This window comes from Peromyscus californicus, unplaced genomic scaffold, assembly GCF_007827085.1.
Source record: "Peromyscus californicus insignis strain IS unplaced genomic scaffold, ASM782708v3 Scaffold_1__1_contigs__length_55948999, whole genome shotgun sequence".
Taxonomy (NCBI): domain Eukaryota; kingdom Metazoa; phylum Chordata; class Mammalia; order Rodentia; family Cricetidae; genus Peromyscus; species Peromyscus californicus.
Window position 1 is genome coordinate 52311931 of NW_026294492.1, and position 68786 is coordinate 52380716.

General features: G+C 40.9%; 3 pseudogenes; 1 reads left to right on the forward strand and 2 right to left on the reverse strand.

Moving 5' to 3' along the window:
* Positions 1 to 3812: 3812 nt before the first annotated feature.
* LOC128115154 (GTPase HRas-like) lies at positions 3813 to 4440 on the reverse strand (annotated as a pseudogene).
* Positions 4441 to 14162: 9722 nt separating this feature from the next.
* On the forward strand, positions 14163 to 60116 carry LOC128115859 (zinc finger protein 431-like; annotated as a pseudogene).
* Positions 26938 to 42726, reverse strand: LOC128115860 (nucleophosmin-like; annotated as a pseudogene).
* Positions 60117 to 68786: the final 8670 nt, after the last annotated feature.

Genomic DNA, 68786 nt, shown 5'->3' on the forward strand with positions numbered 1-68786 from the left:
GTTCTTTAGTTAATTTTATATCTTCTAAAGCCAGTCATTGGCATCTGTCTTATTTAGTGTTTTCTTGTTGTGAAACGTCAACATGAGCATGGGAATTCTTATAATGGAAAGTATTTAACCAGGGTTTGCTTATAGTTTCAGAAGTCTAGTCCATTGTCATCATGGGGAGCATGACAGCACATAACCAGACATGGTATCTTAGATTTCTACATCCTTTTCTACAGGCACCAGGAAGAGTGAAAGGCTATGGGCCTGGTTTGGGACCAAGAAACCTTGGAGCCCATCCACAGTGACATGCTTCCTCCAAAGAGACCACATCTATGTCTACAAGGCCACACCTTCTAATCCCTTCAAAGCATTCTATGATGACTAAACATTCAAACATATTGGCCTATGGGGGCCACTCTGCATCAGATCATATACTTCAAACATGTAGTTTCCAAGCATAAACTTTACCATTACAGAAGGGCAGAATGGAAACACAGTAAGGAAATACTGGCACAAAGCAAGACCAAAAAGCAACTTGGCAGACTAAAAATTTGGTATCTCCATGTCTGATGTCGAACCACTCTTCAGATCTCCAAATCTTTTCAGCTTTGTTGACAGCAACATTGTTTTTTGCCTTGGGTTTGTTCCACACCATATTAGCAGGTTTCCTTGGCAGGTACCTAATGACTCTGGCTTCTCCAACATTAGGGGTCTCCAACACAATCCAGGCTTCACTTTTACAGATTCAGGAAATAGTTTCTGTGGGCTTCCATGGAGAGCCACCCCTAACACATGTCTGACTTCAGTGGCTGTCCTTAGTTTCAGAGGGAGATTCCACAATATTTTTCTTGTATCCTTGACTTTAAGGCCAGAACTAAGTCCAAATCTGCCACGTTCTGCTGCTTGCTAGGGCTGGACTTAGCCACCTCCATTAACTACATTCCCACCGGCTTTCTGTTACACTTCCTGGCTCTCTTTTTCTGCTAAAAAATGGACATTTTTTTTCTTGCTCAGATTGCTGCCTTCCATTATAACTCTGCATGAGAGTGATCTCTGAAAACAACAGGACAGAGTCAATATTGGGTTGTCTTGACACTACTTCTGTCAATGCAATGATTCTAAACCTCTTAATTTCCTTCAGAAAACAGGGCAGAAAGCAGACATTGTTTTTTCCAGAACACCAAAGAAATATTTTCTAGCCCATATACTGTCCTCTAAAACCTCTTGAGCAGGACCATCATAATCTACATTTCTCTCAGCACCACTGTCTACCACATTCCTTCTAGTATGGCTCATTAAGGCCCACTTAAATTGTTCCACCATTTTTCTAATCTAAAGCCCCAAAGATCACATTCCACGAACAAGCAACATGGTCTGGCCCATCACAGCCATACCCTGCTCCCTGGCACCAACTTCTTTCTTGTCCAGTGTTCTGTAGCTATGAAGAGATAGCATTACTGGAGCAAGTATTTGAAGAAAAGCATTAAATTATAGTTTCATATATTTATTTTATTATCATAATTGTGAGGAGCATGGCAGCACACAGGCAGACATGATGGCTGATAGTTTTACATCCAGATCTGCAGGCAGTAGAAAGAGAGAAAGGCACTGTGCCTGGCTTGTGCCCTTGAAACCTCAAAGCCTACCCCCAGTGACACATCTGCTCTAATAAGGCCACACCGACTTGAACAATGCCACACCTCCTAACCCCTCCTTAGTAGCAGCAGTCCATGATGAGTAAGTATTAAAGCATATGGACCTATGGGGTCATTCTCATTCAAATACTACAGTATTACCTTTTCTATTTTCCTTTTTCCATAGATCACTAATCTGTATTTCCTTCTGTTCCCCAATGTCTCCAAGTCATTAAGAATTATACTCAAATTTTCATAAATGCTTATTTCTTTGTTTTTTGAGCAAGATGTCTGGTAGGTGTCTTGGTTTTGGTTTTCATTGCTGCAATGAAACACCATGACCACACATGAGTTGGGGAGGAAACAGTTTATTTGGCTTACACTTTCATATCATTCTTCATCATCAAAGGAAGTCAGAACAGTGTGGGAGTCCAGCTTCCACCTTTTGAAGGGTTTTTGGATAGAGGAGAGAGGAATGAGGAAATATTAGGTAGAAAGAGATGATAAGAAAGACAGAGACAAAGGATAGTTTCAGGGGGGCCCTGGGTCAATACCCAGTCACCTAGAGTTTTATTCCAAAGGGCTTTTATAGTATGCCAAGGGGAGGGGCAAAGACCCCTTCTTTCAACATCAAAGCACACTGTAGAGCCAACTGTAGACCCTTCCAAACACCTGGTAGACAAAACCCTGGCCAAATCATCCCATTATGCAGCTGTGCTAGGTAAAGCAAGCCCAGATTCTCTGACCCTCAGTAAGGTCTCACTAGATAGCCTCTGTCGGCCACCACATAACAAGAATTCAAAGAGCGCAGGAACCTGGAGGCAGGAGTTGATGCAGAGCCCATAGAGGAGTGCTGCTTATTCTATGGTTCTCCATGACCTGCCTAGCCTGTTTCATATAGAACTTAGGTCCATTGGCCCTTGGCTTGGACCCACTTACAATAAGCTGGGCCCTCTCCCTTCAATCACTAATTAAGAAAATGCCTACACTCCAGCTTACAACCCAATCTTACAGAGGCATTTACTCAATTGAAGTTCCCTCTTCTAAGATGATTTCAACCTATTTCAAGTTGACAACAAACAATCCAGCACATTAAGCCAGACATGCCTTATACTATGCTATTGAGAGTTGTTTGAACACTTAAAACTGCCTGTGCCATCCAGTGCTGGGAATACAGTTATGCAGGTCAGTGAGAAGGAGAATAAGACAAGGAAATGCGTGTCCTAATAGAGCCCAATCTTTTGGTAGGGAGTTTCAAATGCATAGGGACCTCTGTAAGAATCAGAGTCTATTGTCCACTTGCAAGGTGGTGTACCCACAGCAGAGAAAGGGCGGTTGCAGGAAGGAGGTTCAAAGGTCTAAATTTGTCTGCATTTGGGATTTTCAGTGATTAGTCAGATAATCAACTTTAGTTGATCAAAATGTCCAAATAAATAATTTTGGGATTCCTGCCAACCAGGACTGTAAAGAATTTGGACAAACAAGTGAATTTCCACCTAGAAACCTAATCACTGTTGCTGCACTAGTTCAAACAGAAAAGAAGTGTTGAACAAATTGGTGTGACTCTGAATAACTGGCCTATTATTTTTCTGGCTGAAAATGTACGGCTAGAGAGAAAGGATGTGATTAATCCTTGGTATGCTCCATTAAAAATTGTTAGTTCATTGAGCACATGGGACCATAAAGCTTGATTTAATGCTTTAAAATAGTTTTTTGAGACTATAATTGTTAGGTCTCAAATTTGTGACAAACTGCTAACTGAGTTTTCCATTAATATGTCAAAGCAGGCAATACCTGCCTATTTCTCTCTGCATCAGGAGTACCAGAAATACCCTTCCCATCTACCCTGAACACTTCATCCCCGGGACTGTGCTGGGATTCCTGGAGGGAACAGAGTGGGGTTGAAGACTGGGGTGCCAGTGGCAACAGGGACAGTTCATGACAGTCTGTTTAAATTGTCCATGTGAAGGTCTTGGTCACCTCTGTCCACCATCCCTGGACCGGACCGGCTCCAGCATCACTTCCTTCCTTCCCTCCTCTTTCCTTCCTTCCATCTGCACCTCCTCCCTGCATCCAGCACCTCCATGTCCTGAGCCTGTACCGGGACAGGCACAAAGGACACCACTGACCATAGGCAGGGAGATTGGCAGAATGGGGCAGTGGGAGCAGGGACATGCAAAGTTCATTTGGCTAGCCGGGGCCACTGCCCCAAATGTCTGCTGGTCCCTGCCTCACCTGGCATCGGGATAGCACACACTTGCAGCTCATGCAGCCAGGGCTGCTCTCATCCAGAGGGTTCAGCTTCCACAGTATGTGTTGCTGAATCTCATGTACTAGTGTGTAGAAGGGATCCTCCACACCCTGCCAGGTCTTGGCTGATGTTTCAGTGTAGGGGATGCCATAGCTGCAGGCAAGGTCCTGGGCCTGTCGAGACTCAACAGTATGAGTGGCCAGGTCACACTTGTTCCTCACCAGCACCATTGGCACATCATCTGAGTCCTTCACCTACTTGATCTGCTCCCTGTAGGGATGGATGTCTTCAAAGGACTTGGTGTTGTTGATGGCAAACACACAGAGGAAACCCTCCCCTGTGTGCATGTACTGGTCCCGCATGGCACTATACGCCTCTTGACCTGTTGTGTCTAGGATGTCCAGCAGACATGTCTCCCCATCAATGACCCCCTGTTTCCAATAATAGTCCTCTATGGTGGGGTCATACTCCTCCACAAAATGGTTCTGGATCAGCTGGATGGTCAGGGCACTCTTTCCCATGCCTCCAAGCACCCACCACCACAAGCCTGTATTCTGTCATCGCTTCTATAGGGACTGTCTAAGGGCACAAAGGGGTGGGTGGGGAGCAGAAGGCCCTGATTGGGGCTCGACATGGGTGTCCTTGTAGCCCCGAGACCAGAGCGTGATGGCCGCGGGGTGCAGAGTAACTGAATATGGGGGCTATTTCCCCCTTTTTGTTTTAAGAGTTGTTCCTTAAACATTTCTTTCTATAATTGCTTGGCCTTGGGGATTGTTAAGGGATCCCCATGGTATGTTTAATATACCATCTGTCAAAAAAAATCTAACATTGCCTTACTAGTAAAGCAGGGTCCATTGTCAGCCTTAACTTGTGTCGGTAAGCCTAAGGTGGCAAAGCATTGAAGGAAGTGTGTTTGTGCGTGTTTAGTCTTTTCACCTGTGTGTGCTGTGGCTCAACAAGCTCCTGAATAAGTATCTAGGGAGACAAAAACATATTTGAGCTTGCCAAAGGCCAAGAAGTGGGTAACATCCGTTTGTCAAAGAATATTAGGTCTAAGGCCCTTGGGTTTACCCCTGTGTTTGTAATGGGGGCACCTTTAAAAAGGGCTGACATGTTTTACAAGTGTACACTATCCTTTTGAGGTCCTTTGTAGGGACCTGGGGGAACCTGTGTTGTAGGCCTCTCCAATTATTATGGGTCAAGTCATGTAGCTGAGTGGCCTCTTATAGGGTTGAGTGTCCCCTCATATGTTGGATATGAATGGAAGCCCCTCGTCCCTCCAGCAGGCCTCTGACCCATGAGAGGGGAGATGGGGTTACCATCCAGCTTAACATGTGCTTGGGGAATATGAGGAAGTAAATTAATAAAAATACCACCCGATGGTTTTCTGTAATGGTAACAATATCTTGTGGAATTTTGTCCTTTAACAGGGCAAATAAGGGTACAAAGTTATGTGGTGATATTTTATTTGTGCTGAAATGTGGTGATATTTTATTTGTATGCTAACAAATAAAGTTTGCCTGGAGATCAGAGGACATAGCCAGCCATAAACAAGTCAGGCAGTGGTAGCACACACACTTAATCCAATGACATGGCAAGCAGAGTCTCTGTCTGTTCAAGGACACACTAGGGAACAGCCAAGCAGGGTGACACATGCCTTTAATCCCAATACCAACCATAGAGATCTGAAGGTCTGTACAGACAAGCAATGACAAGGAAGTGAGGTAGCTGGGCTAAGAGCCAATGAGAAGGCAGAACAGGTTAGACAATAAAGGCCCAGGTTAGACAGGAAGAAGCTCTCTCTCAGGAAGCTATGGCGGTGTGGTGAACTAAGGTTAGCTGGTGGCTCTATTTCTCTGATCTCTACAGCTTTCACCCCTGTATTTGGCTCTGTGTTTCTTATTTAATAAGACTGTTTAGAAATTCATCTACAAGGTTTCTTTAGGGATAGGGACTCAAGGCAGTAGCCAATTAATTTCCCTAGAAGGTTCTGAAGTTGGGTTAAGGTCATGGATGCTGGGATATCGAACAGGGGCTTAAGGGGGCTGGCTTGGGTTAAGGTAAGATGAGACCCTAGCACTTTAAAAGGAAGTACCTTTTGAATCTTATTGGGGGCTACTGTGAACCCCCCTTCTTGGAGTATTGTGAGGACTTGTGTCAGGAGGCCCTCCAAGCAGGTGGAGTCTCTGTGTCCCAGGATTATATCATCCATATAGATGTAGGCAAGGGAGGTGTCTGAGCTCAATATAGGTCCCAAGAGTGTGGCTAGGTATTGCTGGCAGAAGGTTGGACTATTGGCCATCCCTTGTGGCAATACTGTCCATTCAACTAGTTGATCAGGTTGGGAAAAATTAAGAGAAGGGATGGAAAAGGCAAATTTCTCATAATCATCCAGATGTAATGGGATGGAGAAAAAAACAATCTTTAATATCAATCACTACTAGGGTATATTCTGAGGGTATAGTGGGGGTCCAGGGCATATCCCTTAAGGGAGTGCTCACCAATTCTATCCTCTCATTTATCTTACATAGGTCCTGAAGCATGTGCCAGGCTCCAGACGCCTTTTGGATGATGAACACCGGTGTGTTCCAGGGGCTCATGGAAGGGCATATATGCCCAAAGTTATTTGTTCTTCCACCAGAAGGTGGAGTGCCTTAAGTTTAGGTTTGATTAATGGCCACTGCTCCACCCAGATGGGACTTTCAGGCTTCCACCTGATAGGGGATACTCAGGGGGCAGCGGCCCTTAGGATTAGGGATACATCTGAGTGGGTCTCTTGGGTTCCTCCTTGAGTTAATGAGGCTGGAAGATGCCCTTTCTCTAGTTTAAAGGCTTTCCCTCTAGATCAAACTTGGATCTACAGTCCTTACTCCAATGATACCCCTTCCTGCATCTAGGGCAGGGGGTGGAGGGTGGCTTTGATCCCTCCGGCCAATTGCGGGAGGGATGCTGTGGGCACTCCCTCTTAAAGTGCCCCTCCTGTCCACATTTAAAACAGACCCCCTTCCCCGAGAGCCCTGAAGTCCCTTGGCCCTGGCCAGCTAACGCCTTAATGATAGCCTCAGTCATCGCAGATGTCTGAGCATGTAGGTCCAGGGCCAGCAATTGAGATTGATGTTGTTGTGTGCCCACATCCTGGGATGCCACTGCCCATCTGCTTAGGGAGCTTCCCCTCAGCTGTGCGGTGGTCTGTGTTCATTCCCTCCCAAACCAGCAATTTTACAAACTGATCTCGGAGGTCTCCCCCTGGTAGCTTATGATGAACACTCTGGTCTATAAAGTCTGGCAAAGGCTCCCCAGGTTTTTGCCTCACCCAGGCTATAGAGGACTTGGTAGGCCCTTCATCCAATTTGTACCAGGTATTAAGCCCCGCTTGTCTCACTTGATCACTGATACAGACCGGTTATCAAAGCTTACTGTACACCAGTGGAGTATCCCTATCCTGTCCCTGCCAACATGGCATAGGTAATTGGAATCGTGGGGTGGGCTTGTCGGTTGGCCTCTGGCTGCACCCCACATCCTCTTTTAAAAAGAGGAACACCATTTGATGAACTGAGAGCTAGTGAAGACGGCCTTGGCCATGTCCAGCCAGTCCTTAGGGACACATGGGTGGCAGGCAATGTCCTGTAATAGAGTCTGGGCCCAAGGAGAATTTGGGCCGTCCTCGGCCACCGCCTTACGGAGCTCTTTTAAGATCTTCGGCCTCTTATGGGCACCACTCTAGGGGCCTTGGGGGAGCGAGCCCAGCTGCACCAGGTTGGAGTCCCCTCATGGCCCTTCCTTGACAGGATAAGCCTCCATATAGATTACTTCCCCCAATCCCCATACCTCCTCGGAAGGCCGGTCATAAGAATCCAGGTCACGTAGGTCTCTCCGAAGGGCTCTGTAGGGTGATGCTCCTGGCTCGGCCCTAGGAGCATAAGGCGGGGGCCCAGGATCCTTTGGGGTGTAAGGATTGGGGAGAATGACTTTTACTTTCGTTTTAACCTCCACTGTGGGTGATTCAATTTGGTCAATGCTCTCCCTGTGGAATTTAGCCCATTCCTTTTCCTCCTTATCCTTGATGCTTTTCCCCTTTTCTCCCAGGCCCTGTGTTGTCTTTTTCTCCTCCGTGGATCTCTGTGGGGAGAGGTATTGTATCCAGATGGAAGGACATTTTAAGGGCTGTGACAGTCGAGTAGAATCCCAAGGGCGGCAGGATGCCAAAATGTTCTCTCTCTATGGCTAATCTCTCCACCTGGGCCCAGGTAGTCCACGAAAAAAGGTTGGAGCTAGGGACCCAGGGGGCCAGAGTGACGATAGTGTCCCAGGTCTTGATAGCACTACTCTCAGATAACTCAATCCCTCTGGACTTGAGCATGAGCCAAAAAGCCTTTAGGGCTGGCTCTTCCTTAGTTGAAATAAGATTACCCACACTAAGGGTTTCACTTACCCTGAGTAACATTCACTTTAATATGGAAGATTTTCTTAGATCTTGCATGTACACTAAACCCCTAATCAATGTGTATGCCTGTTAGGATACTTGAAAAGTATGAAACTAAATGGATGGACAGTTTTACAACATGGCTCTAATGTGGCCATGATTAACATTGTGACATCTGTTATGGTATTGTTTCTTGTCTTGTTCCTTAAATGAGTGTTTTACATACACTGATCAGTTATCTGACAGTGATAAACATAGTTTTGTGAGAATGCAATAATCCTCACAAAGCTGTACTTATTTCACTGTCGTTTTTCATTAAAATTTCAGGACACATTAAAATTTCTTCAGAGGGACTAATGAATCAGCTTGCATATGGAAACTGTCGACCATGTCTTATGAACTTTGACTATGTTTTTCAATATTGAGGTCTTCCCATTTGTAGCCTAGAATACAGTAATAGAAAATGTATAAAACAATATTGGAAATTATGAAAAAATTGAAATTAGTATCTTTAGTGAACCTTAGAACAAGGCCTGAATTATTCACCGCATCCTTTCTCTTTCAGAGTCCAAATTACTGAAGACCACCAATCTCCAAAAAAAGGCTTGTCCTCTTAAGTTAAAAAGGAAGGAAAACTCCCTTTCTTACATACGGAAGTGAAGTTCTGGTAGGTTTCTACCATCAAATCTTTGTAGAGACTCTTCTGAAAAGGATCTGGCAAAGCCACTCTTCATGAGTGAACTTCACACACACACACATCTTTATAGGTCACTACATGCTAAAATACCCCATATATGTATGTAATAGAAGTGGTGAGACTGACAGCATTATAAATGTACAATTCAGTGAGAATAAATCTACATAATTCTGTGTGCTCTATATACTACTTTCATGTCACACGATTTCAAATGCAGTCCCCAACTCATTTTAGAGGGAAACAGAGAAGGAGGATCATGCCTCTCATTCATTGCTCTGCCCCCGAATAGGATATGGCATTTCAGAAGAAATGCCTAGTAACATATACAGAGAGACAGGTAAACAGCGCAACACTACTGAGTTTATATGGGCAAAATTGTATCAAAATTACTAGCTTCAAAAAAGGATGGACAGCATGGGTATGGTGGCTCACAACTTTAATTTAAGACGTAAGGAGTCAGAGAAGGGTGAAACTCTTTGGTTTCCAGGCCAGCATGGATTTCATGTCTAAGACAACTAAAGGTACATATGAGACCCTGTCTGAAAAAAAACTAATGAAAAGATAGGTAGTTGCTGGGCGTTGGTGGCACACGCCTTTAATCCCAGCACTTAGGAGGCAGAGGCAGGCAGATCTCTGTGAGTTTGAGGCCAGCCTGGGCTACAGAGTGAGATTCAGAGCAGGCTCCAAAGCTACACAGAGAGACCCTGTCTCAAAAAACAAAAAAAAAAAACAAAAAAAGATAAGATAAGAAAAGAAAAGATAGATGGAACTCGGGCTCACTCTAAATTCCTGCAAAGAGTTAAACATTCACTCCAGTTCTGTAATAGTCTATCAGAAAACTGGAGTGACCCTGTTTAAAGTGTAAGGCAAATATGATATTCTTAAGGAGGAATTCATTTTTAATAAGTTACTGACTGACAGGTAAAACAGTTCTCTGCTGTGGGATGTTCTGTATGTCAAATGTGTTGCTGATTAGTCAATAATTAAAACACTGATTGGTCATTGGCTAGGCAGGAAGTGTAGGCGGGACAAGGAGGAGAATAAAGCTGGGAAGTGGAAGGCTGAGTCAGAGAGACACTGCCAGCCGCCAAGATGAGAAACAGCATGTGAAGATGCCGGTAAGCCACAAGCCATGTGGCAAGGTATAGATTTATAAAAATGGATTAATTTAAGCTGAAAGAACAGTTAGCAAGAAGCCTGCCATGGCCATACAGTTTGAAACCAATACAAGTCTCTGTGTTTACTTGGTTGGGTCTGATGGCTGTGGGACTGGCAGGTGAGAGAGATTTGCCCTGACTGTGGGCCAGGCAGGAAAACTCTAGCTACAAATGGCGTCCAACGTGGTGGCAAGAGTTTCCACCTAAAAACCTGAGAAAAGATTCTAAAACGGAGCTAAAAACAGTTCCTAATTGTCTCTCTCAAATGAGCGACAGCTGCTGGTTTGAGCTACTGGTGGGTTCCTAGCGTGCGTGCTCGACCTGCCTATGGCGGGAATGAGGCCTTTGCAAGTGGCACTTTGAGCTGCATAGTGGATTTAGCCTTTGCTGGTGCAGAGCAAAAGGGGAGGTTTCTGGGCTACACGCTGCTTGGCTAAAAGCATAGACCCCCGATAGCTCCCAGAGCTGGCGGTAAACCATGGCCATGTTGGGAAGCTGAGGTGGGTGGATCCAGCAGCCACAGCTGCTGCAGTTTAAGGCAATAGATTCACAATAAGACAGATTCAGATGTAATAGTTTACAATGTGTGTAAAAGATACGTAGGCTTGAAAGAGACAAAAAAGATGATATATAGAGTTATAGAAATAAATACATAGTTTTAAAAAATAAAGTCTTTAAAGAGACAGTAAAGGTAGTATAAAAAATAAGCCACGTAAAAATGGATATTACACAGAGAATCTGCATTGTGTTGTCTTTGGGACTTTTAACTGCAGAAAAATATTTGATTGTAAAAGCTGTTGAGTTATGCCAAAATGTATATTTTAAAGGTGCCTTGACTTCAAAATTTGGATATAAGGATATGTTACTTTGGAAAGGAGACTCTGCTTTTGTTCCCACAGAAAGCCAAAGGCTATGGATTTGTTCCAGATTAAGATACATCAGGTTTGACCAGCCAAGACCCCCTGAAAGGTCTCCGATGACACCATGGCCCAGATGATCCAACATCCAGAATGGTTTGAAGGCAACTGGCTCAGACGATACACCCTCATGGACTTTTCCATGATCCTAAAATTTTCTTTGTATCCCCATAAGATACAGCGCCCCCCTCCAGCAGGAAGTAGTAAGAGAAGCTACGCCCAAATTCCCAAATTATATGTAATTTTACTTTGTTAAGGTTAAAACCTTCCTTTTTATTTTTTATTTTTTAAAAAAGGGGGGAAGTGCTGTGGGATGTTCTGTATGTCAAATGTGTTGCTGATTAGTCAATAATTAAAACACTGATTGGTCATTGGCTAGGCAGGAAGTGTAGGCGGGACAAGGAGGAGAATAAAGCTGGGAAGTGGAAGGCTGAGTCAGAGAGACACTGCCAGCCGCCAAGATGAGAAACAGCATGTGAAGATGCCGGTAAGCCACAAGCCATGTGGCAAGGTATAGATTTATAAAAATGGATTAATTTAAGCTGAAAGAACAGTTAGCAAGAAGCCTGCCATGGCCATACAGTTTGAAACCAATACAAGTCTCTGTGTTTACTTGGTTGGGTCTGATGGCTGTGGGACTGGCAGGTGAGAGAGATTTGCCCTGACTGTGGGCCAGGCAGGAAAACTCTAGCTACAGTTCTCAAAAATGTTAATAAATTAAATATTTATCTTAAGATAATAAAACAATAACAGCAACAAAAAAAGATAGAGTATATAAAGATGATGCTACAGTGAAGATCACTTGTGGCTTTTATAAAGGATCTTAATCAATAAAAGCCTTTAATACCCACACTTGATAGGCAGAAGGATAGTAGTTCAACACCAGTCTGGTCTACGGAGCGGTTTTGATGGCCAAGGCTAGATAGAGAAAAAGAGACCCTGTCTCAAAAGTAAAAACTTTAAATGAATTGACGTGTTTGTTTTTTAATTAAATTATGATTCAAGGTCTCTCCATGTAACTGCCTGATATAGGTGCTAGAGTGGAACTTGAATTCCTGAAACAGCAATGTGTGCTCCTACCAGCTGAGCCATCGCTCCAGCTAAAAATATAAATATTAAATCTTTGTAACTTTAAACCAACAGGTTTACTCTTTTAGACATTTAAAAGCCCACCATCCTGGGTGTTGGGCACCAGGCTCAGGTCCTCAGCAAGAGCAGCACAGTCTGGACAGCCGAGCCTTCTCTGCAGGCACTGCAGGTTTCTGAAGCTGGTGAGCCAGTACCCTTGGAAGATAGTTTTATTTAACCTTTCTAACAATAAAAAACATGGCAGCCAAAGCCACCCACTCAATGCACCCTCAAAAAGAGTGAGAGTCATTGTAAAATTATCTGTCATGGTCATCATGGCTGTCTTCATGTTCACAAGTAAGGTGGTATAAATAAACATAAGCTTTATGCTTTGAAATTTGCAGATGTTTGGTGTGCTGGAATTGGAAGATATTTGACCCCAAGCAGTGTCATCTTGGAAGGTAAAGCCATCTTCAGCGTAATTGTTTATAAATTGTGACAATAGTACCACATGCATCTTGGGCCTATCCAGGGGCCATCAATGACTGTCCAACCCTTTAGAAGTCACCATTAGTATAGGACTCCACCTGCTAGTTTCCAAGTTCAGGTAGAAATGAGTAGCCCTGGGAAAGTAGATTACTGAGCCAGAAATCATACAGTGAGCCAGACTGAACATTCCAGTCAAGTGTTCGTGTGACTTTAAAGAACCCTCAGTGGAAGGCCTGCAGGCAAGGCACAGGATAAAATTCCTCCACAGAGCAGTGGAGCACAGCAGTAAAGCAGCTGGACAGGGATTCTTCATGCCATTGCCACTGCTGCTGGCTGCTGCTTCAGCACCATCACAGATTCCAGAGAAGGTGTCAAAAAGTGGACAGTGGACTGGGGGACAAAGGCCAGGGTGCCATAGTCTCACGTGGACTCCAGGAAAAAGACTGACACTAAGGGTCCAAAGCTGGAGTGGCAGGGCCTGCACACACTTTGTCATTTGCTCTTTTGAGACAGGGTCTCACGTATAACCCAGGATTGCCTAAATTTCACAGTGATCCTTCTGTCACAGTGTGCTCAGTACAGAGTACAATTGTGTGTCACACCTAGCTTCTGTTTACTTAATGAGTAAGTGTGCTGGGAAAGTGTTCATGTTGCCTAACAAGGTGCAGCTGGAAGAAGTGTGAACAATCCTAGGAAAGCCTTGTTGAAATTGATGCCTGGTGAATGGCAATCAGGTGGTTTAAATTTGACCTGGATGGGCTGGGCATCATTTCAGCTGTGAGACAGGGAGATCACTCCATTATACGTTAAGGAATGATCTGTGTATGCTAGAGATGCTGTGAATGGAAAGAAAAAAAAAAAAAAAAAAAGGAAAGGACATGACTGCTCCTAGGTGTGGTAGAGGAGAAAGTTTGTTTTTGATAAAAGGGAAGGTGTAGGGAGAGACAGGGACGTTTGGGAGAATCCAGAGTGGACATGAGCCCGAGTAATGTGAGAAGAGGAGGCAGGGGAGTGGGGAGAGCCAGTTGAAGAGGTCAGGAAGATAAAGTGTAGATGGAAAAAAACTGGGTTGTCAGAATGGTTAGTATATAGGGAAGGGCCGCTCAGCCCCTGGGCTGGGAAAGTTCAGGGAAGGGGGTAGGACATGGCAGTCATATCCTGCCACGGATAGGGACTGGGGGAGGCAGGGAGAACCTGGCAGCCAGTGTCTGCTTTTATAGGTTAAATACGCACCTCAGCCTTTTGTACTAGGTTTGAGACTTAAAACCCTGTGTCCAGGAGGAAGGACGGGAAGTGCCTCCTGAGTGCAGGAAAAGTTCAGGGACGTCTTTGCAGTTCATGCTCAAGTTCTGTTACAATGTATTTTCTGCAAGTCTGAGACAGTTCTGTACCAGAGTTGGAAGCCAGGGCTAGGAACTACTGTGGTGTGTCCCTTCACAACGCTCTAGCCTTAAGGGAGTTGCTCCTCCTACTCAGGACGCACTAACCAATCAGGGCTCTTAAGCGGACTGCCAGTCAGAATAAGTGATGGCACTTCCGGTCCTCCATGCATCTGGCTTGGTTGCTGTGGGACTGAAGGAGCCGTTCGTGTTCCGTGTTTTGCGTTGTGACCCGCTGCCGGGAGCTGTGAGGAGAGCCGGGCGAGCTCGGAATCCGCCATGGTGAGCGAGGGGCCGCTGTCTCCACAAGGGGAGGAGCCGCGGGAGCCGGTGTGGGGTCCCGGGGCTGTGGGAACCGGCGTCCGGACCTGCGCCCCGTGCGGTCCGTGAGATCCGCGCTGTCCCTACAACTCCCGGCCTCTGAATAACTTCCGTCTGTGGGCTGCGGCTACGGCTGCAGAGAACTCGGGGATGTGGGAACTGTGTGTAGATAGTTCCTTATTGTAAGGTACCATGCAGCGTGCGCGCATGCGCCACTTTCGTCATCGCCTTGAAAAGCGGATTTGCTAAATGACAGAGCTCTACTTTCTTTAGTGTCTTCCAGAAGTTCTGCACTTGGCACCGAACATTCAGGTGTAGGATCCGCCTGCAGTTATGTCTGTGCAGGGTGTAATGTTTGTGTCATTAACACATTTGCATGTAGATTTCAGGGTGGTCCAGTCAGGTGTGTTAGGCCAGACTTCCTGAGTTTCCTGGCCTCATGTGTTCAGTTCCACACTGTTTGAATTGTGATTTTGTTTCTAAGTTTTCTCTTATGTTCTATTAATCTCTTAATTCTTTCTCAGACAGTACAGTCTTTATTGCAGTTGTATGGGAAGTTTTAAAGTCAGATGGTATTATCACTGTCTGTGCTGTTTACCTAATCTTGTGTTAATCATTTTTTCATTCATGAGGAGCTTTTGTCATCATTTTTCTGTTGTTGATAGGAAAAATTGTTAGACTTTATTGGAGTGTTGCTGAATTTGTAGCTCAAAGTCTGTACTGAAATTATATTTAGGCTTCTTGTCTACAATCATGGAATTTTTCTCCTTTGTTCAAGTTTCTTGATCAATTACAAAGGTATAGTTTTGGCTACAGATATTTGTCATATTTCTGTGTATTTATAGCTTATTTTTCTATGATGACATATAAGAGGTAGGGTATATGTTTTTAATTTTTCTATGTTATTTATTTCCTGTGTATGAGTGATTTGCTTGCATATGTGTCTGATCACTACATGTGTGTTTTGTGCCCATAGAAGACAAAAGGAGGCATCAGATCCCCTTCAACAGCATCTAGGAATGATTGTATGCTACCATGATAGTGTTGGGAACCAAACCGAGGACTTCTACAAGACCAAAATGTGGTGGTAAATGCTGAGCCATCTCTCCAGTCCTAAACTCAACAGATTTTCAAAACTTTATGTGTGTGCGTGCACAAGTATATGCTGAAAAGCAAATGTTAAGAGAGTTGAGGTTTGCTTATAAATCTGTCTTTGGGGTTTGGGAGATGACTCAGTAGATAGGCTGGTTAGATTTGGTCAGCTTGGCATAAGCTAGAGTCACACTGGTCTGTAGGCAAATCTACAGGGTATTTTCTTGATTAGAGATTGATGTAATAGGGCATCCCACTGTGGTTGGTGCTACCCTGGGCAGGTGGTCCGAGTTCTATAAGGAATCAAACTGAGCAAGCCATGCTGGCAGGAGGGCAGTAAACAGCATTTCTCCAGGTTGAGTGCATATGCAGAATGCATAAGCCTATGGTTTATGTGAGTTAGCAAACTGTTTCTTGTCAGGTCCTCTGTGTATTTGGTAGAACTGGAGACTTGTAATTACTGAAGAGATTTTTCTTAAGTGTATGATTTCTCATTGTGATGACACATTAATTCCAGAACAGTTACACCTTCCAGCTTTCAGAAAAAATATTTTAAGATAAGGTTTGTTATGTTGATTTTCTTTGCCTTGGTCCCAGTGTTCAGGCCCACAGGGCAATGACACTGCTGTCCTCCTGACTCAACCTCCTCAATTCTTGATTAAAGGTTTACAGCATCATACTCTTCTAAAACTACCTATTTGTTGCCAGAGTGGGCTGTCTATTGCACTAATTAGAAAAGTATTTGTGTTGAACAGACCTCCATTCAGATGAGAATAGAAGGAATAGTTTATTGTGTACACTGCAGGGGAAAATAGGCTAGGCAATAGCTAGATTAGAAGTGGTTTAAGTCAATCACCTGTAGCTGTTTGTGTTTTAAAAAAGGATCTGATTGGTCAGGATGAGTGCCTTTTTGTGTACTTTCCCAGTATGTGTTAATTCATACCATGTGAATGAAGGAAAACCAAATTAGTGGGTGTACAGTTGGGGGTGCTTACCTTGAGCCATTGAAATTTCTAATTGGACAACTCTCTCATGTTGGTAAGTGCAAATTTGGTTGTCTCACTTTAGTCAGGTGAGAGCATTGAGACACTAGGCATTTGGCTGTGGCTTGTGTGTGAGCATACAGTACTCAGCAGCTAACATTTCACACAAGGCATTGTTATACAGTCTTCTGTAAATGTGGAGTTGAGTTCTGTACACGATGATGAGTATAGATCTATTTACATTCTTCTACATGCAGACATCTACTTTGACCAATACCATTCGTTGAAGATGCTGTTTTCCAGTGTGTATTTCTGGCTTTTTTTTTTTTTAAATCAAAACCCAGATATTCATAGGAGTGTGGGTTCATGTCAAGAGTCTTCAGTTTTATTCCATTGACCGATGTGTCTGTTTTTATGACAATACCATGTGGTTTTTAATACTATACCTCTATATTACAACAGGCAATCTGGAGTGGTGTGAACTCCAGCAGTTCTTTTATTGTTCAGAATTGCTTAGCTATCCTGGGTTTTCTGTTTTCCCATTTGAAGTTGAGAATTGTCCTTTCAAGGTCTGTAAAGAATTATGTTAGGTTTTTGATGGGGATTGCATTGAATCTGTAGCTTGCTTTTGGTAGGATTGCCAATTTTACTATGTTAATTCTACCAATCCATGAGTGTGAGAGATCTTTCTTTCTTCAAAGACTTGAACATTTTAATCATATAAGTCTTTCACTTACTTGGTTAGAGTTACTGTGAGATATTTTAAATGCAATTTGGGGCTATTTTGAAAGATGTTATTTCCCTACTTTCTTTCTTATTCCCTTCGTCATTTTTACATAGGAGAGCTACCGATTTTTGTGAGTTAATTGTGTATCCATGCTACTTTGCTTTAATTGTTTTTCACCCATAGGAGTTCTGTGTCATTTTTAGGGTCACTTACATATCCTATTACATCCTCTGTAAATAAGAATACTTTGACTTCTTTCTTTCCAATTTTATCCCCTTGATCTCCTTCAGTTGTCTTATTGCTCTAACTGATACTTCCGGTTCTATATTGAATAGACATGGTGAGACTAGAGGTCTTGTTGTGTTCCTGATTTTAGGTGAATTACTTTGAGTTTCTCCCCATTTAATTTGATGTTGACTATAGTCTTGTTGGAAATTGCTTTATTCTGATTAGGTATGTTCCTTGTATCCTTTATCTCTGTAGAACTTTTATCATGAGAGGGTGTTGGATTTTTTTAAAGGCCTTTTCTCCATCTAATGTGTTGATAATGTAGGTTTTTTTTCTTTTTGATTATTTATATGGTGGATTACATTTCTTGAGTTTTGTATCTTGACCCATCCCTGAATGTCTTGGATGAAGCCTACTTGATCATGGGTAGATGATTGTTCTGATGTGTTCTTGGATTTGGTTTTTGAGTATTTTATTGGCTGTTTTGCATCTATGTTCATAAGAGGAAAAGGTCTTTTATTCTCTTTCTTTGTTGGGTCTTTATGTGGTTTAGGTTTCAGGGTAACTGTGGCATGGAAACTCAGGTGCTGGGGATGTAGGTCAAGAGTAGAACACTTTTACTATGTATTATGATGTAAACAAATACAACTAGACAGTGATCTTTAATAGGAGTGGTGGATCTCACATTACCACTGAAATAGCTACATGTTATTGATGAACTAGATTTTGGTGGGTTAGAATCCCTATTACATGAATTAGATGCCCTGAATGAGACAGATGATCAACAAGCTGAGCAGTAACGTAGAGGTGGAGGAGTGTGGAGTCCACAAACTGAACTGTAAGGTAGGGGTGGGTGGAGTGTGGAGCACACCTTCCATCACAGCACTGGGATGGAAACTGAAGCTGGATCCTTGCCAGGTTTGAGGGTATGAATGACTTTGCTTATGAAAATGTAGATATATTTTAATTTTTAAAATGGTAATTGTTTGTTTACTGGCTTGTATGGGGAAGACCATGGTCCCCATGTGGATCTTAGATAACAACTTATGTGAGTTGGTTCTCTCATTCTACCATGTGGGTCCTAGGGATCAAACGAAATCGGAATTCCCAGCCATCAGGAAGCTGGGTAGGAAGATCAAGTCTAAGGACACAAAGCCCACCTTCCTTTAACCACGTTTTCACACATTTTCAGTTTCTGAATTTACTCAGCCCTCATACCCTTAATATATCTAGTCAGTCACCTCTACAGTTCCAGGCCAAGTTCAGTCCCAGTGGATTCTTTTTCCCATGACAATTGTATAGTAAGATGTATCTTAATATTTTACCCAGAGTCTGGATTTCCTTTGACACTCTCCAACTCCCAATCTATTCTATAGCATTATAGTTTTACAAACACAGATCAAATCCTCGAATCTTCCAGATTTTACCCTTGTAATAGCTTCTCATGACACTAAGATAACAAGACAGTGGATACCAGCATCTTGACACTGTCCTCTCAGTTCAGGATTTTCTTGTGGCCACTTTTGGTTAAGGATACCAAAGTGTCAAGTCCATCCTGTAAATTCTTTTCTTTACAGCCCAGTGTTGTTAACAGCATCCCTTTAATCCCAGTGCTCTGGAGGCAGAGACAGATTCCTCTGAGTTCCAGGCTACCCTGGTCTAATGGTGAGTTTCATGCCAGCAAGAATACACAGTGTGGTACTGTCTCAACAACACAACCAAAGAACAAAGAAAAAAGGTTGCATGTAATTTGATAGGCTGGGCCAAGAGATAGATGGCTTAGTGTGCAAAGTGTTTGTGTGCATATGAATCACATGAAGGAGAGGGAGAAGGGTCACATGCCCTTTTTTTTCCTGCTCCTTTTAAGAGGTCACATACAATGGTAGAAAGCACTGACTCTTTTGAGCGGGATAACCCAAGGTCATGGGTGGAGCAAATACCACTACACAGGACCACCTGAATTTAGTCCCTAAAGTGCATGTAAAAGCTGTAAAGAGAGACTCCACAAAGTTGTCTTTTGAGCCCCACAAGCAACATGATATGCCCATGTACCCGTCACAGAAACACAATTATAAAGTATTTTAAAAGTGGTGTAGGCTGGCATTCCTTCTGTAGCTCAGGCAGGCCTTGTGATGAGTTGGTCTGTATGTCTCTGAACCACAGATCCAGAAGATCCTGTGTTTGTGTTCTTAAGATCTTAAGTTTTGTTTAGATGGATAGATATTATTCCTATATATACGTGTGTGCACCACATGCATTTAATGCCCTGAAGAACCTAGAAGATAGTTTCAGGTCCTCTGGGACTGCAGATACAAATGGTTTGAGCTGTCATTTGGATACAATGAATTAAAATTTGGACCTCTGCAAGAACAGCCGGTGGTCTGAAAATGATGAACCATCTCTCCAACCCTTTATGCAGATAAATAACACTGTATTTTTACTCCCAGGAACAACTTAGAAGTCAAAATTAGGTCAAAACCTTTTGTTGCAGGCTGATTTGAAAACTTAATTCTATCTGGGCTAGAGAGATGGCTCCCCAGTTAAAAGCCCCGATTGTTCTTCCTGAGGATTTGGGTTTAATTTCCAGCACCCACATGGTGAACATCAACTGTCTAATTCCAGTCCCAGAGGAACCACCAAGCCTCTTCTAATCTCCAAGGACACTTCACATTTGTGGAGGACAAACATACATGTAGTCTAAGCTTTCATACATGTATAATAAAATTTAAAAACACAGTTCCTTCTACCACTCACTACTTTCTGTTCCCAGATGTCAAAGAAACCATCTAGCAGCACAGCAGGGCTGGGGAAAGGAGCAAGGTATCACTCACCTGCCAGGTAAGAGATGTCCCAGAGTGGCTTACCTGCATAATCTTCATAAAAGGGTGGTCTGTCCTGGATGTTAACAGTACAGGATATGGAGGCTGTTAGATAGCACAGCATAGTGATGATGATGTTTGGTGGTGACTCTCAGGACTGCAGAGTGGGGTCTCTCAGATGGAGGGCAGGCAGGCAACCTCTTGCGCCTGTCCCACATCTGTACAACACTACAGTCGGAGGGTGACCATGTGTGGTTGTCACCTCTCTGCATCTGTGTGGAAATCCCAGTAACATCTGTAAGTATCATAGGCCCAGGACAGCAGTGAGGAAGATTCATACATGATCCAGCACTTTAGCCCCAGGGGAGTCACTGCCCTGTTGTGTGTTGAACTGCCTACTCTTAAGATCACATATTCTCAGAGGTGAGAAGTGCCCATAATACACTGTTCCCAGCAGAAAGGAGCTCAGTAATGAGCTGATGGCCATAGAGCAGACACAGTCTTCAGTCTGGATGCTGTGTAAGCACTGTCTAAACAGGCCTGACACAAAGTCTATAGAACAGAGACAGACCTGGGTGCATCTTGCTAAGGGATTGATTTGACAGACCCTGTATTCATGATTCATATTATGAATTTCTTTGCTTTCTGTCTTTCTTTGTTTTTCTTTTCTTTGCTGACATGGAGTAGAGTTAGTTGTTTAATCCAAAGGAAAGTACCTGGGAGATAAGTAATGCTGTGAAACACTATTTTCTCCTTTCACCCTAAGGGAGCTCTGCGTTGATAAATTGATGACTTGGTAGGAAGTGAACTGTAAATGCTTTGCTCCCCATTGCCATGCTGGTCGTGTTCTGAAGGAGTTCCTATTTGATCACTGGTTGAGCTACAACATAGCTAGCTATTTTGCTGAATTTTTTTTAGTTTTGATACATTTTTGTGTTTCTTGTTTTTTGTTTTCTTTTTAAAAATTCTGAATAAGGGGCAATGAGACATGTGTAAACACACATGCCACACAGCACATGTGTGAAGGCCAGAGGACAAGTTGGAGATGTGGGTTCTCTCTTAAGCCCCCAGACTTGGTTGCAAGTGTCTGTACTCACTGAGCCAACTGTCTGGTTCCTGTCATAGCACGCCCTTCTAATTCACCTATTTCAGTACATTTGTTGTAGTTGCTCTGTTGTCATTTTTTGGGTAGAGAGTACTGGGTACTCATTCTAGAGCTCTCCCATGCTTGGCAAGTGTCTGTCTACTGAATTTTAAATAAAAAGTTATTTTGAAGCAGGTTAAGTTGCCCATTTTTTTTGTCAACTTAGTCTGTAGCCATACCAGGCCTTAAACTTGTGTGATGCTCCTGCCTCAACCTGCCATGTGGTGGGGTTCCAGGATTGCAGCACCTCTCCCAACTCTAAATTCATGTGAGAAATTAACAATTTGAATCTGTCTTCTTTTAAAAGTATTATAGTTAAAGGCATATCAGTTACAGTTTTTAAAATCACCTAGTGGTGTCATTAAGATTTTTTTATTCTCTATTATGTGGATTCTACCTCCAATCTCTACTAGTCTTTTTTTCTAAGCCCTATTTTTCCATGCATTAATCCCTATGTTTCCATTTTCATATGTGTTTGTGTTTATGTAGGTTGAAGTTGGGCCTTTTGGGAGCCTGACCTGTTCAAGGTTTTCTCAGATGCCCAGATGAAATCACCAATGGAACACTACTTTTGTGTCCTGCCATGGGCAGACTTGGGAAGGTCTGGTCCAATGCTTGAGTGAGCATCATGAAGGAGTCAAGGGAACCAGGCTCTTCATGGCCACTGTGAGCGCAGTCTGAGGTATCCTGTGTTGCTTTCTCCAACATTGCTAAATTACCTTTTAGCTGACTGTCTTACTCTGTAGCTACAAATGGTGTATCAGAGCTATACATGTTAAGGAACCTAAGCATGAGCCTTCAGCTTATGTAAGACAGGTTCATACCAAACTTTCTAAGTTTTATATTTCATCCCACGTCCTCACCCTGATCACCTTCCCTTCTATGGACCCTAATTACTGGTCTTTGGTGTCATAGACCATGGTGTAGTAGGAAGTTTCTCAGCCTTGCCTAGCCCCAAGGTCTGGACAAAACTCTTCCACCCGAGCTCTTGCAGCCGCTTATAAAATAATCACTCAGAGGCTTAATATTAATTACAAATTGTATGGCCTAATGGCTCAGTCTTCTCGATAGCTAGCTCTTACAACTTAGTGCAGGCCATTTCTATTAATCTATGCATTTTTGCCACGTGGCTCGTGGCATTACTTGTTCTCTCAAATCTTGCTTCTCCTGGCAGCAGCTCGCAGCATCTGCTGTGACTCCACCCTTTTTCATCTCAGTCTTCAGTTTGAATGCACTGCCTAATCTTATTCTCGCTCTCCACTGGCCAAACAGCTTTATTTCTCAACCAGTGAGAGCAAAACATAGTCATAGCATACTGAAAGACATTGGATGCCCTGGCTTGACCTCCCAAATGCTGACATCATAGACCAGTGCCACCACAGAAGGCTGGGAAGGTGTTATTGTTTTGATTACCAATGTGCAGCTGAGAGAGGTTTGAGCAAATATAGGTGAGCCTTTTTAGAATTGCTGATTCCTGGTGAATATCAATTAGGTATTTTAAATTTGACCTAGATTGACTGGGTTTCCTCTCAGCTGTCCGACAGAGGGATTGCTCCATTGCACATTGAGCAATGGTTTGTGTATGCTCAGGACCCTGTGCATAGGAGGAGTAAGGGAAGGTGCCATCTGAGTACAGGAAGACTGAATGGTCAAGTTTTAGAGGCCAGGCACAAGTTCTGTTATAATGCAAATCTCTCAAATCTAGATAATTCTGTTCCTGTGAGGCTTGGATGGATCCACTGAGCTGTATGTCTTTACAACACTCCATCACTAAGGAAGGTGCTCTAGTCACTCAGACCTCTCTAGCCAGTCGGCCTCAAGGCAGACTGCTAGGCCAGTTCATCTACAGAATGGGGAGGACACTTCAGGCTAAGAGGTCCAAGGGCTGTAGGAGGCTCTGGTGTTCCTGTGTGTTACTTGTGATCTGTTGCATGTTGCCGAGACCTGTGAGGAGAGCAGGGTGAACTCAGAATCCACAGCATGGTGAATTAGGGGCTACAGTTTCCACAAGGAGTGGAGCCACTGGAACCTGGATAGTGTTCCTCCAGGGTGGGGGTGCTGATGGGAAGCCATGGCCATATTTCGAGTCTGATGCCATACTGTTTGGTCCCCTGAGGTTTTCAACTCTGAAGCAGGAGCTCTGAATGATGTAGTTCTACTTGTTGCAATTTGCAGAGCATAGGGAGCAGGAACTCTTGTGTGGAAATATCCTTGTTGGTGACATAAACATGCAGTGAGCCTCAACTGCTTTTCTGTTGCCAGGGAAGGCAGATTTGCTAAGTTGCTGACCCCATGTTTCTCTAGTGTCTTATTGAAGTTCTGCACTTGGCACTGAACATTCAGGTGTAGATCTGTCTGCAGTTAATTCTGTGCAGGGCATAACATCTGCATCATTAACACATTTGCATGTAGGTGCCACAGTGGTCCTGTGTACCTGTATTAGTAAAGCCAGGCCTACTGTGTTTCCTGGCCTCATTTGTAAAAGTTGACTCTATCTTGATTGCAGTTTTTTGTTTTCTGTACTGTGTCCTGTCCTGTTCTGATGATCTCTTTGTCTTTTGGAAACAGTACAGTCTTTATTGCAGTTGTATGCTGAGTTTTCCAGTCAGTTGGTATCACTGTTTGTACTATTTATTCAGTCTTGTGTTGATCTTTTTTATTCAGGATGACTTCAGTCATCAGTTTTCTGTTGTTGGAAGAATAAATTGTTAGACATTTTATTGGACTGTTGCTGAAAGGATAGCCAAATTCTGTATTGTGGTAATATATTGTTGGCATAATAGCCAAGATGGCAGCAAACCACAAGGTTGCTTTCTACTCAAGGGTAGCTGAGACGATCCCGTCCTCCATCAGTTACAGGTCCAAGTGGGATCCACACTTGTCAAAGGTTAAATGTAAACTGTCACACCCTTTTCTTTAAGAAAACACCATTGTGAGGTTAGCATGAATGTAGGAGGGGATGTTACCTATGCCCTTGGCAGGTAGGCCCCACACAGCTAAGGAACAGAGGGAAGTATTCCATAGCAGAGACAGCTGGGTCCATCCCTGTGTCTTACCACACAGATTGTACTGTGGAAGCAAAGCGTTGTCATCCAGATCTTTCATATTCTTCTTAGTACCCAGACACAAGATGTTGCTTGGCCCTATTTTATCCCATTTGATTTATGGTCTCTGCTGTGATCACACAAATTTCTGGCTCTTAATGTTGACTGGAATTGAAGACTTTCAGATTTCAACTTGTTAAAATAGTTAAATCAAATTTAAACCCAAAGTAGCCTTCTGAGACATTTCTACCCAGTTAGAAATGAAGCTTCCAGATGGTATCATCTACAACAGGCACACTTAACCATACCAAGAGACTTCCTTTATTGTTTCCACCAGACCTGATCCTAGGTTTCCCAGGTTCTATGAAAGAACTGGGTAGGGAGAGAAGCAAGGTATAATGCCATACACTAGGAGAAATGATAGATAGAGATGTAAACTTGAGTTTGGAGGTCTCGAATTGTTCAATCTCTTCTTAGATGGGGTGGGAAATGTTTATTAAGGAATCCTGTAACCAGCCAGAGGAGTTAGCTCTCTCCCCATTTGGAAAAAGTATTTCTTCCTTTTCTCTATCTCTTTCTCTACCTCTGTCCCTTCCTCTCTTCCTCTTTCTGTCCCCTTTTCTCTCTGTTTCTCTCAATAACTTTCACGCTTTTAGTTTAGAGCCCTTTCTTCTTAGGTTGTGTTCCTGACAGGCTTCGTATTTGCTCAACACCCTCAGGCTCCTATCTCCAAATTCTTGGTCCCCAATGAGTGGAACTAATTGTGTAAAATTAGGACGTGTGCCCTTTTGGAGTAGGTGTGTCTTGTTTGTATAGGTGTGTCAGTGTAGGTGGGCTTTGAGATTTCACAACACCAGTTCAAGGCAAGTGTTTCTTTTATCCTGCCTGCCTGTGTATCAGGATGTAACACTCAGCTCCATGCATGCCCTCTAAAGCTCCCTTTCAAGGTGATAATGGGCTAACCCTCTGTCACTGTAATCAATCCCACAATTAAAAGCCTTTCATTATAAGAGTTGCCTTGGTCATAGTGCTTCTTTGCAGCAATAGAACAGTCAGTGAGACACATTATTCATTTAATATTTTGGTGTATTATCTCTATGTATCCTGTTCATGTCCAGTGAGGTTGAATAAGGCTCAATGGAAGTGTAATGGACCGATTTCCTGACCAAACATTTCATCTGCAGTATGGTAGTTTCTAGAAAGTCTTTAATTTCTGAACTTTATTTCTATATTGACCCATTATTCATTCGGTAGAGAGGTGTTGAGGTTCCACGGGTTTGTAAGCTTTCTGATGCTTCTGCTGATGTTGATATCCAGCTTTAGTGTGTGGTAGTCTGATAGGATGCAGGAACTTATTTCAATTTTTTTTTGTATCTGTTGAGACTAGCTTTGTATCTGAATTTGTAGCCAATCTTGGAGAAAGTTCCATGAGGTGTTGAGAAGGTGTATTCTTTTGTGTTTGAGTGAAATGTTCTGTAAATATCTGCTAGGTTCTTTTGGTGTATAATGTCTGTTAGCTCTGATATTTCTGTTTAGTTTTTGTCTAGATGACCTGTCTATGAGTGGGAATGGGGTATTTACATCTCCCACTATTACTTTGTGAGGGTCAATATGTAATTTAAGCTGTAGTAGTGTTTCTTTTACAAACGAGGGTGTCCTTTTGTTTGGGGAATAGATGTTAAGAATTGAAATGTAGTCTTGGTAGATTTTTCCATTGATGAATATGTATTCCCTTCCCCATGTCTTTTAATTAATTTTGGTTTGAAGAACCACTTCCCATACATTTCGTATGCTTATGGCATACTGTATGAGCAATGAGGCCACACTAGTTATTTTGTGGTTTTTTTTTTTCAGGACTAGGGATCAAACCCAAGCACCTCACACATGATAGGCAAATAATCTGACACTAGGTCAGCTTTTATCCAGAATTTCCTTCAGCCAGTCATGGTGACTCACACCTGGAATTCCAACACTTGAAAAGCTGAAGGAGCAGCATCACCACTAGCTTGAGGCCATCCCAGAATGAGCAGAGAATGAGACCTTGCTACAAAAACACAAAACCGAGATCTCCCCAGGCATAAGCTGTGCACATTCTACAGTGTGTCATTGAGAAATAAAATGCAAAGGTTTCCTAGGCCCATAGGAGACCAAGTTGTGATGCCTGTTGTGTGGTTAGATTTTCCATTTGCAAGACTTAAAAGATTTTAAAATTACTGTCACTTTACTTTTTTCCCCCCATTCTTCAGGAAGTTGCCATATATCTCTCGATTGTACTTTGATTTGATCAGTACATTTAATTAGTTGAGCATGAGGCCTAACACCTGTCATCCTAGTACTTTTGAGGTAGATGCAGAAGTTCAAGACTAAACTGGTACAAATAGTGATTAATATTTTGTCATATTATTTCTCTGTCTGTGCATGTCTTGTGAAATCTAGTAAGGCTACATGAAAGAGTAATGAACTGATTTTTTCCTCCCAAATATTCCGTCTTTGGGCACACATGCCACAGTGCATAGTTGTCAGTCAGAAGACAACTTGAGAATTGGTTTTCATGTCGGAAGCAAATTCAGGTCAGTAGTGTTGACATCAATCCACATTATCAGCTGATCCATCTCCCTGACTCTAATTATACATTTTGAGAAACTTGTGAGTATATGTTTGTGGTGGTAGCCTGTGTGTAGATTTATATATGTGGGACATGCATGATATCTGTATCAGCATGACTGCCATCATTGCGCGCGCGCGCGCGCGCGCGCGTGTGTGTGTGTGTGTGTGTGTGTGTGTGTGTGTGTGTGTGTATGTGTGTGTGTTTGTTTGTTTGGAGAAGTCACAGGTGTGTGGGCTCATGGGAGGAGGCTGGTGTGGCAGGGGCATTGTGGATGCACCATGGTTCCTGTAGGTCTAGCACTGAAGGAGACTGTGCTCCATATATCAAGTATCAAGCCACACACAGTTGTCTTGGCTCCACTTGCCTTGCCCTGGTCCTTCCCATCTCCTACCCTGCCTGCTGCTGCTGCTCTTTCCTATGCTGTGGCCATGTCCACACTGACCTCCCCAAACCCCTTCCAGCACTAGCTCCATCTACCTTGGTGATAGACCCTCCCCCTCAACTGTGCCTGCCCTCCACGGACTTTCTTCTCATTTTTATGCCCTTCCAAGGCATCAGCCACACCTAGCCTCTGGTTGACCCTCCAGCCTCTAGCCCAATGCCCCTACCCTGCCCACCTCCCTGAAGTCTTTGCTGTATACTTGACAGCAGATGACATTTTAATATTCTTATCATAGCACTCACTAATCTTCCAGTCCTATGGCCAATGTTAATCAATTTATAGATTTGCTAATCAGTGCATATCAAATATATCATTGTACTTTTCTACCTAAAGCTATTAAGTTTCATACAGAATTACATGCTAAATGGAGTGCCTTAAAAAAGAAAATTTCCTTTAACTCAAAAAAAAAATTTAATATCTTCACATTGTGAAACTTGTCCAACTTTTCTTAGATCTTGATTGTCTTCTGATAAGTACCCCAGAGGTAATATATTGAATGAGATATAGCAAATCTGTTGAATGAGATATGGCAAATGGATGTAATACGCATTAAAATTTTTTGGTAGCTGGGTGGTGGTGGCCCACGCCTTTAATCCCAGTATGAGGGAGGTAGGGACAGTGGATTTCTGAGTTCAAGGCCAGCCTGTTCTATGGCATGAGTACCAGTACAGCCAGAACTACATAGAGAAACCCTGTCTTGAAAAAGGAAGATTTTGATAGATTGTAATACATACATCATTGTATTGACACATTTTCAACATTTCAAAAAGCCACTGCATTAAGTATTAAAAAGGCTTCATTAGTTATATTACATTTTTTAAAAGCTTTTAATATCATGGATGTTTTTCACCAACCTAGGTGGATAGTGTTCCAGTTTATATGTCACAAAAATTTCAAGAATTTTTACAACATTGAGATACTAAACATATTTTTGATGTCCCTTATATTCCTCAAGGACAGGCCATTATTGAAAGATCTGACATGACATTAAAGTATGTTAATTAAACTAAAAGGGGGAAAGATAGCTCTTAATTTTACAAACATCCTCTTCTACTCATTATTTACTTTAACTTTTTTGAATTGTAATGATAACCATCTTCTACCTACTGAAATTCATTGTCAGTCTACTATTGGAGAAGATATTGAGAGTAATGTACTACAATCTAATTGGTATAAAGGGGAAGTATCTTTACAATGGAAAAAAGAATGTTATAAATGGGAAAGGGTATCCTTATGTTTCCACAGATACAGGTGATGGTTAGATTTAGAAAGACTGCTAAAATTAAGAGATGAGCAAGTGACCATGACTTTAACCTTGCTTCCCCAGTGAACAAATGGCTGATCTGACTTTGGGTCAGACTTCCAAAACAATTACCAAACCATTCTCTTCCACACTGATTTGTAACTTTCCTACCTGGGGAGAGTTGAAAAAATTAGCCAATGCAGAAAAACAGATAGTTCATTATATGGAGTAAAACAACTGAATCCTTGTTCTTGTCCCTGTTAGCAATCACCACTGCTCAAGTAAGTAAAACGAAGAGTTATTCTTATTGGGCTTCTATTCCTAACCCTCCCTTAAACTCAGTAGTGCATTGGGGGGATCCCAGTTTTCCAATTTACACTAATGACTCTAATTGGATTCCAGTACCCTATGACAGTAGAGGTCCTTTGTTCCCCAATGAAGAGGGTTAAATTTGATTTCATTTTAGGATGTAGGAATGGGAGCACTTCCTATCTGTATTGGGCATGATGTTCATTATGTGAAAGTGTTTCAGTAGTTGATGGATTGTTCCACAATAGCTTGTCCTTGTGGATTGTAAGGGATTCTAGTACCATGATTAATATTCCACACACTGAAAATTTCTTTAAAGTGTTTGATGGTATAAAAAGGGGTATTATCACTTTTTATTTGTTGTGGTAATCCTAAAAAGGGAAAGGTGTATAATAAGTGACTAATGATATTTGAGGTCATTTTGTCTCTGTGAGCAGAATCAATAATCATATTTGAATAGGTATCTACTGTTAGGTGAACATATTTTAAATGGTCAAATTCTGAGATATGAGTATTATCTGTTTGCCAAACGGTGTTGGATTTTAACTGCTGAGGATTAATTCTGCCAGCAGATGACAGCAGTAAAGGAAGAACAGGGACAGGTCCCGATAATTTGCTGAGCTTGTTCACGAGGCAAAGAGAATTGTACTTGTAATGATTGTGCATTTTGCTAAAAAAAAATAGTGAGATTTTTGAGTGGCCTGAAAAGAAAGAACTTGGGGCAAGGAAGAGGCCAGTCCCTTGGCTTAGGCATTGGCAGATGTTAATAGACCTTGCAAATAAGAATGAGCAAGAATGAGCTATGAAAAAAATGCTGATTTTGTTTTTGTATAGATGTCTGAAGAGAGACAAATGGTTGTAAAATGACACTAGTATTGTGGTTGGTTTCAAGTCTTGCAGTTTCTAATAGAGGAATTGTTTGAGCACAATATGCAGAGTCCATTAAAATATTCAATGGTGGGGGGAAATCTATTATCAAATCTGTATTAGTCTCAATTCTTTTGAGTAACAAAACTTAAAGAATGATTGTACATACATATATGTATACACACATATGTACACACACACACACACACACACACACACACACACACACACACACAAAGGATTTATTGGATTGACTTAGGCAACAGTACAACTAATCTAACATGGCTGGCAGTGATTGCAAATTTCAAGAATCCATAAGTTGCTCAGTCTACGCATGTCTATGAATCTGCTGCTCCTCAATAAACCCTTCAATCTGGAAGAAGTGTGCTCCAATGCCAGTGTAGGAATGGGGTTGATATAAAGGCGAGGGAAAGAAGGCAAAGAGCAAAAGCTTCTGAAGGTGTGACCCAGAATAATGGTATGGCTTCTGGCTTCAGGATGCAGGTTAAAGGCCTATGTGTTCCTACCTTACAGATTCATATTATGAGTGGATTTACCTACTTCAAATAAAGGAAAAACCTCTCACAGGTGTGCCCTCCATTTTTGTATTTTAGTTCATTCCAAATATAATCAAGTGTACAACCAAGCATAGCCATCATAGGGAGATAGGGCACAGGGACGGGACCAGGATCCCCCTCAGTGGATACAATGCTGAACTCAGAATCATGCTTTGCACAGCTTTTCCTTATGAGCCATTCTCCCAGCTTCTGATCTTTTATAAGTTATTTACATAATACTCAGCATTACCTTTCTATCCCAGACTTTTCTTATACATTTCTTTTGTTACATGGAGTCCAGGAAGGAAAAAGTTTGCAGTCTTTCTCAGCCAACTGGTGTTCTTTCCATCCTTCCTCTTTTTTTTTTCTTTTTGTTCTGAGACAGGGTTTGATGTAACCTAGGGCAAACAGTCTGACTGCCAGGAAATAACCCAGCTAGAGAGAAATGTTCAGCTGTTACCAAGGTTTTCCAAAGAAAAGTCTAACCTAGGTAGGCCCAGCAGGCTAGGCTTTACTAAGGGTCCACCATATGCAAATCAAAGAGACCATAAAAGTGTTGGAGAATAGAATTATCATCTTTCTGTGAGGTGTGTTGGGGGCATATGCATACCATGGGCTTTTGGGGGGAAGGGGTCAAAAGAAAACATTGGTGAATTTCTCCTTACAGGGTTTAGGTGTGCTTGGGGAATTGAATGCAGGTGCTTTCATATGCCCACAAACAACACTGCTCACTCAGCCATCTTGTTGGTCCAAGTCTGTCCAATTTAATGTACCCTTTTTTGTTTGTTGTTTGGTTGTGTTGTGAGACAGTACCATACTGTGTATTCTTGCTGGCCTGAAACTCACAATTAGAGCAGAGTGACTCAGAACTCAGAGAAATCTGCCTGTCTCTACCTCCAGAGTCCTGGGATTAAAGGGATGATGTTAAAAATGCTGGGCATAAGACAAGATTTTACACAATGAACCAACGTTCTGGTATTCTTAACCAAAAGTGGCTGCAAGTAAAACCTGTACTGTGAAGGTGGTGTCAAGATGCTGATACCCACTGTCTTGTTACGTTAGTGTCATGAAAAACTATTTCAAGGTTGAAATCTGGAGGATGTAAGGATTAGAGTTGTGTTTAGAAAACTAACCCCATAGAATTGATTGGGTGTTGAACAGTGTCAAAAGCAAAGCTAGAATCTGGGTAAAATGATTAAGACAAAAATATACTAGTTCATGGTTTATAGTTGCTCTACAGCCTCAGGCTCCTATCTTTGAATGCTTGCTCCCCAGTCAATGGAACTAATTGAATAAAATTAGGAGATACATCTATGTGGGAGTAGGTGTGCCCTGTTTCTATAGGTGTGTGACTGTAGGTGGACTTTGAGGTTTCAAAAGACCAGTGCAAGGCAAGTGTTTCCTTCTGCCTACCTGCCTGTATCAGGATATAACACCCAGACCATTCCTGCCTATGGTGATGCTTCCTTTTGAGATAATAATCAAGTAACCCTCTGCCAATCCCAAAATTAAAAGCCTTCCATTTATAAGAGTTGCCTTGATCATAGTGCTTCTTCACAACAATAAACAGTCACTAAAACATACTGTTTTTGTAATATTTTGACATGTTATCTCCCTGTATTCCGTTGCATGTTCTGTGAAATCAAGTAAGGCTGAAAGAAAAATAGACTTGATTTTTTGAGAAAGCGTTCAGTCTGTTGTACAGTTATTTCTAGAAACTCTTTATTTTTTATCTTGACCCATTTTTCCTTCATTAGAGAGGTGTTCAGTTTCCATGAATTTGTAAGCAATCTGATTCTTCTGATATTGTTGTGGTGGTCTGATAGGATGCAGGGAGTTATTTTAGTTTTCTTGTATCTGTTGAGACTTGCTTTTTTTCTGAGTATGTGGTCAATTTCGAGAAAGTTCCATGAGGTGCTTGTTGTGAGTACTCACCAGAGTAGACTTCTGGAACATGGGTTTAATACACTGGGTATTCTGGATTCCAGTTTAGCCCTGAGCCTTTTTCAGGTTGAGCTTTTAAACACAAAAACCATGTTCTGGGGTGACATGTTTCAGTTAACAAGAACAGAACTACAGACTAAAAAGCAAGGTTAGTACATTTAGAGACTTTCCATAAATGTGGACTTTGATCAATTAGGCTTTTCTTTATATTTTTGGCAGATGGTGTTGTTTACCTGCTGAGTTTTACAGCCTGAATGGCACTTTCATCATTGAGTCAGTTGTGCTAAGATCTTGGGCCTACTGAGTTCTGGGTTCTCTTACATTCCCCACTGGACTGAGTGAATGAATCAAATCATAGACTTATCCTGTTTTCATTTAACGTGCAGGGCCCCCACCATTAATCCAATCAGAATGAGAATGAAAGGCCCAGTCCATACTGATAGTGGAGTAGTTAGCCAGGGGGACCAAGAGAACAGAGACAGGTATCAAGTATTTCCTCAACCATGGCAATATTTTCTTAAATTGCTCCTGATCAATTATCATTGGAACAAAAAGTTTCTTCCAAAGCCATACATACTTTCCTTTGTCTCATGAGAAATAAGTCTAAGTCTTTTCAATTTTGTAGGACCACTTTTGTAAGGGAATCCAACTGCCGATTTAATTCAGAAATGGAAACTTTTAATACCATCTGGTCGTGATCTTGTCTACTTAGTTTGGAAAGCATCAGAAAAGGCACATTTAGTGAAATCATTGCTACATGCCCACAATGCCATCTCAGAGGCTTAGGAATGTTTTTGTTATGCAGATGAATTACCCCATAGAGCAGAACATTAATGTTGGCTGCCCCTGGTCACAGTGAGTTCTGTCAGTCAATGCTGTGTCAGTCTGGTTAGTACCTATCCCTATGTAGTATGACAGGGGCCAGGTGTTTAAGCATAACCAGCAATCCTGGTGGATTTTTGTGGGGGACTGATTAACTCCATCCCCAGAGTTCCTTCCTGTGGCATATAGTCTGATTCTTCAGTTTTTCACTGTTTCCCAAAGTTCAGAATGATGGGGGAATGTCTTTCTGTATGCTGTGAATATATGTTATTCTGATTGGTTGATAAATGAAGCCATTTGGCCCATGGCAAGGCAGCTTAGAGGTAGGGGGAAATCCAAACATATAGAGAGGAAGGAGAAAGACAGAGCAGAGGAGACGCTGCCAGCTGCTGCCATAAGAAGCAAGATGTAAAGATACCAGTAAGCCATGAGCCATATGGCAAGGTACAGATTTATAGAAATGGGTTAATTTAAGATGTAAGATCTAGCTAGTGAGAAGCCTAAGCCATTAGGCCATATAGTTTGTAATTAATATAAGCCTCTGTGTGTTCATTTGGGTCTGAGCAGCTGCGGGACTATGGCACCATAGGAGCTGGGTGGGACCAGGAAAACTTCAGCTATACCAGAATCATTTTTTCTGAACTTTTCCAGGAGGCCTCAGTTTCACAAACCCAGTTTTTATAATGGAAACTCCTTTGTTTCTGGTGACCAGGCGGCCCAGCCCCAGGGCATGCATAGAACTGTAAACTCTGTATTTCTATATCAAAAGATAAACCTCCATATCTTTCCTTTCTCTAATACTACCAGACTTTTAAAGTGGGATTCAGTGAGCAAAGGTCAAAATCAATATGAGTTGCTGGTCTGTAGTTAAATTAGGCAATACCTTCACTGTGTCTGTCTTTTTAGTTCCCATGTCAAGCCTAAGGGATGTGGGGGTTGGAGCATGACCCTGTATTCATAAGTTGTAAGACACAGGAGGAATTGGAGGGATATGGAGTGGAAGGGCGTGGAGACTTGAAATGTGATCCTAATTAGCCTTTTAAATAAAAACTAGGAATCAGATATTGAGGTGAAAGCTGAAAGATCAGAGAAGCAGAGCAGCAGCCACTAGAGACTTCTTACCTCTATCAATCCTCAGACTGAAAAAGGCCGAGATCTTGTCTCCACCTGTCTTACATTCCTGTCTACACCTCCAGAGTGCTCGGATTAAAGGTGTGAGCCTCCCAAGTACTGAGATTAAAGGTGTGAGCTACCACCATCTGGCCTCTGTGGTTAACTGTTGGCTAGCTCTGCCCTCTGATCTTCAGGCAAGTTTTATTTGACAGGACACAAATAAAATGTCATAGAACAGGGACCCGATGAAACATTTGTTTTAATGGGTCCATTTTGCAGACACTCCATTTGGCAGCATCTGCAAATTCTGTTTTCTTAACCTGAGTGTGGTATGTCCATGGTATAATGTCAGCTATCTTCACTGCCATAGGAGTAGAGAGAATCACCTTTTAGGGTCCTTTCCAGGTTCTAGTATTCTTGCCTACTCGAATGACCCAAACTGTATCATTGGACTGGAACAAGAGGAAACTGTTGGTGGCTTCAGAGGTCAGCCTGGTCTCAGATAGTCTAATGAATGGCTATTATGGAGAACTGGTGTGCCTCTAGTTCTTTGAGAAAGTAAGGGCTAGATAGTTCTGGCAACTGTTTGCTTCTGAACTTGAGAAGCTGTGGGGGACATTTCTCAAACATAATCTCATAGGGGGTAAATCTCTCCCTATATGGCCTAAATTATTTCTTTTTGTTTGTTTGTTTTGTTTTTTGTCTTTCAAGACAGGGTTTCTCTGTGTAGTTTTGGTGCCTGTCCTGGATTTCACTCTGTAGCCCAGGCTGGCCTCAAACTCACAGAGATCCGCCTGGTTCTGCCTCCTGAGTGCTGGGATTAAAGGCGTGCACCACTGCTGTCTGGCTGGCCTAAATTATTTCAATTGATGGAATTGCTGATGTTCCAAGGACCTGGTTTCATTTTACATCTCCTGACAGTCATGGATGAGCATCTGTGTCGTCAGGCAAGAGAGTAGCTGAATAGATGGCAGTGGGTTTCTCAAACTAGACTTGAGGGTGGGCCAGGAGTAGGACCTGGTGCTAGGTCACAGAACATTAGACAGTCAGTGTTTTAAAGCTCCTCAGAGGAGGGTCTCAACCATGTCCTGGTGTGCTGTCTGTATAAGATCTTGACCAAGAGTTACTTGTTTGTATTCTTTCATTACACTAACAGTAGCTGCCATTGCTCTTAGGCAGGTAGGCCAACCTGTGACTATAGGTCCAATCATTTGGACAGATATGTCACAGGTCATTTCCATGGCCCCAAAATTTGGGTTAAAATCCCTTTTGTCTTTTGTTTCATGGACAAAGAGGTGAAAAGGTTTTGACGTATCTGGAAATTCTTTGACTGGTGCAGAAGTCAGAACTGTGTTTTAAAGCCTTAAATGCTTTTTCTTTCATCTCAGTCCGGATTAGTGGTTCAGAGCCCACCTTTGTCCTGGTGTGTAGATGCTTTGCCATTCCCACAAACTCTGATGTCCAAAGGCAGCAATATCCGACTCCTAGGGACTCTTGAACCTGTTTCTTGGTCTTTTGTGTTAGGTTCAAAAGTATGTCCTCAATCCTTCTGTAAGGTGGGCTCCTTTTGTCTCCCCCACCTAGTTGCCAAGATAGGTAGGCTTCTACAGTGCTAGTCTTTCTTTTGTAGCCCAAGCTCTGTAAATATTGCAGCAGTCCTTCAGTGGCCCCTTTATAGTCTGTTTTCTCAGGAAATATCCTAAGGGAAAGTAGGCACTCTGCTTTTAGTGTCTTTAACACCTGGGGCAACCTGGTCAAGTTATGCTGCCCACTATAACCTCTCACAGGGCCTTTCCACTTAAAAGCAAAAATGGGTTGACTCACTTCTGCCAACGGGAGGCTGAAGAATGCATCTTTCAGGCCCAAGACAGCATATACCTGTTTCTCTAGAGGAACCAGTCTCATGAGAATCAGAGGTCCCAGGTTTCTTTATAGGTAGGAAAGGCATATTCCAGGGTAACTGGAAGAGTACCAGGATGCTTGACTCTCCAAGCCAGGCAATATGAACTTCAATTTCCCCTTTCGTTTCCAGGGTCATTGGGTAATGTGTATCTTTTGATTGGATGCAGAACTTTAAGCTAGGAAATATTTTTTCTTTTTTTCTTTTTTTTTTGTTTTTTACTTTATTAAAATACTGAGTTTATTTCACATGTATATTTGTCTCCCTACCATTTCCACATCTGACCACCACTATTACTATGTCCTATCATAACATTCCATACATACTTAAAACCAAGTAAAAGGTAGAGTTCCATCCTTGAAAACTAAACAGACATTTTAGACAACACAATCTTGGCAATGGAAGCTGGACAACATTTATCAAACACAGTAGGGAAAGTTCTCACTTTGCATTATCAAAAGGACAGCCAGATATATCAACTGTTACAGAAATTAAGTAAGACAGAATTATTTCAAACTGTTTAAACCATTTTCTTAAATAGACTTCCTCCACTGCCAGAGATCTTGAATAGCCTCCTGGTCAGTCATCTGGAAGCAATTTTTCACATAATTAATGAACTTGGCTTCCACTTTGGGAAGAGAACCACCTTTTTCTATACTTGCTTGCATTTTTGCCTTAATGACTTCTACAGAACTAGGTCTTTTTGGTGTTTTAGGAGGTTTTTTTTCCTGTTTTTTGAAAGACTCTTGACCCTTTGATCTTGGTGTTGATAGTTTTAAGTCTTTTCCATTTTGGTTTTATTTTTGTGCATTTTTGGCTGGGGTATCTCGTACAGATTTCTTCACTGGAACTTTTTCTTCAGCTTCCTCATCAAAATCATCATCATCATCATCATCAAAATCATCCTCCTCATCATCAAAATCATCCTCATCATCTTTGTCGTCATCCTCATTATCCTCATCAAGTTTTACTTTTTTCTGGGGAACCGTATAACCACCTCCAGGAGCAGATCGTTTTCCAGACATACTTAAGAGTTTTACATCCTCCTCATCTTCATCTTCTGACTCTACATCTTCCTCTACAGCTACTAGGTGCTGTCCACTACTGTGCACAGGCCCCAAACCACACTTCAGCCTTAAGACCACAGGTGGTGTAATTTCAAAGCCCCCAAGAGAAACTGTTGGTTGTACAGACATTTTCAAAGTTACCAGTGTTACTTTAATTGGACTGCCTTCATAATTCATTGCTTCTGCCTCTACAATGTGTAATTCATCTTTTGCCCCGTCCCTAAACTAACCGTTCTTAGTGATATCTGGTGCTCATTCTCATCATTATCCACCTTAAAGTGATAATCCTTGTCAGCTTTTAGTTCACAACCAAAAACGTAGTTCTGAGGCCTGAGAGGGCTCATGTCCATGTCCATCGAGTCTTCCATGAGGTGGAGGCGCGCACTTCTGTGTGAGAGAAGTCGGATGCAGGAAACTGCCTACTGCTCCTCAGAACAGACACACAGGATGGAATCAGGCCAGGGCGGAAATATTTTTTCTGAGAGAGGGTAAGATACCAAAATTTTGCTGGGTGTCTGTAAGTCTAATTGTGTCCCATTATCAGAGAAGGTGAAGGTGGCTTTCAGTTTATGCAGTACGTCTCATTCCAATCAGTTTTCTGTTGTTGAAACACCACTGGCAACTTTTGAAATACTTACCGCAACTGGGACCTACTTATACCTTTAAATTATTTTAAACCTTTGTAACATTTTTTCTAATACCTTGTCTTACTGGGTGACAAAGAAACTCTCTTTAGCAGCCAGCCATCTTTAATCTTTCTAAAATGTACTTAGTGAGATTGCTTAAAGTCTCCTTAGTCAGTGTTGGGGAGGAGAGAATAGTTATTCTTTCTGGTTGTGTTGCTTGGCAACAGTTCTCTTGTCTAGCACAGGGCCAGTGATTTTGCTTTTTTCAGAGATGGTAGGTTTTACAGATCACTGCTTGAAAAAGAGACTAATTATGAAAGAGAAAGTAGTGGAGCTTTCTCCTTTGCTTTTGGTTTAGACCAGGAGAACATGTCTCCTTTCCTGGGACTGCTTACAAAGTGAAGGGAATGCTCACCTGGGGCCGGGGGGAACTATTTGTCCCCGCCCTGTGTGCATTCATTTCACTTAGATGGCTGCGGAGGTGGGGTCTGAACTAGAGGCCCGGACCTCTCCACCTCCACACTGGAACCAACACTGCAGGAGTCAAGCAACAAAACAAGCAAGTGCTTCTCCTCCTAGAGTAGGAGAGATGCAGGTTGTTTTTTTTTTTTTTTTCTGCTCTGGGTACCCTCGCAGAGCCAAAGGGATTCAAGTCCTTAACAGGAGGGAGCACATGTCTTTAACCTGGTGGAGGAGGGTTTCACACCAGAGAAAGACACTGGCCGATACAGGGAAACAAAACTGATGTACATATAGAGATACACACAGTCAGAGAAGCACACATACAAGTAAAATAACCAGGGTGTCCATCACATATCCATACCTACACAGACAAAGGGATCCAGTGATGTGTGCCATGGTTGCTGGACACTGTATCAGCATCCATGTTTGACCGCTGGTATGTGTCTAAACAGAAGGCACCTCGACCAGACTTAATCTCCGGAGGTGATAGAACAGGCAAGTTTCTGATCTGTTTCCTTTTGGGGTGGTGTCAGATCCCCTCTGAAGCATTAGGCAGTACTTAATCAAAAGGAGCACTGGTGTGGTTTAAATAGAAATGGCCCCCATAGACTGAGTTTCAATGCTTGACCCATAAGGAGTGGCACTATTAGGAGATGTGGCCTTGTTGGAGTAGATGTGGCTTTGTTGGAGGAAGTGTGTCATTGTGAAGGTGGGCTTTGACAGCTGTGTGTCTCCGTCTCCCGCAGCTGGTTCTCCAGCACTAAGCTTGACACCATGCTTCTTGCCATGATGATAATTGTGGGGCATACATGGACTGCAAAGAGGGTCCCGAGAGAAATTTAGACAAATAGAGCTTAAGCTTTAAGCTGTTTACAGAGTAGATGCAAATGGTGACAGAGAAAGTTGGCTTAAGCTGTTTATGCAGAGAGTAGATACAAGGATGGTGCTGAGAGGAAGTTAGCTTGGGTTGGTTATATGAAGATTAGATACAAATGGTGAGAAAGGAAGTTAGCTCAAATAAGATACTAAGATAAGGAAGGAGATGATGTCAGGGCATAAACAATTTGTAAATAGGGTGACCTTTAAAATGATTGGTCGGTTCCTTCACCCCCTCCTAGGGTTCTGAGGTTTTCTGGTATAAAAGAGGCTTACTACCTATCAATAAAGGAGTTCTTGCTTGACTTTACTCCCCACTGCGTCTTATTGTCTCTAGGTAAGAGGGAGGCTGGGGAATGGGTGGGCAAGCGGTACACAGGTGCGCACTTACCTTTCCTGGGTTCCAGGCCACCTCTTCACAAGTGACCTAAGTTCCCGGTGGGACAGATCCCCACAGATAATGGACTAAACCTTTGAATTGTAAGCCAGCTGCAATTCACTATTTTCCTTTATAAGAGTTTCTGTGGTCATGATGTCTCTTCACAACAGTAGAATCCTAACTAAGACACCAGGGGACCTGACTGTCTCAGGTTGTGTACCTTGTAGTAGTCCCTTGACCGTGGCAAGTCTCCTCTCTCCAGGGGGTTCTGAGACCTCTTGGTGTTCTGAGGTCTGGTCTTGGGAACTCAATGGGATCTCCAGAAATGTTGTGGGTATTCATCAGAGAAGACTACTCAGACATAGATTTAAACCAATGGAATGTCTTTATTTAAGATCCCAGTGTAGCCCCATGCCTGTTTCAGGATGAGCTTTTAAGTACAGAAAACATGTTCTTGTTTGATTTACTTCAGTTAACAGGAACAGTTAGCCAGAACTACAGGAACTAAACAGCAAGGTTAGTACATTTAGAGACTTTCCTGTAACTGTGGACTTGGGTGGATTAGACCTCTGTTTTTAGTTTTGGCAGGTGGTGCTGAACATGTGCTGAGTTTTACAACCTGAATGACACTTCCATCATGGAGTCCATTGTGCTAAGGTTTGGGGCCTTTTTACAGTGCTGAGATGAAGGTGTATTCATTTGTGTTTGGGTAAAATGTCCTGTAAATATAACTTAGGTTCATTCGGTTTATTATGTCTGGTAACTTCAGTATTTCTGTTTAGCTTTTGTCTGGATGACCTGTCCATGGTTGAGAGTGGGATATTGAGATCTCCCATTATCAGTGTGTGAGGGTCAATATTCAATGTAACCCGCAGTAGTGTTTCTTTTACAAATGAGGGTGCCCTTGTGTTTGGGGAATAGATGTTAGAAATTGAAAAGTCATCATTTTGGATTTTTCCTTTAATGAATTTGTAGTGTTTTCTATCACTTTTTGATTAATTTTGGGTTGAAGAGCCCCACATGCACTTTATATGCTTATGGGCATATTGGATGAACAATGAGGTCACATTTTCCCCCTGTGGATTATGGATCAAACCCAACGCTTGACACATGATAAGCAAATAATCTGCCACTGAGTCATCTTTTACATAGAACTTCTTGAGCTAGTCTGAGTGACTCACAGTTGTAATCCCAGCACTTGGAAAGCCAAAGCAGAAGGATCACCACTAGCTTGAGGCCAGACCAGAACATAGAATGAGACCATCCTCCAAAAACACAACAATTTTGTCATTATAGGATCAAGAGCTCACCAGGACATATGCTGTGCACATTGTACAGTGTGTCCTTGAGAAATAAAATACAAAGTTTTCCTAGGCCAATGGGAGACCAAGTGGTGATGCCTGTTACATGGTTAGCCTTTACATTGACTAGAGTTAAAAGATTTTAAAATGAATCTGTAACTTTCACTTTATTTTTGCACTTTGTGGAAGCCCACAGAGGTTTCCTAGTGAGATCTGAGCTTGCTTTACACAGCAGAGCTGCATAAGGAGATGGGTTGACCACGTGTGTGGTTACCAGATGTTTGGAAGGGTCTGCACTTGGCTGTGCTAGGGGGAGGTCTTTTGCTCCACCCCTTGGCATTCCTTTAAAAAGCCCTTTAGAAGAGACAGAAGGGGCCGGTGGATCAGGATCCAGGCCCTCCTGAGGCTATCCTGTGTTTCTATCTGTCTCTCTCTCCCCTCTATACGTCTATCTAAGTCTCTTATCCCTCACTCCTCAAGAGTACCCTGGGCAAAAAAGTAGGGGTGTGTCCTCCACAGTCCTTCAAGAAGTTGCCATATATCTCTGTATTATACTTTGATTTAATTAGTACATTGAATTAACAGAGCATGAGGGCTCACCCCTGTCATTCTAGTATTTTGGAGGCAGATGCAGGACGTTCAAGACTACCCTGGCCCAAAGAGTAAGTTCTAGGCCAGCCAGAGCTACAAAGAGGTCCTATGTCAAAAAGGCCACAAAAAATAGAGATGTGTGTAAATATAGGAGTGAGACCATCTGTGAGTTAGAATTCAATGAAATAGTGCTGGTGAGGTGGCTCAGTATGAAAAGTGTTTGATATGTGAGCCAAATGACCTGAAATTGTTCCTAGGAACCCTTGGTGGAAGGAGAAATCGACTCCTGAACTTTATCCTCTGATCTTCAACCTCTCACTATGGCACTCTTGTGCCTGCCCTGACACACATATCATAAAATGCATCACCCAATACACAAAATACTAGATTTTTAATTGTCTAGATAGGAAAAAAGAATAAATTTTGGCCTTGGATTACACTTAAGTTTGTGATGGGATTAAAATGTCCCATCAACTTATGTATAGTCTTAAACAGGTAAGTCTTACAATGAAAATGAAGTGTTTTATGTGACACTATTTCTCTATTTTTCCTAGAGCTCCTTTTAATCAATTGGGACTTTAACTTAGAGAGACTTTTGTTTAGTTTTTCTTTCTTTCTTTTTTTGAGATAGGATCTTTTGGAGCAAAAACTGGCCTTGAAGTTCTGATTCTCTTGTTTCCACTTCCCAGTTGATGAGATCAGTGTGTCAGGTCTCCATGCCTACCTGAAAAAGACCTTACACTAAAAGATTAATTTTAGGGAGACTATTTTGCAGGCTTCAGTCTTTAGCCTAAACCTCAATTTTTTTATTTTCAGAACCATACATAATTATATAGGGATGTGATGGGTGTAACTTGACAAGCAAGGACTATTCATTTGATCTTGTGGGTTCTTGCTTGTGGACAGTAAATTCCTGTTTGCCTTAGATATAGCCATTGCTTGGGCGTTCTAGAAGTCCACTTAAACAAGATAAATATGTCATCTGCTAGTAATAACAGAAACTGAAGCCACATTGTGTATAAACAGTTTCTAGGGGCTGGAAAGATGGCTCAGTGGAAAGTGTGCCTATGAAATTTGTAGAAGATAGTTCAGTTCCCACACCCAGGTTGACATTTCTGTCAGCTATGAATAATGTTGGTAGCTATTCCAGCTTTATGGCCTTTCATAACTCTCTAGTCACTTGTATCCTATATGCTTTCCTTTCTCCTGGGACATTCTTTTGTGATTCTTTTTGTGTTTTTGTTTCTTAAGGCAGGATGTCATATAGCCCAGGCTGCCTTCAAACTTCCTATGTCCCCAAGAATGACCTTCAGTTTCTGATCCTGCTACCTCCACCTCTCAAGTGCTGTGATTACAGGCATCCTAATCCTTATCCCTTTTATGGAATAGGAATTGAACTAAGGGATTCATGCATGCTAGGCAAGAATGCTACCAACTGAGGTACACCTTCAGTCTCTTTATTCTTTTTGTTTTATTAGGATAATAATTTTGCTATGTATGAATATTTACCAACTTACATGCCTGTGTACAATGTGTATGCCTGGTACCCATGGAGACCAGAAAGAGCCAGATCCCCTATGCTGTAATTACAGGTGGTTGTGAGTGGCTATCACTTGTCTGCCTAGTATTTGCTGAAGTCAGAACAGAGTATTAGATTCTCTTTTAATTATAGGAAGAGTTGATAACCTCTAGTGAGCACTTAGAACTGAGCTAGGACCTCTTCAAAAGCAACAGGTGATCATATCTGTTGATATATCTTTACTCCATCACTTTTATTATTTTTTTAGGATCAGCATTTACTTTACTAGTGTTTATTGAGAACTCTGATTCAACAGTCAGTAACTCACTAAAAATGAATACCTTCCTAGGAATTATTAGCCTTACAGTTTACAAGGGGTCACTTCAGTTTATGATTGACAAGTACAGAATTGGAATGAGTGTTTTAACTGTATGGAGAAATTTCAAGTGAGCCATGAGTGCTTTCTGTTTGTTTGTTTGTTTGTTTGGGACAGGACTCACTGTGTACCTTTGGCTGTACTGGAAATCTACACAGACAGGCTCAATTTGAAATCACAGAATATCACCTGTCTTTGCCTCCTGAGTGTTGGGGTTAAAGGTGGCCACCACCACACCCATATTGTCTATCCTGTTTTGAAGTTAATAATTTGGATAACATTTTGCTGATATGTACTAGATAGTGTTATTGTGTTTGCATGTCCCTCTATGCATATTATTAGGCATTTCTTTTACAATGCCATATTCAGTTTTGTGGGCACAGAAATGGAAGGCGTGATTCTCCTTTTCTGCTTTCTTTTAAAATGTGTTGGTGACTGTATTTGTTATTTTATGACCCATGTGATAGAATATATCAAGCACAATGAATTATGTAAACATATTCTCAATGAAGTGTACATTTGCAATGCAGCCAGTCTCAACATTTCTATTATGTGCATATATGGGATACTTTAGGATGCAGTGACCTATGAGGATGTGCATGTGAACTTTACTCATGAAGAGTGGGCTTTGCTGGATCCTTCCCAGAAGAGTCTCTACAAAGATGTGATGCTGGAAACCTACTGGAACCTCACTATTGTAGGTAAGAATGTGAGCTTTCTGTCAGTTTTTAACTTAAAGGGATAAGACTTTCTTGGAGATTGTTGCTCTTCTGTGTGTTTTTTTTTTTTTGTTTTGTTTTTTGTTTTTTGTTTTTTCGAGACAGGGTTTCTCTGTGTAGCTTTGCGCCTTTTCCTAGAACTCACTTGGTAGCCCAGGCTGGCCTTGAACTCACAGAGATCCGCCTGGCTCTGCCTCCCAAGTGCTGGGATTAAAGGCGTGTGCCACCACCGCCCGGCTCTTCTGTGATTTTAAATGTGAAAGAGGAAGAATCTAGTGACTAAAGCAGGCATTGTTCAAAGATTCACAAAAGATAGTAATTTCAGTTGTGTCTAATTTCCAGTAATATATCACATACATTTTCTGGTACTGTATTTTAGGGTACAAATGGGAAGACCACAATATTGAAGAAAATTGTCAAAGTTCTAGAAGACATGGAAGGTAATTTTCATGTGCAAGCTGATATATATGTACCTTGGAAGAAATGCTAATGTTCCCTGAGCTTCTAAAGAAAAACAGCAATGTAAATTACCTCAGCTGTGTGATGTCTATTAAATTGTCACAACACCATGTTCTCCAATGTCAGGTAGCTGATCACTATTTGCAAAGCATTCCTTTAAGGACAAGACAAGGAAGCAATGCCATAACAGATGTTACAATTTTAATCATAGCCATATGAGAAGCATGTTGTAGAATTGTACATCCAATTATTGTCATGCCATTCAATCATCATACAAGATATACATGTTGATAAGGGAATTAGAGTATGTCCAAGACCTTTTATAAGCAAAGCTTCCCTATTAAAGCTAGTGTTCCTTGTATACTTGCAGTGAGTGACTTAGCATAGTTTAGTGAGAAGAGCACTTTATGAGAGACAAGGAATTTATCATGGTGTAGAAACCTGAATCCATATACCACATCTCTGAGGCACAAAATGTTAGACTATGTGAATGTAATGTGAAAATCTTTTATTTGTTGTTCTTCCTTTAATAGGTATATCAACTGTCCCTCTGGATACAAGCCATGTGAGCATGAGGAATATGGAAAAAACCAATATACCTCTGTTTCTCCTGGAACAATTAGAAGATATGTTATAGTCACTTCTGTGAGAAAACATGATGACTGTGATACAAGTTTATACTTTCACATTGGAGAAAACCCTTATGAGTACAAGGAATATGGAAATTCTTCTGTCTGTACTGGTTCATTTTGCACATATAGTGTGACTCACAGTATAAAAAAATGTTATGCATGCAATCAGTGTGGTAAAAACTTGAATTCTTCCAATTATTTTCAAAGACATGAAAAAATTCATTTTGGAAGAGGAAGTGATAAATGTGAGCTTTGTACTGAGGATTTTAGCCATCACAGTTATCTGCAAACACACAAAACAACCAATAATGAAGAGAATACCTATGAATGTAAGCAACATGATAAAACCTTTAGATATGATTCCTCTTTAAAATTACAACAAATAACTCATTTGGAAGGAAGACCCTATGAATATGAGCAAAGTGATAAAGTATCTGCATGTCATAGTCTTTATCAAGTACATAGAACTCATAATAGAGAAAAAAAGTATGAATACCAGCAATGTGATAAAGCCTTTTCAAGACCCTGTTATCTTCAAATATATAAAAGAATTCATACTGGAGAGAAGCCCTATGAATGTAGTCAATGTGGTAAAGCCTTTGTACAGAAGAGTAATCTTAACAGGCATGAACAAAGTCATACTGGAGTAAAACGCTATGAATGTATTCCATGTGGTAAAGCCTTTGCACACAAGTATAAGCTTCTCATTCATGAAAGAATTCATACTGGAGAGAAACCCTATGAATGTAATCAATGTGGTAAAGCCTTTGCAGAGAAGTGTAATCTTCGAAGTCATGAAAGAAGTCATACTGGAGAGAAACCCTATGAATGTAACCAATGTGGTAAAGCCTTTGCACAGAAGAGTTCTCTTCACAGTCATGAAAGAATTCATTCTGGAGAGAAACCCTATAAATGTAGTCAATGTGGTAAAGCCTTTGCACAGAAGAGTAATCTTCTCATTCATGAAAGAATTCATACTGGAGAGAAACCCTATGAATGTAAACAGTGTGGTAAAACCTTTGCACAGAAGAGTAATCTTCTTAGTCATGAAAGAAGTCATACTGGAAAGAAACCCTATGAATATAATCAAAGTGCTCCATTCTGTGCACAGAAAAATCTTCTCATTCATGAAAGAAATCATACAAGGGAGAAACCCTATGAATGTAATCAATGTGGTAAAGCCTTTGCAAGGAAGAGTCATCTTCTCAGTCATGAAAGAATTCATACTGGGGAGAAACCCTATGTTTGTAATCAGTGTGGTAAAGCCTTTGCACATAATAGTCATCTTCACAGTCATGAAAGAATTCATACTGGAGAGAAACCCTATGAATGTAACCAGTGTGATAAAGCATTTGCACGTAAAAGTCATCTTCGAAGGCATGAAAGATGTCACACTGGAGAGAAACCCTATGGATATAATCAGTATGGTAGAGATTTTGCATTTAACAGTCACCTTCAAATAAAAGAAAACTCATATTGGAGACAGACCCTATGAATGTAATCAATGTGGTAAAGACTTTGCACAGAACAGTCATCTTCACAGTCCTGTCTTATAGTCCACATACTTTTTTTCCCATTGAGTTAGCTCACTGGTGCTTGAGTAAGGTTAGTAGAGACACTTCGTAATTAAAATATTGTCTCTTTTTTTTAAGTTGTAAACATGTTTTATTCCAGGAATAGAGAAACACATACTAATATGAATAATAAAAAGTATTTGCAAATGAAACTGATATATACTGTCATCACATTAGTTTTGGATCATGGTACTTGATTCTAAGGACTAAATACTTTTTCTCATTATATTCTCAGCAACACAAATGAATGGCAGAAAATGTTATCAGTAAGGAAATGTGATTCCTACTAATCCTGACTAGCTGATATTGAGTTCCAGGATGGCCCTAGGTATGTAGAGAGATCCTTAATCAAAAACCAGGATGTGGAAAGATGGTTGTATTTCTTTAGGACCTGGGTTCAATTGTCAGCACCCACATAGAAGCTCACAACCGTCTTTATATCCAGTTCTAGGGGATCCAACACACTCATACATACATGAAGACAAAACATCTTTTCATGTAAAAGCAAAATAATCCTTTTTAAAAGTATATATCATATTGTGAAACTTTCCCTAGTATAATGTGGACTCATTTCTACTTTGCTAAGTCATTTTTTGGGGTCATTCCCATCAAGAGAATTGTGTTAACAATTAAAATAAGCAGTGTGCAGAGTCCATTCTTAAAGGGATTGAAATCTATTCAATCATTCACTGAACAAGTAGCAGGGACTTTTCATCACCTGCAAATGATGGAAGGCAGAAGGAGTAAATGGGCATCTTCATTTTCTGGAGTGTAATGACATCTTTGTGAGCTGGAGAGTTGACTCAGCAGCATTGCTGCTGTTGTGCATCCAAGTTTGGTTCCTAGCACCTATATTAGGTGGCTCAGAAGTATGTGTAAACTCTGGTCCAGGAAGTCTGATGCCCATTTATGCCTTCCTTGGGCACCAGGTTTGTTAATGTTATAAAGGTGGATGTGTACATACATATATGTATGTGTGTGATAGGAGAGAGACTCCATATTTTAAAAGAACTTTTAAGTGGAAATTTAGGTGAAGAAGTATGGGACAGAGTTCGAAAGGAAAACGAAAAGACATACAAAGAAGGGAGAAAGATCCCTGTTCAATTTTAGGTCACGTGGTCATCAACTTGGACTGTTGTCACAATAGTTAAGGATGTTAATCATGAAGAAGTGATATCAAATTCTTGGAATGAATATAAACTTCATTATCAAAGTTAAAATTGGTAAAAGAGGCAAAAAAGATGAATTTCTTTGTTCAGGCAAATTTGAAAGCAAAATACCACTGACATGGATGCAGGTGCCAGCTCCCTCAGCTCACTGGAGCCTCCTTTAGGGACATACCCATTTTCTGAAAAAGACCCTGAAGCATGGGGTGAATAGTTTACTAATCAATCTAATCTCGAATTCTCTGCTTTGATGAGGCCTCAGGAGAGTCTGTCAGAAAACTAACTTTATTTACCAATTTCTTCCTGGCCTCCTGAACTGTGATTGTTATTCCCAGTGCAATTTCAGTGAATTGTTTAACCTCTAATTATGCACTAACCAATCTATTTAAAACTATAGAAGAATAGATGTCACTGGACTGTCTTCCTTCACGGTTTTACATCAATATTACCTCTCACTCCCTGTATCATAACTTAGAAGGTATGTGGATCACCTGTTTCTTCCACAAAATATCACACTTGTGAACACTTTTGATGATATTATGTTGATTGGACCATGTGAGCAGGAGGTAGCAACCACTTTGAACTCATTGGTAATAATATGCCCATCGAGGATGGGTCATCCCACCAAAATTCAAGAGTCTTTATACCTCATTGAAATTCTTAGGTGTCCAATGGTGCCTTGCATGAAGAGAGATTCTTTCTAAGGTGGTGAACAAGTTATTGTACCTGGCCCCTCCCACCCCCAAGAAAGGAGCACAATGTTTAGTGGGCCTGTTTGGATTGTGGAGTCAGGACATTACTCTCTTGGATGTGTTATTTTGGCCCATATATCAACTGACTTAAAAAGCTGCTAACTTTGTGTGGAGACTGGTACAGGCTGCTGTCCAGGCTTCTATACTACTTGAACTGGCATACTGATGGTATGTGAAGTGTCAGTGGCAAATAGGGATGCTGATTCCCTGAAGTTGTACCAAGGAAGATATCTTTGGACTCTTGAAGCAAGGCTCTCCAACCACCTGCAGACAAGTATTCTCCCTTTTAGAGACAGCTTTTGGCATACTATTGGGCCTTAGTGGAAACTGAACATTAGACAATGGGTCAGTAAGTTACATGCACCCTGACCTGCATTCCCATCATGACCTTGGTGTTATCTGTGCACAGCAGCAATATATTATCAAATAGAAGTGATATATTTGTGATTTGCCAGAGAATGTCTTGAAGGCACAAGCAAGTTACATTAAGGTTTCTACTCACAATACAATTCCCCTGCTGCCAAGTATTTACCTGCAGACTCAGGGAAGTGGGTGGGTCCAGGAAGATTGATGCAAAGGGGAGGGAGAATGTTCAGATGTTGCTGTAAACAAAGATGCTGGGCAGGGTTGGGTCAGAAGCAGGTGGAGGTTTAAGTTTGGGGAAAGTTGTTAAAGTATTTGAACAGTGTGGATTGAGAAATTCATCATAGTGAGTAGAGCCAGTCATGGCAGTGGCAAATTAGGCAGGGCCACACCCAAGGTGGGCCCAGCGGTGGGCAGGGAAGAGGCTGGATCAGGGAAAGGAATCAGAACTACAAGTGCAGGGATGGGTGGAACCAAGACAGTTGGGCTGGGCTTGATAAGTTTGCCATGTCTGTCAGTTGCAGGTCAATTATGAAATGCCAGAGCTTCACACAGGCAAGCTTGTGTATTCACAAAACCTCTGCCACACAACACCCACAAACCCAAACACCCATAAATACTTCTCCAAACACACATGCAAAGATGGCAGCCATGCTGACACACACACATCATACATGCCCTACATATATAAATATACCATCAACAGTCAGATTCCTATCAAAATGTATAGTCAGAGTCAGTAAGATAGAGCAGCTAATAATGTGGCTTGCTGCCAGCCCTACTTGCCTAAATTTGGTCCCCACGTGATGGAAGAATAGAACTGATTCTCAAGTTGTCCTCTACCTGCCACATATGCAAAGTGGCATCTGTGCACACACCTGTAGATAAACACAAAAGAAAATATGGTAAAATATATTTACAAGTACGTATTTACACAAACATGCTCAGAGATGCTCATCTATTTAGGAGGTGGTGGGAGCTTTGATCATACCTTGCTCCACCTGGGGTGCAACCAGTAAGGGCTGCACGTGGTCTGGTCTGGGCATCCTGCCAGATGACATAACCCAACTCCAGAGGCGGCAGGTAGACCTGGTGTCCAGGCATAAGAAGATAAGGGAGTTCTTTCACGGGAGTGGCTCCTGCCACTAGGCTCTCCTTAAGGTGTATTTCCCCATGAGCCTGGTTATTTGTCTCCATGATGGACCACACACAAGGGCACTGTCCATTTGGCAAGATGAGGTGGTTGCATTCCCTGAAACTTTGAAGTTACAGATGTGAGTTGCCATGTGGGGCTGGAAACCGAACTGTGTTTTCTGCAAGAGATACTTGCCAGAGTGCAGCTCCAGTAAGGTTGAGGTCCCAAGGAGGAGGTGTGGAGGAGACTGACAGGATCTGAGAGTGAATCAGGATAACTGGTGCTTTATTGAAAAAAGACTGCACCTCTTATACTCTATAATTGTACAATACTTCAGCCAGAAGCAATATTGAAAGCAGACTTAATGATTCTTGGATGAAAGTGTCCATCAACCTTATCACAGCATTTTTTTTTCTCATGGGAAAAGCATTAAGTTAAACAAGTATCTAAATGCCTATCTGAATGTGAGCCCATTGTTTCTCTCAATAGTGTACTTTCATCCTTGGGACCAGGTGTGTCCAGTTCTCTATTCTTGATATAATCGGGGTCGGGGGAGGCACAATGAAGATTTTTGTGTGAGAGTAGGCAGAATTATCTATCACACTTTATGGTTCCATGGTGGTGGGGATTTTTCCCAAAGAATTATTTTGTTTAAAGACAATGCCATTTTATACATCCTTATTCTCCACTGAAGCCTACACAAAATTTCCCAAAGGAAAAGGCATAAGAAAACTCCCATAACACATAGAATTGTTAAAGATGAAAGTAAGAAGATTCCAGAGAATTTTGATCTGCAATGATAAAATAATGGAACTTTGTCAAGCAGTAATGGTCGCTGTGTGCTCCATGCCAGGTAATAAACTGCAGAACCATCTCAAATCTTTTTCTTTTAAGATTTAATTCATTATTCTTGTCTTTGTGCATGCACATGCATAATATAATTTGAAATCAGATGACAGCCTGTGTGATACAGTCCTCTTCTCCTGCCATGTAGGTCCTGAGGACCAAACCACATCCATCAGTCTTGGCTGCAAGCCTTGATCTTGTTTGTTAATCGTTGCTTTTGAAGTTTTGTTTTTAAAACAGGCTCATGAAGTTCAGGGTGATCTTGAAATTGTGGCCTTTTTGCTTCTACTTCCAATTACTGGAATAACAGGTTGCAATATCATGCCCTGTTTATGCAGAGGGAGGCCTTGTAAATGCTGGCTTATTGCTCTACCAGATGAGACCCATCTGAGCTGAAAACATTGATGTAGCTGACTTTTTGATACACAGGTTCACATTGAGACCCTATCTCAAAAGCAATCACTGCAGACATTAATTTTTGTTAAAATATATTGGGTGTGTGTGTTTTGAGACAGCGTCTCTCTTGGTTGCCTAGTTTGGCCTACAACCCACCCTGTAGCCCTTGAACTCCTGCCCCTTGGCCTCAGCCACCTAAGTACCTGGATAGCAGGCCTGGACTGCCAAAGGAGGAAGCCAGGGCACAGAGAGGCTGAACTATGTGTCCAGGGACACACAGCTAGTAGCCAGAGGTGCATGGCAAGATCAGAACTTTTCTAAGTTCAGGTAGGAATCCAGAACCTTCCTTAAGGTGGAATGCCATCATTTCATCATGGAAGGATGGGAAGAGGACCAGGATCCAATCCTCTTTGGGGTCTAAATGTTTGGAGAATCTTATGTGGGGTAAGGCCACAAATACAGTGTGAGGCATTGTTTATGAAGAAAGAGATGGACACAACTGAGGCCCACCTGGCCTAGGCCAAGCTGAAGCTTCGGGGGCTTCATATAGAACCCAAGTAGCATGCCAGAGCCGGAGCTGTGCCAGGAGTCCCTGGGAAAGGACAAGGAGAATGGCAAAATAAGGGTTCCCTCCTGCTCACTGTCAGGGCTCATTAAACTGAGACTACACAAAACTTAAGAACCTCCCAGATGCCAAGGTATTGCACAAGCCTCTCACTTCTCACATGGGAAACTGTAGCACAGAGAGGAAGAGAATCTGGGTTAGAGAGATTCCTGTTATTGATGCTCCACCTGGTTATTGTAAGCATGGTAACTAGTGTATTTACACCATTCTTAATAACAGCACAGAGAGGTGAAGCCAATCATACAAAGTCACACGGACATTAAATGGATTTTAAGCCAGGATCTGAACCCAAGTTGCCCGTTGGTACCCTTATAAAACTTTTAGGATTGCATGTATTTTTAAATGTAGGGGTAAGACCATGTAGATGTGGAGGTCAAAGCATAACTTACCTGAATCTATTTTCTCATTTAACCATGTAGGTCACAGGGATGGAACTCAGGTAGAAAAACAGGCCTGGCAGCAGCCATCTTTACCCCCAGAATCATCTCACTGGCCCCCAGTTGGATCGTTTCTGTGTGCTCCTTCTGTGCACATGCATGTGTGGAGGTCACAGGTCAACCTATGGGCATCTTATAAATTGGTAGTAAAATCCAAGTTGGCTTCTTTAAACAAATGGGTTACTGGGCAGAGCCAAGCAAATCCAGACTGCAGTGTTCCCGGAATTGTGCCAACAGAAAACTTAAGAACAGGGAGGCATGGTGGCTTTCTACAAAGGGCCACATTGACGAAGTGTTTGCTGCCCTGTAGCTCACACAGTGTCTGGATTCTGTGTGGGTGAGTAGGCAGGGCCGTGAGTCATTAAAACTTTGTTTATAAACATCAAAATGTGATCTGGAATCCCTTCAAGGGTCACAAAATAATTCTTTCCTTGGATTTTTTTCCCTTCACAAGCATTTAAAAATATGAGGAACATGTTCAACATGTAGGGTATACAAATACAGGTTCTGAATTGGCTCAGCTCCTGTCCTGAATCTGTGACCATGTACAAAGCTGCCAAGTGAAGAGGTCTCTGGTTCCTTCTTGGCTCAGGGTGGCCTGTGCCCCCTCTAGAATACAGAACTTTTCAAAGAACTCTTTATACTCTAGGAGGCTTTGAAGGTGCAACAGGCTATCCTGGTCAGCTCTGAGAACAGGAAGACACTGAGTGGCCCAATGCCAGTCTTGCTGCAGAGGATGGAGGTACTACTGGCTCTATGAATCATGGTCAGTGATGGGACCTACAAACAGAGCAGTTGCTGTACAGACAGGGATAGCTTGTTAGTTCCAGCCTGGGTAAGGTGTCTCAGGGACATGTCCTTCCTTCAGCCATCTATGGCCACTGAAGTTGGGGTCCTGATTCAGGTGGAGCATTTTGGTTTGAGTGTCTTGCTATATAGATGCAGCTGATTCAGGTCCAGGTCTGTTGAGGACAAGCTCAGCTGTTCAGTCTCCAACCTTCACCTCTGAAACCTGAAGCCTCAGGGACCACTTTCTTTAGCCAGCAGGATGACGAATGAGACTCATCATACACTGGGAGACCAGCCTGGGACCCTACCAATGGTGCCCAGCTGTGTGACCTCATCACACCTTGGCTCCCCACACTATTGCCTTTTGATTCCTATCACTCTGTAACATCTGACATATTACAACTTCCACCTACATCACAACCATCCACCCAGGAGTATAAGATCACTCTGAAAGGGAAACATAACCAGTGCAGAACACTGGGTGATGGCAGGGATGGAGCAGGTAGGGTCAGATGATAGTTTGAGCTTCTAGACCTAAAACTCACTTATGGCAGTAACACAAGTGATGTGCAATATTTAAGGAAACCAGAGAACATTGTTGTGGCTCAGGGGTAAATATCCCGACTAGAAAACATCAATGAAGATCTTGCACATTTCTTAGGGGTGAAGACTCTACCTAGAATCCCCAATGAGGTGCTTGGTTCATGGCTTAGTCCTATAGATATTCATAACATTTCTGTATATTTATGGTTCATCATGACATAAAAGAGACATGGGCATGTTTTTTATTTACTATATTTACTTTATTTCACCTGTATGTCTGTTTTGCTTCCTTATATGTTTGGTGCCCATAGAAGCGAGAAGGGGGCATCAGATTACCTGCAACAGGATGTAGGCATGATTGTACATCACAATATTAGTGCTGGGAATAAAATTCATGTCTTCTACAAGAATAGTAAGGAGACTTAACTACTGAGCAATCTCTCCAGTCCTGAACTTGATAGATCATCAAACTTTTGTGTGTGTGCACTCAGATCCACACACTAAAAGCTGAGTATTAAGAGATTTGAAGTTTGCTTAAAAATCCATGTTTGGCTGCTGGAGATGACTCTCTATGTATGCTTGTTAGATTTGGTCAGCTAGATACAAGTTATAGTTAGATTGATTTCAGGTGTTCTCGGTTTTGTGAGTTGATCAAAGAAAGAGGTCACTCCAAGATGAAATTTTTAGGCCTGTGTGGGCAGCAGGAAGTTCAATCCTTTGTTGGACTGAGTGTAAAACGGCCATTGACAGGCATATTTATTGATTGTTACACAAAATTGTTTTTTGGGTAAATTAGTTCCTCATACCAAGGTCTCTAATCTAATCTAGATTTTCTCTGAAGGAAAGCATCATGTGCCTGCTACTTTAGTCTTTATTGTGTACAGTTTGTGGTACCCAGTAATCCAAGAGCTTGAAGCGTGCCACAAGTGTCTTTTGACTAACATCATGCAAGAGCTGTAATGACCCCTTAGAAAAACAATTCTACAAATCATTCAACACAATCATTGTTTTCCACAAAGATTTCTTCATGGTCAAAGTATTTTTGAGAAACAACTATTCACTCTAATGTTTATCCTAGATAGAGGGACTCTGCTAAATTCCTACAACAGAGTGATATGTAGGCAAATCTATAGAGTATTTTCTTGATTAATATTTAATATAGTAGGACCCATCCCACTGTAGTGTGTGACACCCTGGCCAGGTGGTTCTGATTTGCATAAGAAAGCAAACTGAGCAAGCCATGATGGCAGGAGGGCAGAAAGCAACATTTCTCCAGGTTGACAGCTTATGTGCAATGCCTAAGCCTGTGGTGTATACAAGTTAGCAAATCTTTTCCTGGACAGATCCTCTTGAGCATTTTACAGATCTGGAGACTTGTTATTATTAAAGAAACTATTTATTAAGCTGTATGTGTGTGGAATGATTTACCATTGGGGAAACACATTAAATCCAGAACAGCTTCAACTCCAGTCTTTCAGAACTATATAATTTGTCAGACAAATCTCTTATGATGACTCATGTTTCCTTATCCCGATGTGTTGTCACACAAGGCATTTCCCTTATTGTCCTCCTGACTCAGCCTCCTAAATTCTTGTATTAAATGTACATAACATCAGAGAATTCCAATAGAACCTATTTCCATTACATAATGGGCTATTCTAATGGGCTATTCTTTGCAGTAACAGGATAAAGCATTTATCTAATTTTTCTTTATCTATAAAAAATTGGGAGTCAGATACTGAAGCAAGAACACAAATGATCATAGAAGTGATGGAGAAGCCACCAATGACCTCTTCTCTCTTCTGTTCCTCATTCTAAAAGGCTGAGATCCTCTCCCAGCCCTGCCTTACTACTTCCTGTCTCTTATCTGTCCTCATTCCTAGACATCTATGTTTAATTTCGGCCTACTAGTAGCTAGGTCCACCCTATCATTTAAAGCAAACATTATTGTCAGCATGTGATCAAAATATGACACATTTCCCCCCTTTTGTCTAAATAAAAAGGAAAAGTTTTAACTAACATAGTAAAACTACATACAATAAGTTCAATAGCTATATAAAATTATATATAGGTAAAAATTATGTTAACAATGTCCAGTCCATTTACATTTGGTAAATTTAGAGAAAATACTCCATTTCTATCCTACCTTGGTTAGTTCAAAGTTTTGTACCTAATTTACTTTTTATCCTAACTTTCATTACCATCCCCAAACTATGTTTTTATGTCTCCCAACCTTACACACTTTATAGCTCTTTTGTGACCATCTTTTCTGAATTTGGTAACAAGAGAAACTATAACTGTTTAGTCTTCAACTCCATCATAGACCTGAGAAGGGTATAATATTGCCTGAGTAAACAGTTAGGTGCAGAAAAAAAGTTTCTGAAATTCAGAAATGACAGAAACAGTTGGCTGACTGGACAGTCACCCAAGTTTCCTCTGTAATGTTGGGGCATCCATATTCAGCCTCAGGCCTAGAATATCTGACAAACTCTTCTGTGAAGCAGAAATTTTGAAGGACTCACCTGCCTTGTCTTGGCAAATTTTGTTAGTCACTTTCTTTTGTGTCCTGTTTGTTCAACATAGATGGCATACTTTCAGCAGTTGAGGCAAAGACAGTTTCTTGCCTAGTGGATAACTTTTGCCATATGGAGTTTCCTTGATGCCCATCATCTTTTCTGAAGTGGATTGGTGCTGCCAGGAGCAGACATGTTTCATTGTCATGTCTCATTGGCATAAAAAGGCTTATATTATTAAAACATATTAAATGCCATATTATGTAGCTCTCTGAAGTGTTTGACGACCACCTGTCTATCTAAAATATATCTCTCTTTGATCTTGAAAACAAGTTCAATTATAATAGGTGACTAACTACTACCCTGCATTTCTCTATTATCCTTAGTAGTTTGTAATTATAACTTTCAAGGACTAGAAATTTGCATTATATTGTTACATGAGCTACATAGGTAAAATACCTTAAACAAGAGTAGAAATGTACATAAAGCATGTTCTAACAAAAATAACCTCAAATTTGTATCAATATACAAAATTCCATACCAATGTAAAATATTTAAGACTAGTAGTTGCTTTTTCGGTTTAAAAGTAGATTCAGTAATCTTCCCTTTTATCTTATCATTTCTGTATCCTCCCTTTTTCTTTTCAGAACCGAATCTAATCTCCTTTGTTCAGCTTGTTTCCTGACCATACCAATACCAACTTGTAACCAATCATCCTAAATGGTAACAAATCCCTACAACTCACTGAATGACTAAAAACCACCTACTCCACCTCTTAGGAATGTGGGTATCATGTTCTTAAAATTACTTCCTGTTGCCTAGGGTGACAGCATCTTTAGGGGACCCTGAGAAAATTGGGATAATTATCAAGTCCTGGTAAATCTAGCTGTATCATTTGTTGTCCAGTCTCTGTATAATGGGAAAGTACAAGACTTATCTCAAGTCCTTGCTAGTCTGTGAGGCTGGACCATTTCAGTTAGCCACATTGAATTGTTCTGAGCAGTTTGTAGTCCAAAGCCAGTCTTTACATGGTGTTTGTCAGCTTAGTGGCATTGCCACAATCCAGGTGGAATTGTCGTTGTAGGGCCCCATCCTCCTTTTGGAGACTTCAAAGGTCGCTGTTAGGAATGTTCATGGTTCACTGCAGAAAATTTAAACATTTTAAATGTCATATGCAGCAGATCTCAAAAGATTAAAGGACCACAATTTGTTAAGTCTATACAGAGTACAAAAACTTAATTCCTAGTTGCCTGATAGAGACTCAAACCCAAAATCATGTAGAGGAAGCTAGATGAAGCCTTTTTCTAGTATTGGTTAGTACTCTATATGAACATTAATATTATGAAAGTGTATATTAATTTTATAAATTTTAAGATAATATTTATACATTATGAAAAATTTCAAAGAGTCTAAATAAGACCAGAGAATTATGAGATTAGTGGCAATAAAATAATCTCTTAATTTTGGTTTTTCTTCTGTCCCATATCAGGTGGCTTTTGTGACATGAGGCAGAGATTTTGGATTTTTCTTTAACAAACATGCTTGGGTTTAGAGAAGGAGCCAATCTCCAACTCCAAAGCCAGTTTTAATTTTTAATTGAACTGGGACTACGAAAAGACCATTTGCCTTATATGTCTGTAGTGAACATCAGAAACAAACATTTGGGAAGAATTATGAAATTTTATCCTGTTGGAAATGTGATATACTATTAGGCCAATGTACACTTTTTCTTGGGACACTTTCTCTGGGTTATTCATCCTTTTTCTTCAGATGTATCATTTTCCAATAGTCTTCAGATTCCTTTGTCGGATGCCTTCATTCTCCACAAAAGACAAAACAAAACCGTGCCACAACCCTAACTTTGGTGAGTTTCCTTTTTGGCAGGTAATATCTGATCAAATTAAAGGCATTTTAACAAATGCTATTTTATATTAAATAGTCACTCTGATGAACTTCTAATGAAGAGGTCTCTCCTGTTTGAATCTAATCTTTATCAATTTTGAGGGTATCCATAGCTTTTATTCTCCTGTGGAAACAAAAGCAAAACCTCTTCCCCAATGAAATACATATCCTGGTTTTCATTCAGTGGTCAGCACATCTTTCAAGTTTACAGGCTGATTTAATTCAGCAGTGTTTTCTATTGTCTAATGTCTCTATAGCTGTTATTCCTTTCTCATAAGTATTTAAAAAAATTAATGTTAATAAAGCATTGTGCAATCTATCTCTGGGAGCCTTATTGTCCATTTCTGTTTATTAAGCATACTGTTTAGAGTGCAATTCAATCTGTCTATAAGTGCTTGTCCTATAGGACTATGTGGTATACCTGTAATATACTTTATGCTGTGATATGCAAAACTCTGTTTCATTTTACTAGAGACATATGTTGAAGCATTGTCAGTGGTAATTTTGTACAGGTTTACTCATGATGGCCGTAACTTCTAATAAATGTGTAATTACAGAATCAGCCTTTCAGAACTCAAAGCAGTTGCCTATTGAAATCCTGAATATGTATCTAAGGTATGGTGTGCATATTTTAATTTTCCAAACTCTGCAAAATGAAGCACATCCATTTGCCAAAATTCATTTCTTTGAGTACACTTTGGGTTACTTCCTTCAGGTAGTACAGTTTGGTTATACAAAGAATAAGTAGGACATTTCCTTATAATTTCCTTGGCTTGTTGCCAAGTGATGGAAAAATCTTTTTTCATACCCTTGCTATTACCATGGTGCCTCTTATGAAATTCTGAGGCTTCTAACACATTTCCTACCAGTAGCTGATCAATTTCACATTACCTTGTGCCTGAGTGCCTGGTAGACCTGTATAGGATCTGATATGTGCTATGTACAATGGATGATTTCTATTTTTGATTTTTTTTCAAGACAGGGTTTCTCTGTGTAGCTTTTGCAACCTGTTCTGGAACTCACTTTGTAGACCAGGCTGACCTTGAATTCATAGAGATTCACCTGCCTCTGCCTCGTGAGTGCTGGGATTAAAGGCATATGCCACCATTGCCCGGCTTTGATTATATCTTGTAATTGAATACATAACAAAGTTAATTCTAAATAATCTGGAATAATTTTAACAGTTTCAATATGTAAAACAATGTTTCCATCATATTAAGATGTTCTGGAAAAATTGAATAATTCCATTAGAATAGCATATAATTCTGACTTTTGAACAGAATCATAAGGGCTTTGAGCCACTTTACTTAAATTTCCTAACTTATAACCTGCCTTTCATGATTTGTTTGCATCAGTATAAATGTAGAGGCTCCAGAAGTTGGTGTTCCCTGTACAATGTGAGGGAAGATACAATTAGTTCTCTTTGTAAACTGAAGTCTTTTGCTTTTGGGATATTCGTTGCTAATCTCTTTCAGAAAATTACTGCAAGCTCTTAGCCAATGTTCATTTTCTGCCCATAATGAGGAAATTTCAGCATTAGTAAAAGGTACCACAATTTCCACTGAGTCAATTCCTGCTGATTGATGAAGTCTTAATTTTCCTTTCAGGATCAATTCAGAAATCTTTTCTACATAGGTCTTTAAGTTTTTACTCTGTATAGTAAAAATAACCATTCTAAGTTATTATCTTCTTTCTGGATTAGAATTCCAGTAGGAGAATGCATAGAAGGTAAAAACAAAACAAAGCAGAATTTAATCAAGCTGTGGATCCAAACGATACATATATGCATTTTGTAATTTTTTCTGCCAATACCAATTCTCTCTCAGCCTAAGCAGATAATTTTCTTGTATATTTAAGTTGTTATCACCTTGTAAGTTTTGAAATAAATTATTTAGTTCTTGAGTTGTCAATTCATTTGTGGGCCATAACCAGTTAATATCTCCCAGCAATTTTTGAAAATCATTAAGTGTTTGTAATTGATCTCTCCTGATTTGTACATTCTGTGGTTCAATTTTTGTAAACCTGTCTTATATCCTAGGTAATTAGTAGAATATCCTTTTTGTATTTTTTCAGGAGCAATTTATAACTCCCCAGGCATTTTTTTCTTTACTTCTTCAAACATTTCCTCTAAGGTACCTACATATGAATCAGCTTGTAAGATGTCATCCATATAATGGTAAATTATACATTGAGGATACTGATTATAAGTTATTTCCTATGGCTGTTGTACAAAATATTGACATAATATAGGGCTGTTTAACATTCCTTGTGGAAGAATTTTCCACTGATATCTTTTACAGGCTGGGAATTATTGTAAGTATTCATTGTGAAGGCAAATTTTCTCTATACTACTCTTGCAAAGAGTCTTTTAACTCAATCAGTATAGTAGACCCTCCTTTAGGTAATAGAGAAGGCAAGGAAATTCCAGACAGTTGAGTAATGTTATTAATAGCTCTTAGATCTGTTACCATTTTACATATTCCATATTTCTTTTTAATGACAGATATAGGAGAATTCCAAGGACTGTTTGATTCTTTGATATGTTGAGCATTTAGCTGCTTCTGTTCCAACTGTTCTAAGGCATGCAATTTTTCTGATGTCAAAGGCCATTGTTCTGCCCAGACAGGTTTGTCAGTCAACCATGTTAAAGCTAGGGTTGTTTGAAAGATCAGCAACTATTGTGCCCTGTTCACGTACAACTCAGGTGGTTATTGACTGTTCTTGCCAATACCTTTTAATATTTTTCCAAGAAACATACATTAATTTATGGTTTGTTTCTGAACTTTGAGGAATGTTAATCTTATTGCTGTAACAAACCACATCCCCATAAATTCATTGCTATATTAACCACATATGGCTTTAATTTTCCTTCCTGTCCTGACAGTCCTAAACATTTGACCCATTTCACACTTGTTTTACCTGAGATAAAGTTGTAATCCCTAAAAACTAAACATTTACCTCCTGAAGAGGCCAATTTGGATGCCAAGGTTTTGGTCCAATTATTGTTACATCTGCCCATGTGTCTAGCAAACCCTTAGTTACAATACCATTTATTCATATTTTTAGCTTTGGTCTTTGATCATTTATAGAAGTTTGACAAAATAATTGCTTTATAGTTTCTCCTGAAATTTTTATTTTATCTTCTAAAAGCTGTCCTGTCATTCAGAACAGTATAATTTTGCATAATAGGTGTTAAGTCTTTTAATTGCTCCGTGGAAGAGTTTCCCCAATGCTGACAGAGAATGATTGAGCCAAATTTGATATGGGAGCCTGCCAGAGGCCCCCTGTTGTATTTCCTGATGGCAAATGATTACCTTGTCTGTCCCATGTTGATCTGCATTCATTAGTCCAACATCAGCCTTTGCTACACTTTCTGCATATTCCAGAAGGCTGGGGCCTTATTTTTGGTTTCTCTCGAGAAAAAACATTGTTTGTAGGAATGCCTTGCCTACAATCCCTTTTCAGAAGACCTGGTTTACCACAATTAAAACATCTAACCTTTTGATTTTTCTTAAAATTTTTAGAAGTCACTTCTATCCAAATATCATCATAAGCATTACATCCAATATCAGGGATAATTCTAACCCATTCATCTGTGGGTTTGGATCTCACCTTTCAAGGCCTGATCACCCTTTTATATTCTGAATTAGCATTTTCAAAAGCCAAAGTTTCAATTAATATTCATCCAACTTCTTGATATTATATCATTCTATTTACAGCTGAAGTCAATCTCTGTAAAAAAAAATCAGTGAAGGTTTTTTTTGGGCCTTATATAATTTTAGTAAATAGTTCAATCTTCTTTCCTAATTCTTCAATTTTGTCCCAAGCATTCAAAGCTGCTGTATGGCACAGGGCCAAGGTGTGATCATCAAATGTGCTTCATCTTTCCACATCAGCATAATGGTCCTTACCAAGGATTTGATCTTGGGAAATCTCATAACATCTAACCATACCTCATTGTCCACAGGCCCTAGCTTCATCTCCACACCAGGTTCTCCACTATTACTGAAGACAAGCTTTCAATACTGCTGCAACTAAATCTTTCCAGTTTTATGGAATAATTCTATTCCAAATGGCCCATGAATTTAACATCTGCTTCACAAAAGGTGAATGCATATCATATGAAACTATTGATTCCTTAAATCTCTTCAAATCTAACATTTCTGCAGGATCCCAATGTACTTCTAAACAGCCTTGGGGGTGCCTATCATCTGGTGGTCATTCTTGAATGGTAACTAGATAAGTTAAGGTTGGTTTTCTAATAACCTTGGATCATTCCTCTTAAGTTTCAAAATGCAATGGTGTGCTAAGTTCTGCTCTAAACTCCTCTGACTGTGAATGAATATTTTTATTTGTTCCATTAGTCTGTTTTTCTAAGGATTTTTATCTTATCAGTCAATTTTTCATATTTGGCACTGATATCAATCAACTTTTTAGGGATAAAATAAGAATTACCAAATTAGTGATGATTATAATTGACATTCAATAAATATCAGCTATGTTAATTATACCTTCATTTAATTGTTCCCTTTTCAAACCATCCATTATGGAATCATATAGAGGTCTACCTCCCTTCATTATAATATTGTTTCCCATTTTAACAATAAAAAAGACCTCTTTTGTTTAAATAATTCCCTTCTTTACGAATTCCCAGTTGTCTCACCAAATCTGCTGCTGATGACAGTGAAGCATGAGGCTGGCTGTGCCTATGTAGCGTAGTTGGGCAGAGAACAGAGACGGTGCACAGCCTGTCTGAGGGCAGCTGCAGCTGCTTGTGTATAGCTGTGTATGAGCTGAGACTGTGTGGTGGTTTTTACAACAATAGAAGCCTGAGAAGGTGTGGAGGTGGCTAACTTAGAGTGGCAGCAGCCTGAGAAAGGGGTCCAAGGGAACCTGAAACCCATGGGGAGAAGCCAGGGAGCCAGCCATCTGAAAACCACACGGGAATGAATAGAAGAAGCATGTGTGTCAGGAGTTACCTGGTGGCAGAGCTGGCCAGTGGTAGGCAGCTAACTCCTGTGTTTGGAGCTCAGGAACCTGTGGAGTGTGGGGCCTGTGGTGTTTGGGCCAAGGCTGGGGATTGTTGTAGAGAGGCTGCAATAGGAAAATCCCACACTTGCTCAGAGGGATTGGGGAAAGGGGGGAAAAGCCAGCCAATTCTGGTGGCTGTGAATATGGTGGTAGCTGCACTTGCAGGCGGCAGCTGTGGTGGCTGCAAAGCCAGGGACAAGCAGCTATCTCATGATTTCATGCCCCGAGTTGGATGCCAGATGAAGAGTTTATCTAATTATTCTTTATCAATAAAAAAATGGGAGTCAGATATCAGAGTAAGAACTTAAAGATCAGAGAAGTGATGGAGAAGCCACCAGTGACCTCTTCTCTCTTCCATTCCACAATCCAAAAGGCTGAGATCCTCTCTCAGTCCCATCTTACCACTTCCTGTCTCCTATTTGCCCTCAGTCTTCCAGGACCTCTATGATTAATTTTGATCAGCTAGTGGCTAGCTGTGCCCTCTGGCTCAAAGCAAACTTTATTGCCAGAATGTGATTAAAATATCACACAAAAACAGGAGAAGAATGTGTGTGCAGCACAACTTCTCATTTGAGACCAGAATTGAAGGAATAGTTTATATATACTGCAAGAGGAAACAGCCTAGGCAATAGCTAGATTAGAAGTTGTTTCAGATTAAGTCAGTGAGCTCTACCAGTCTCTGTTATAAAGAATGTCCTATTGGGGAACAACAAGTGCCTTTCTCTGTACTTTCCTAGCACATGCTAATTCATACCAAATGAATGAAGAAAAACCAAATTGATGGTTGCATAATTTGGAGAGGTTAGCTTGAACCAATGAAATTTCCAATTGGGTAACTCTCTCATATTGGTAAGTGCAAACCTGATTGGTTCACTTGAGTCTGATGAGAGGACTGAGACACAGGGCATTTGGCTGTGACTTGTGTGTCAGCATATTGCACTCACCAGCTAACAGTGTATGCATGGTGGGGCCATGCAACCTCTTATTAATGGTATTCTTCATACCAGGAAAGAGTCTACTCTCTTTTAAAAATCAATATTGCTAAGGATAATGAGTCTTTCTCTGTCCCACCAGCCAGTTTCCAAATAATGACACAGAGACTTCTTAATTATGAATGCTCAGCCTTAGGTTACACTTATTCCAAACTAGCTCTTATAACTTACATTAACCCATATCTTTTAATCTACATTTCACCACATGGATTTTTACCTCTCCTTCATTCTGAACCTCCAACTCCCTCCAAAACTACCAGGAAACCCCTGGCGACTCTGCCTTCTTTTTCCCAGAGTCATCTCTGTGCCCAGAAGTCCCACCTATACCTCCTGCCTAGCTATTGGCCATGTAACTCTTTATTAAACAATAACAACAACATATTTTCACATAGCATACAAATATCCTACAGCAGTTAAGTGTTCTTTAGTTATTTTTTTTTATCTCATTTTAAAGCTAAGTGCTGGCATCTGTCTATCTGTGGTCTATTGCTGTGAAGAGTCACCATGACCATGGGAACTCTTATAATGGAAAGTATTTAATGAGGGCTTGCTTACAATTTCAGAAGATTTGTCCATTATTATCATTACTGGGATCATGGCAGCACATAACCAGTCATAGTATCTAGGACTTCTACATCCACATCCATGGGTGGCAGGAAGAGAGAAAGGCTCTAGGACTAGCTTGGGACCTTGAAACATGGAAGCCCACCCAGGGTGGCATACTTCCTCCAAAAAGACTACATCTATGCCTACAAGGCCACACCTCCTAATCCATCCAAAGCATTTCATGATGACTAAATATTCAAACATATTGGTCTATGGGGATCGCTCTGCAACAGATCACATACTACCAACATGCAGTTTACAGCATTACCACTAAAAAAGTTGGAATGGAAGCACAGAAAGGAAATACAGGAAAAAAGTAAGACCACAAAGCAACTTGGCATACTACAAATTCTGTATCTCCATGTCTGATGTCAAACACTCTTCAGATCTCCAATTCCTTTCAGCTTTGTTGACTGCAACACTATTCTCTGCCTTGGGCTGGTCCCACATCCTGTTAGCAGGTTTCCTTGGCAGGTATCTAATGACTCTGGGATCTCCAACATCTTGGGGTCTCCAACACAATCTAAGCTTCACCTTCACAGCTTCATGCAATGGTTTCTCTAGGCTTTCATGGAGAGAAATCCTTGACAAATGCCTGGCCTCATTGGCTGTTCTTAGTCTCAACACCCTTCTAGTATCCTTGACCAAAAAGCCAAAGCCAAGGTCAAATCTGCCAAGTTCTGCTACTTGCTGGGGCTGGACTTGGAAACCTCCTTAAATTACACTTACACCAGCTTTCCATTGCTGATGTTTGCCTTCCCTGCTTATGCTGTCCTTTAATTCCTTTTCACTGTTTGAAAGCCTACGAAGTGGGTTCTTACTGTGAGGCCACTACTCCCTTCAATGCATCACCCGTCTTTTCTTTAAACTTTTTTTCTCTTCATGCACCAGACTTGGCTCCATTATACTTCCTGGATCTCCTTTTCAGCTAAAAAATGGACATTATTTTCCTTGCTCAGATTCCTGACTTTCATTATTACTCTGCACAAGAGGGACCACTGAAAACCACAGGACGGAGTCAATATCAGGCTGTCTTGATACCACTTCTGCCAATGCAATTGTTTTAAACCTCTTAAATTTATCCCCCTTTAGAAAACAGGGAAGAAATCAGCCACATTATTTGCCAAAATATCACAGGAACATCTTCTAGCCTACTTACTCTCCTCTGAAACCTCTTGAGCAGAACCATCGTAATCTACATTTCTCTCAGCCCCGCTGTCTTTCACATTCCTTTTAGTATGTCTTATTAAGGCCCATTTAAAGCATTCAAGAACTTTCCCAATCCAAAGCCACAAAGACCACATTCCACCAACAAGCAGCATGGTCTGGCCAGTCGCAGCAGTACCCTGTTCCCTGGCACCAGCTTCAGTCTAAAACAGTGTTCTTTTGCTGAAAAGAAAAAACATGAATAGAGCAAATATTTTAAAGAAAATCATTAAATTGTAACTCTGTATATTTATTTTATTGTCATCATTGTGAGGAGCATGGCAGCACACAGGCAGACATGATGGCTGATAGTTCTGCAACCAGATCTGTAGGCAGTAGGAGGAGAGAAGGGCTGGGGCCTTGGAAACCTCAAAGCCTATGCCCAGTGACACACTTGCTCCAATATGGCCATACTTAGTTCAACAATGCCACACCTCCTAATCCCTCCTTAGTAGCAGCACTCCCTGATGACTAAGTATTAACACATACGGCAGCCATTCTCATTCAAATACTAGAGTATCACATTTTTATTTTGTTTTCTTTTTACATAGATCACTACTCTAGTCTGTACTTGCTTCTATTCCCCAGTGTCTCCAAGTCATTAAGAATTTTATTTGATTTTTCAAAAAAGACTATGTATTTATTTGTTTTTAGAGCAAGGTGTCTGGTAGGTGTCTGGGTTTTGGTTTTTATTGCTGCAGTGAAACACCACAACCACACATGAATCAGGGAGGAAACAGTGTATTTGGCTTACACTTCCATATCATTCTTCATCATCAATGGAAGTGAGAAGAAGAACTCAAACAGGGCAGGAACCCGGAGGAAGAAGTTGATGCAGAGGCCATGGAGGAGTGCTGAGTACTCTATTGCTCTCTAGGGCTTGCCCAGCCTATTCCATATAGAACCCAGTACCACTGATGCTTGGATTGGACCCACTTACAATAAGCTGGGCCCTCCCTCATCACTAATTAAGAGAATGCCTTACACTCCAGCTTGTAGAGGCATTTTCTCAGTTGAGGTTCCCTCTTAGATGATTTCAGCCTCTTTCAAGTTGACAACAAACAATCGAGCACATTATGCCAGACATGCCTTGTTACTATGCCATTGGGAATTGCTTTGAACACCTAAAACTGCCTGTGCCATCTAGTGCTGGGAATGTAGTTATGCAGGTCAGCTAGAAAGAGAATAATACAAGGAAATGGGTGTCCTAAGAGAGCCCAGTCTTTTGGTGGGGTTGCAAATGCTCAGAGGTCTCTGTAAGAGAGTCCCTTGTCCACTTGCAAGCTGGTATACCCACAGTAGAGAAAAGGAAATGGCAGGAAGGAGGTTGAAAGGTCTAAATTTGTCTGCATTTGGGATTTTCAGTTTTTAGTCAGATAATCAGCTTTAGGTGATTAAAATATCTGCATAAATAATTTTGGGATGCCCACAGACCAGGACTGCAAAGAATTTGGATGAACAAGTGAATTTCCTTCTTTACTGTTCTTTACTTCCTATTTACTGTTGTTGCACTAGTTCAAACAGAACAAAAGTGCTGAATGAATTGGTGTGACCCTGATTAACTGGCCTGTTATTTTTCTGACTGAAAATGTACAGCTAGAGGAGGAAAGTGTCATTAATCCTTGATATGCTCCAATAAAAAATGCTACTCCCTTGAGCACATGAGGCTATAAAGCTTGATTTAATGCTTTAAAATAATTTTTAGGATTATATTTAGATCTCAAATTTGTGACAAATAGATTGAGTTTCCATTAACATAAAAAAAACAGGCAATGGCTGCCAATGTTTCTGCACATCAGGAGTACCAGGCATACCCTTGCCATCTACCCTGAACTCTTCATCCCAGGGACTGGTCTGGGATTCCCTTCACCTAGTCTCTGGTTCTTTTGTACATTAAAGCAGTCGTTGTAATCATGGAGATAATCATATGGGAGAGACACCAAATTGATGTATTTGATGCAGTAAAGCTTTTGCACATCAGTTGTATTGAAGAGAAATCCTGTGAATATAGTTAACGTGGTAAAGCATTTGCTGGTCACTGTCTCTTCAAAGGCAGGAAAAACCTCATACTGGAAAGATGATCCATGAATGTAATAAATGCAGTAAAACCTTTCATAACACTCATTTTTCACACTGAATCATCTCACTGGTGCTCAAGTAGGATTAGTAGAAACACTCTGTCAATACATTGTCTCATTTTTCAATTGTAACCATATTTTCATCGCATATAGAAGAACACAGTACAATTTAAATAATGAACATAGTTTAAAATGAAAGTGATATTAATACTACCATCAATTTTTGTTAAATTAGTTTATTCTGAGGACTAAACACTTGTTCTTACCACTTTCTCAGGAACAAAAATGAATACTAAAGAATTGTCTCAGTGGGCAAAGGTGGTTGCTATTAAGCCTTGTAACCTGAGTTCATTTTCTTGGAGCCCCAAGTTATTCAAACAAGTTTTCCTCAGAGTAGTTCATGTAGACTGTGGCATGTGAACATCTCCACACAAACATAAATACTTTCAAACCAAAATAATGGCCAGTGAGGACATTCACCATTTTAAGGAACTTGTTCACAAACTTGACTGTCTCAGTTTAATCTGTAGTACATAGAGAATAGATACATGTAATTGGTCCTCTGATTGGCACATGTAAACCATGGCATAGGTGTATACACAGTGTTAAATTTTTGAAAAAGATGAAATTAACAAATAAAATAACAAAATATGGAGAAC